The sequence below is a fragment of the Mauremys reevesii genome, linkage group 1, assembly GCF_016161935.1.
Source record: "Mauremys reevesii isolate NIE-2019 linkage group 1, ASM1616193v1, whole genome shotgun sequence".
Lineage (NCBI taxonomy): Eukaryota > Metazoa > Chordata > Testudines > Geoemydidae > Mauremys > Mauremys reevesii.
In genome coordinates, this window is record NC_052623.1 from 57,973,283 (window position 1) to 58,045,371 (window position 72,089).

The 72,089-nt window shown below is 44.8% G+C and overlaps 1 protein-coding gene across 3 annotated transcripts; it reads left to right on the forward strand.

The window, feature by feature from the left end:
- The first annotated feature begins 4,205 nt into the window (after window positions 1-4,205).
- Window positions 4,206-12,748, forward strand: LOC120378072. 3 transcript variants are annotated; one of them, XM_039497098.1, is made up of 5 exons: window positions 4,207-5,172; window positions 8,637-8,685; window positions 8,874-8,928; window positions 9,748-9,849; window positions 11,489-12,748. In XM_039497098.1, exons 1-5 carry the CDS (start codon window positions 5,065-5,067, stop codon window positions 11,925-11,927), a joined length of 753 nt encoding a protein of 250 aa, XP_039353032.1. In that variant the 5' UTR covers window positions 4,207-5,064; the 3' UTR covers window positions 11,928-12,748. The 3 variants fall into 3 exon arrangements, with proteins under 3 accessions (XP_039353033.1, XP_039353032.1, XP_039353031.1); XM_039497099.1 differs by lacking the exon at window positions 9,748-9,849 and having other exon boundaries at window positions 4,206-5,172; XM_039497097.1 differs by lacking the exons at window positions 4,207-5,172; window positions 8,637-8,685; window positions 8,874-8,928 and having other exon boundaries at window positions 8,935-9,849.
- The last annotated feature ends 59,341 nt before the right edge of the window (window positions 12,749-72,089 follow it).

A 72,089-nucleotide genomic window follows, 5' to 3' on the forward strand; every position in this document is an offset into this window, starting at 1 on the left:
ACCGCTATGGGCACCCGCATGGCCCCACAATATGCCAATATTTTTATGGCCGACCTGGAACAACGCTTCCTCAGCTCCCGTCCACTCACACCCCTTCTCTACCTATGCTACATTGATGACATCTTCATCATCTGGACCCATGGGAAGGAAACTCTGGAAAAGTTCCACCACAATTTCAACAGCTTCCACCCCTCCATCAACCTCAGCCTGGACCAATCTACACGGGAGGTCCACTTCCTAGACACCACGGTGCTAATAAGTGATGGTCACATTAACACCACCCTATACCGAAAACCTACCGACCGCTATGCCTACCTTCATGCTTCCAGCTTCCATCCCGGACACACCACAAGATCCATTGTCTACAGCCAAGCACTGAGGTACAACCATATCTGCTCTAACCCCGCAGACAGAGACCAACACCTACAAAATCTCCACCAAGCATTGTCAAAACTACAGTACCCGCACGAGGAAATAAGGAAACAGATCAACAGAGCCAGACGTGTACCCAGAAGCCTCCTACTGCAAGACAAACCCAAGAAAGAAACCAACAGGACTCCACTGGCCATCACATACAGTCCCCAGCTAAAGCCCCTCCAACGCATCATCAGGGATCTACAACCCATCCTGGACAATGATCCCACACTTTCACAGGCCTTGGGTGGCAGGCCAGTCCTCGGCCACAGACAACCTGCCAACCTGAAGTCCTTAACACTGCACCATAGTAACTCTAGCTCAGGAACCAATCCATACAACAAACCTCGATGCCAACTCTGCCCACATATCTACACCAGCAACACCATCACAGGACCTAACCAGATCAGCCACACCATCACCGGTTCATTCACCTGCACATCCACCAATGTAATATATGCCATCATATGCCAGCAATGGCCTTCTGCTATGTACATCGGCCAAACTGGACAGTCTCTAAGGAAAAGGATAAATGGACACAAATCAGATATTAGGAATGGCAATATACAAAAACCTGTAGGAGAACACTTCAACCTCCCTGGCCACACAATAGCAGATCTTAAGGTGGCCATCCTCCAGCAAAAAAACTTTAGGACCAGACTTCTAAGAGAAACTGCTGAGCTTCAGTTCATTTGCAAATTTGACACCATCAGTTTAGGATTAAACAAAGACTGTGAATGGCTTGCCAACTACAGAACCAGTTTCTCCTCCCTTGGTTTTCACACCTCAACTGCTACAACAGGGCCTCATCCTCCCTGATTGATCTAACCTCGTTATCTCTAGCTTGCTTCTTGCTTGCTTATATTTACCTGCCCCTGGAAATTTCCACTCTTGCATCTGACGAAGTGGGCATTCACCCACGAAAGCTCATGCTGCAAAACGTCTGTTAGTCTATAAGGTGCCACAGGATTCTTTGCTGCTTTTACTGTCCCATCTAGTGGCACCAAGACCACTTAATGAGAGAGTGATAAAATGAGTCTGTGCTGCAGCCTTTTAGCTCATGCGGTAGAGACTCATGCAGTAAGTTCCAGAGGCCCTAGGTTCAATCCCACTCGCCATCAACAGGGGTCTGTCAATGTTACAAGTGGGGGCTCGTCTGGGATTTCAACCGGGAAGTCTCTGAGCTCGGGACGTGCTTCCTCAGCGAGGGGAAGTATGTAACCCACACACCTCCTGGTTGTGGTGTTCTGTCCTATCTAGTGGCACCGAGACCATTTAGGGACAGTTAAATGAGTCTGCCCTACAGCCCTAGCTAGCAGCCAGTTGGCTCTTAGCTCATGCAGTAGAGGATCATGCACTAAGCTCCAGAAGTCCCACGTTAGATCCTGCCTGCTAACAACCAGTGTCTGTCAACGTTACACGTGCTTTTCTCCCTCCCCCTCCCCCCACTTGTGTTTGATGAAATGTAAATTGCTCTGTTCACTACCATCTCCTTCCCCTGCTGTCTTGATGATCCTGTTTGCTGCTTATATAAACCCCCATTCTTTTGTTTAGCACAGACCTCTTTAACAGCGTTTGCCTAGGAGGGACTGTCGGGTTTTCACAAGTAATGTCGTACAGGGGGAACTCATAACTCTCTATGTAATGTTGCATCATGATCTTATTGACCAGAGAGTTGTTAGTTTTCAAATGGTACCTCACAAGGCATATTTTGTACAAAGATTATTACCATCGCATGTAGGGTGTGACTAGAGGGCTGCTTTGGGTCACATATGCTCAGTAGGGCATCTCCAAGGGTGGAGGGCCAATTCCACTCCCAAGTTTAAAAAAAAGGGGGTGCCAACCTGTTTGGCCAGTTCAGCCAGCCCCAGAGAGAGACAGCCATATCGGAAGGGCGCTGAGGATCTCTGCCCTGAGGGCTGATGTTCACAGGCCTGCTTTGACTACTTGCAGCAAGCAGATAACTACCAGGAAAAGGATCCCAGCCTATTCAAAGAACAGGGTGCTTGCTGCTTGGTCAGCTCAGGAGGGTGTGAGGACATAAATCCCAAATAAGCAGCGCATGCTTTCAATGCGTAGGATTAGTGGCCCGTGTACCTTTCAGTACTGAAGAAATCTGTATGTTAGATCCTGTTATTTTTCTTTGACCGGTATGTGCTGTATTGCTGTAATGATAAGAGAATGTTTCGATATATGAGTCGTCTTAGTTAACCTACAGATTGTCATCTTATCAACGGAAGAATTTTTTTGTTTAGTCTGAGCAGCTTTACTACACTGTGGTGTCTTTCCTCCAAATCAGAGCAACTCTGGGTACTGGCATCCGCACCTGTCCCAATTTGCATATTTGTGTTGTTCTCCACAGGTGGGAGTTCTGCTTTCAGAACAGACTGAACCTGCTCACTATCCCTGCAATACAATGGAATTATTACGGGTACGGGTGTAATCAAAGTTTGGTGGATTACACTGAGGCCAGGCCCTTGTCTCTGACTCTTTAATGGAGCACGGACTCTGCTCTCCCAGGAGCCCTTCTCTGCCTGAACACAGGTTGCTCTTACAGGCCCAGCTCACTAGGTGACATATACCCTGTCTTTCCATCCAGACTCCAAGGAAGACTGGAGAACTGAGCAGGATTATGACATCACAGGTATCAAGAAGGCTGAACAGCTGTAACATAAGAACGGCCACACTGGATCAGACCAAAGGTCCATCTAACTCAGTATCCAGTCTTCTGACAGTGGCCAATCCAGGAGTTTCAGAGGGAATGAACAGAACAGGGAATCATCAAGTGATCCATCCCCTGTCATTCATGCCCAGTTTCTGGCAAACAGAAGCTAGGGACACTCAGAGCATCGTGTGGCATCTCTGCCCATCTTGGCTAATAGTCATTGATGGACCTAGTTCTTTTTTGAACCTTCTTATAGTCTTGGCCTTCCCAACATCCTCTGGCAAAGAGTTCCCTGGGTTAACTGTGCAGTGTGTGAAGACATACTTCCTTTTGTTTCTTTTCGACCTGCTGCCTATTCATTTCATGTGGTGACCCCTAGTTCTTCTGTTATGAGAAGGAGTAAATAACACTTCCTTATTTACTTTTTCCACACCAATCATGATTTTATAGACCTCTATCATATCCCCTGTAGTTGTCTTTTCTAAGATGAAAAGTCCCAGTCTTATTAATTGCTCCTCCTATGCAAGCTGTTCCATACCCCTAATCATTTTTGTTGCCCTTTTCTGAACCTTTTCCAATTCCAAGATATCTTTTTTGAGATGGGGAGACCACATCTGCATGCAGTATTCCTACCCTTTGTTTCCTATGGTTCAGCCAGTTACTGATCCATGAGAGGACCCTTCCTCTCATCCCATGACAGCTTACTTTGCTTAAGAGCCTTTGCTGAGGGACCTTGTCAAAGGCTTTCTGAAAATCCCAGTATGTCAGTGCACTGCAAGACCTTCAATGGCTTTTAAACTTTCCCATGGGGACATCGGAGACATGGTCCAGTGAACTTGTGTTCAGGCCTAACAAGGACTCAGACGCAACCTGCTGTGAGAAACTCGTTTTAACAAGGATGCCCCTGTGCCAGCACAGGCTGCAGGTCAAAATGTGTAACTTCAATGACAATGGTATTGGAACAGCCCAAAATAACCACTACAGGAATGTATTGACTATGACCCCTTACTTCAAATGCACTGTGGCCTAGTGGATAGAGCACTAGATGGAACTCAGAAGACTTAAGTGCTAGTCCTGACTCTGCTACTGTCTTGCTGGGTGACCTTGGGCAAGTCACTGCTCATCTCTGTGCCTCAGTTTCCCATCTCAAAAAGGGGGCTAATGCTACAGACCTCCTTTGTAAAGTGCTTTGAGATCTACTGATTGAACATGTTAGATAAGAGATAGGGCTTTTTATTATCTTATGATATAGGGTGCTTTTCTGAAAGCGCCCACTGCTGGAGTCAAGTGATTTATTTGAGAATCTCTGCTCTTTATTTTATTTTATTTTATTTTATTTGTTAGCCAATTTTAAGCCCTCGTGGTTTCAAAGACAAGCTGGAGAACGTGAATTGAGTGCACCCTAGCGGCTCAGACACCAGAAGGCAAATGAACAGTTCCCCAGATGAATGTTTTTTGAAGATCTCATTATTTTGAAGCCAATCTCATGATTTTGATGGGGCCCAGCTCAAGGTTTTGGAATGCTTGGGCTGGCGATACCGTGAACATTTTTCTGCACTCGTAGCACTAGATAATCACTTCAGGACTGCTTCTCACTTCAGGCTGGTAGATTCTGCCTCAGTCACAGGGGTTTTATGAGTTCCCACAAGTAGGGAAAAAATGTACCTTGCCTAGAGGCTTGAGAGTCATAGAGCTCGGAAAAGACCCAGGGTTTTCCTGGGAAACCTGATGCCCTCTCTCCTGCCTTATTCTGAGCTCAGCAGCTCAGCCCCCTTGGGCAGTTGCCCCAGCCTATCTCCTGATCTAAGTACAGCATTGACACCTCACAGGCTAGAGGGAGATTGCAGGAGGGCAGCCCCATTGTGACCTAGAGACGACATCAGCGCCTGCCTGATGCCAGAGCAGCAACCTGCCCTCAGGTGTAGTCTGGGTACTTGTTGCTGGATTGAGAGTGTCTGTTTTTCTTAGTTCCTGAGCCCGGGGAAATGAGTTCACTCCTCCTCTATCTCAACTCTGCCTCCTGCCTAACGATCCTGAAATTCACGCTGCTCTGTCTTGTCTGTTATGCTGTGATAAGGCTCGCCAGATCTGAGGTAAGTGAGACTCCTAGAGAGATGGAAAGGCTGTATTGATGCCAGCTGAATACAGGAACCAAACATAAGTATTTTTAAATCAGCAGGCTCGGATCATCTCCACCCAAGAGTCCTCTAAGAGCTGGCTCAGGAGGTTATTGGCCCACTGACATTAATTTTTTAACAAATTTAGGATTCCTGAGGGAATTCCAGAAGGCTGGAAGTGTGCTAATGTTTTGTCAATATTCAAAAAGCTTCGGGAGGTTGACCCAGCTTCTTATAGGCCAGTGAGCCTGAAATGATGGACAAACTGATATGGGATTCAATCAATAAGGAATTAAAGGATGGGAATGTATTGAAAGCAGGTTAACAATGTTTTATGGAAAATGGGCCATGTCAAACATAGATGTGACAAACTTAGATTTTTGTAAGGTGTTGTTTTTCATACATTCCAAGGCAAGATGGGCCCATTGGGATCTTCTAGTCTGACCCTCCTGTCTAGCACAGGCCAAAGAACTTCCCCCACAATAATGCCTAGTGCATATCTTTTATTAACATGTCCAATCTTGATTTTAAAAATTGCCGGTGATGGAGAATCAATCCACCATGACCTTGGTCAATTGTTCCAATGGTTAATTCCTCTCACTGTTAAAAATGGACGCCTTATTTCCAGTCTGAATTTGTCTAGTTTCAACTTCCAGCCATTGGACCATGTTAGACCTTTCTCTGCTAGATTGAAGAGCCCATTTGTAATTATTTGTTCCTCATGTAGGTATTTATAGACTTTTCCTCAAACCACCCTTAACCTCTTTAAGCGACATTGACTGAGCTCCTAAAGTCTATCACTACAAGGCATGTTTTCTAATCTTTTAATCATTCTTATGGCTCTTCTCTGAACCCTCTGCAATTTATCAACATCCTTCCTGAATGTTAGACACCAGAACTGGACACAGGATTCCAGCAGTGGTTGCACCAGTGCCAAATACAGAGGTAAAATAACCTCTCTCCTCCAACTTGAGATTCCCCTGTTTATGCATACCAGTACCGCAGGATATTTGGATTTAAAAATAGCACTATACAATATCAATGGAGCACAGGTTAAATGGATTGAGAACAGGCTAATGGCTAACCGACAGATCTCAAAAAGTAATTGTCAAAGGGCTCATCGAATGTGGGTGTTTCAGGGATCAGGACTAGGTCTGATGCTATTCAATATTTTTTCAATGACTTGGAAGTAAATACAAAATTGCTGCCGATAAAAATGTCCTGATGACATGAAGATTGGCAGAATGGTAAATAACGATGAGGACAGGGCAGTCATACAGAGAGTTCTGGAGAGTTTGATTGGCAAATGGGGCCCATTCAAACAAAATGCATTTTCACACAGGCTGCCCAACACAGAGTTATACATCTGGGAACAAGGAGGACATATTCAGCTTGGGATTTAATGATCTTTAGTTTTGTATCATCTGCAAATCTGGCCATTTCACTGTTTCCCCCCTTTCCTAGATCATTTATGAATATGTTGAACAACTCTGGTCCCAGTACAGATCCTTGGGGGACCTTGCTATTTATCTCTCTTCATAAACTCACCATTTATTCCTACCTTTTGTTTCCCATCTTTAAACCAGTTATTGGTCCATGTGAAGACCTTCCCTCTTATCCCATGACAACTTACTTTGCTTAAGAACGTTTGAGGAGGGATTTGTTAAAGGCTTTCTGAAAGTTCAGGTACACTATATCCACTGGATCGCCCTTGTCCACATGCTTCTTCACCCCTATCACATTACGCCCCATATTCTTCATAGAAATATTGTTCTATGAATATGGCATAACTACGGTATGTTTTATGCAAGATGGGTCATGTGAGATATCATTGGAAAGGATATGATTTACTGAATGGGATTATCCTCTTTGTATGGATGTATCATTTCTGTATCTGAAGTTAGGAATATGGTCTCTGTATCAATTACAAAAGTGCTTGCACCAGGGGAATGCCTCCAAACAGTAGGCAATTGGCCTGGATGGGCCATTAGGAAGGACAATAGGACTTTGAAGATACTAATCTTCCTCCTTCCTGAGAAGTTTCCTGGGATGCTGCTTTGACACTGCAGGGTCATGTGATCATGTCACCTCATAGAATCATAGAATCCATAGAATATCAGGGTTGGAAGGGACCTCAGGAGGTATCTAGTCCAACCCCCTGCTCAAAGCAGGACCAATTCCCAACTAAATCATCTCAGCCAGGGCTTTGTCAAGCCTGACCTTAAAAACCTCTAAGGAAGGAGATTCCACCACCTCCCTAGGTAACCCATTCCAGAGCTTCACCACCCTCCTAGTGAAAAAGATTTTTCCAAATATCCAACCTAAACCTCCCCCACTGCAACTTGAGATCATTACTCCTTGTTCTGTCATCTGCTACCACTCAGAACAGTCTAGATCCATTCTCTTTGGAACCCCCTTTCAGGTAGTTGAAAGCAGCTATCAAATCCCCTCTCATTCTTCTCTTCTGCAGACTAAACAATCCCAGTTCCCTCAGATGGACATCATTTTGGACTGGTGGTATTTTTCCACTAGGAGGGAGTGGGGGGTCAAACTGGGAGACAAAGGATTCCTGTCATAGCCAAATCCTATTTAAGGCTTGGAAGTGAGTTAATCTAGGTTCTTCTCCACCACCTCCCTGCCCAAAAAGGAAGACTGCTGAAAACATCTGGAGAAATAAAGGAACTAAACTGTGAGGGAGGAGGGCAGGGGCTGAGCCCAGGCGAGAAACATCTAGCCTGTGAAAGGAATACCTGGATATTTAAGCTGCAAGCAGTGCAGTTTACCTTCAAGAAACTTTGCAGCTCCCAGGCAAGTGGACTGAACTCATGCCAAACTGTTGTTGTTTTTTGGTGTAAAACAGCTGCCGTTTAAGGATGATATAGGGGTTATATCAGCACTTGTTTGGGAGGATTTGCATAAGCCATTCATGGCTTCACCACTCAGGAGTAGCATGGCCATCCCAAATGCATGCAGATCAGACCCTGATATCATGCATTCCCTAAATATGTATATAGGAAACACTGTTGTCCAGATGTTGGATTTCTTCCCCAAGGTCTGACTTCCATGCATGGTATCTGGGGTTAGTTGCATAGCCTGAAATCCAAAAACCTGCAGAGTTTTATCATCTCTGCAGGAGAGAGAACTTTGCAGGCTCTCTCCTTCAATGCTTATAAACTCTACAGGCTCCTGGTACCAGCAATCCCTGTTTCTCCAACCCCTGGATTGTTCCAGTGACCCCTGTTATGGGTTGTGCTTTGTGCCCTATATTGGCTGCATCATAGGAAAGCACAATGCCTACCCATGATGCCTCATAGTGCAATACTCTCCCAGAAGGAAAAACTTCCCTCTGGCCCCACATGGCAATCACCTCTGGCTCATTGTTCTCCCAGGTTTATTAAGGAGTTCTCTTCTAACCCTGCTGCTTTCTGTGTGTGTGGCAGGCTTCTCCGAGGAAGAGGAGGCACAGAGAGAAAAAGAAGAAACCGAAAGGTAAGCAGCCCCTGACCCCACAGCTGCGGTGGCAGACTCAGGCCCCATGCAAAGCAGAGAAATAGGGTCTATTCCCCCACCTGCCTCCCCTCTTCCTGCGAAGGCACAGTCATGCCCAGAGTTGTGCAGAGGCACTGGCTGGGGCTCCTAAGCAGCTCAATGTCTCCTTTATGTCTCACTTCTGACAGCTTTTGGATGCTGTGAGGAAGAGTTGGAGGAGGCTTGTGCATCCCTAGAGACATGGTAAGCAATGCCCTCCTCCATAAATCTGCAGTGGGTCAGTCCCCTCCTTTAGCGTCATGCAATTCATCCCCACCCAGAGGCAGTAGCCTGAGTAATCCCTCCCCTGCCCCGACCTATGTAGCACGCAAGCAACTCTTCTCCTTTAGACTCATGCAATTCATTCCCACCCTGCAGAAGTTGCCATTTCTAATCCACCCCCACGCCTTGTACAGTGGGTCATTCCCTTCCTCAAGCATCATATGGCTCATTTAACCTGGGGCAGTGGGAGGGGGTTGATTGTGTCAATTGGACTGTACCATCCTCCCCTCCCAAGAGGGAGAGAAAATGTTTTCTGGGATCAGCCCCATGCAGGTGAAGTGGAGAGGTCAGGAGGAAGGCTGGCCTTTCTGGTATGGTGAGTAGGGATCCAGCAGCACTTGGGTAATGGCCCCTTCTCCAGTCCCCCAGCATCGGTTCCCAGTAGGATTTGAACCCTGGACCTTCAGCTCTGCAGCATAAAGCACCCCTTAGAGCTAAAGAGGTAGCTGCATTAGTTGGTAGCTATTGTAGGCTGTTATCCTATATGTTGATTAGCTTCTTTGGAAGGGACATGACACACACGCTGCCAGCAGGATACACTCTCACCTCCTCAGCACTAGACAGGGATCACCTAACAATCCAGCTAACCCAAAACCAGAACATCCAAGGCGCGGGTATTGCAGGGGAGGAAGCTGCCTCAGTGGAGAATGGGATAGGGAGCCTTTCGGTGCCGCACCTCTGGGTAAAAGAGGGCCTGAGGGCAGAGCCTGCACTCAGCTATCTGCTCTCTCTGTTCCACAGCTGCCCTGTGCCCCTGGAGAAGTTTCCCTTGGCTCAGAGCCTCAGGCTCCTTGAGAGGAGGCTACAGTACGTGGCCAGACACCTGGATGAAGTTCTGATACTGTAAGGCAACTGAACGGGGGGCACCAGACTGGGGGCTGGGTGGGAGGGGATAGTGAATGTAGAGAGGAGGGAGCAGGGAAAACCAGACACACCAGGGTCCTAAAATAACAGGTGAGATACCAGGGAAAGTGAGGTGAGGGATTATCAGAAATTAGATGCAGAGACTACAAGTTGGGGTTGTGAGTAGGATCAAATCCTTCTGTATGACAATATCTGCCAGCAGGCGACTGTCTAGAACCTGCCCGTGCTGTGTTTGAAAGAAAAAGTAATCAAATGACACACTGTGAGGGGGTGTCCACCCCACATAGGACTGGAAGGGGCTAAGGTGGCCAGGCAGGCCCATTAACTCCACAGGGTGCACCTGGAGGAAGAGCCATGGAGCAGGGAATTGATTCCAAGCAAGCTCAGCTGGGCAGGAATAGGCGGGGCCTATAAAGCCAGGAAGCTGGCAACAGACAGGGGCTGCCGCTGGGAAAGAGCAGCCCCTCCCTGGGAAGAGGTGGGGAGTGTTTGGAGCTGGTGCACCCAGAGCAAAGAGGGGAACCAGGAAGCAGTCCAGGCTGGGAGAGGAAAGCCCAGAACTGCTGCGTTGAGGGTCTTTGGCCTGGAGCCCGGTGTGAAGTGTGGTCCCGGGTTTCCCTACCAGCCACGGAGGGCATGGCATAGACCAGCGGGGTAGTGAACAGGAAGACTGTCTGGGTCGCTGAGTGGCCTAGCCAGGGGGCTGAGTCAAGAAGAGGACACTGCAGTTCCCAGAATGAGAGAGAGATGATGTGACCACATGCAACAATTGGAAGGGGCATTGACCTCAAGAGCTAATCCCCAGAGTAGGCACCAGACAAGCAGTGAGTGGGGCACCCCGTGATACACCCCAAACATGAGTCATCAGCTGGGTTCAAACCCAGGACTTTCAGGACCATAGCACAGACCTCCACCACTGGAGAAACTCCATTAACTGGGAACAATAGTAGGTTGTTAGCCTCTAGTGTATCAGCCATTAGAAGAGGACAGTTTTCCAGTGGGTTAGAATGTAAGAACATAAGAACAGCCAGACTGGGTCAGACCAAAAGTTCATCTAGCCCAGTATCCCGTCTTCCAAAACTGGCCAATGCCAGTGCAGCAGAGGGAATGACCAGAACAGGGAATCATCAAATGATCCGTCCCCTGTCGCCCATTCCCAGCTTCAGACAAACAGAGGCTAGGGACACCATCCCTGCCCATCCTAGCTAATAGCCATTGATGAATTTATCTAGTTCCTTTTATACTTTATAGTCTTGGCCCTCACAACATCCTCTGGCAAGGGTTACACACACATGCTCACATCTTCCTCACCCAAAGCAATTGTTGTTAGCTAATCTTTCTATTAAAATAGCACTAGGTCCCCAATCATACTCAAGGCCCCATTGTGCTAAGTGCTGTACATGTGCATGTGATGAAGGGGTTATCGTTATAGATAAAATGAGTGCCAGCTCCCCCTCTCAGTCCTTCGTTAGTCAGTTGATGTCCTTGTGTCAGAGTGCGGTGTGCAATGCATGCCTAGGCACTGCCCCATTGCACTACAGTTGGAAGGCTGTGCCCAAGCCCTGCCTTTGCTCAGCAGGGCCATGTCCCATCTGTCTCTGTCTGCTTTCTCCCACAGGCCGAGTGTGTCGACATCTGCGATGAGCCAGTTCTCCTATTCCTCTATGGAATCCACCACCTCTTCCCTCTGGAGTCCCAGCTCCTTTTCCCTGACAAAAGCCTCCGTGACTGGGGCAGAGCCCCTCTGCCACACAAGGGATAGCATGCCTGTCGCGAGCTGGGAAGGATCCACTCATCCCATCCAAGCCCAGCCTCTCCCCAGGCCTCCTGCCCACAGCAGACGAGACCGGCGAGAGCAGACCATAGGTCTGGACCAGACATCAGCCCAGGGCTCAGATTTCAATATCCAACAGAAGTATCTGCAGAGCCAACTGGGGGCTCCACAAACCCCCATCCCGGGGGAGTCATTGCTGAGTGAGTGGGACACCAAGCAGCAATTGGAATTAGACACAGATCCGCCCAATGTGGATTTCCAGCAGAGGTCCCAAAGCCCCTGAGATGCAACACCAGCCCTCAGCGTGCACAGGAGATCCAGGAGCCATGTGTCTGCCCCTCAGGATCCACACCCCAAAAGGCCCACAGGATCATCCCCTGATGCTATCCTGGCCAGGCTTGTGCCCATGGCGGTGGTCAAGCTGCAGAATCACGTGGCTCAGAAATGCTCAGAGATCCAAATGAAGGCGTTTCCTAAGATGGTGTGAGAGTCGCACAGAGATGCTCCCCTCCTGAGAGAGACTGCCCTGCCTGGGCCACTCTGCCCCCCTAGGGAGCCAGGCAAGCACAGGACAGCGGCATTCTCAATGATGGGACAATAGCCTGCCCACCCCATCGAACTCTACATAAGGCGTCATCATCTCGTCATGCAGAGGGGGCTGCTCACCCTGGACCCAGAGCCCTCAGCAAAGCTGCCTCACACCGTCCAAGTCAGGGGAGCCAGTGTGGAGTTCAGTGAGATGGAGACCAATTTCCTGCAGACATGGAGGCAAAGCACAAGCTCCTCTTCCTCCACACGTCCTCCAACGCCAGTGGAAGATACTACCATGGAGACGGGCAAGAACGATGGCGTGGCAGGAAACCAGATTAACCCAGATCGCTGCACTCTGCCAGCAAGGGTGGATCTGACATCGCCACCTCCAGGAACCACAATAACAGAGAAGACACTCACAGCAACACTCCACCTTTATAGGAGTGAGTTGAGAAAGCCCCTTACTAGTTTGAGTGGCACCAAAGGGACTGAAGAGAAGCTGGAGCTGCACATGGAGAGGAAGGTTATCTTGGGAGAAGGCTCCTGCCTGGGGCCAGGGGCACAGGAAGGTGAGGGCAGGGCAGATCTTCCCAGGACCCAATGCCACCAGGTTGCCCCAGAGGCACCAGGCTCTGAGCAGCTAACAAGATCCACCCTTGACTCTCTCATTGCTGGGCAGGCTGCACACGACCTGCTGATCAAGCACCTGAGGGAAATGTTGAGCAGCTCCTGCCCCTTGGTCTCAGTCTGCCGCAAGGCACATCCAGGAAAGATGAAAGGTAAGAAAACTCAGAAGGAGACATCTGTTGAGCTGCATAGTCTTCGAGACATCATGGATTCACATGGGTTTGATGGAACTGAGAATTCAAAGCTCTCCAGGGACCAGCCGCCAATCAAAATCTGCAAGAAGTGCGGTAAGCTTCAACGGAAGAGACCAGCTGGCTCTGCAGGTGCTGACTTGCCCAGAGGATCCCATGGAATTCCACAGCGATGGACTCCAGGAGACTCCTCAGCATCATCCAGCCACAACAAGATGCCAGTGGTGTGGCTCCTTCCAGCAGACAAGAGCAAGTACAACAGGGCTTTCGCAAGCTGGGGAGAAAGCAATTGGGAGTCCTGACGGTTCTCCCCCAAAGTCAACAAAGACCTCCAGAGCTAGGACACCATCCCCTTCAAGGAGCAAAGTTCTCAAACAGATGTTAATGTGCCTCAAGCAAACCTTCAGCAAGCTTCAAAACAAAGTGAAATCCCAAATGTCCAAGGACTCTCGTTCAGGAACACCTGACACTAAATTTACAAAGCCACCCTTTTGGAAGGCAAGGGCCTCCAAGGGTGTCCGGTTTCCATACTACTGAATCCCACCCTGCCAGCATGCCCACTAACAGAAGGGGCCCACAAATTCCAACATCTCCCTATCATCCAGTGGGTCTGGTAAGCATGGGCTAAAGTGGCTGAGAAGAATGGCTTGTTGTCCTGGGACACACAGACTGATATATAAGTGACTCTCCTTCGGGTATGACATTTAAACCCAGATTCCAAGATGAAGGGGGACTTGGGGGCTTGGATGAGATTGAGGGTGTGGCTAGCTCACTGGATTTCTTACTTTACCTCATGCAGTTCAAGAATCAATCCTTCCTTCAAGAAGAGCTGATACTAAATTTACAAAGCTACCGTTTTGGAAGGCAAGGGCCTCCAAAGATGACGGCTATGAGGAGTTTAGGAGACTTGGCATGGAACTAACTGAGCCAGTGCCACGTCGTGAGCATTAAAAAGTCATGCGGACTATTGTACGTGTTGCTGTTTATGCTGTCCTTAATCACTGCCTTAGGGAAAGGCTTTTTGAACATTGTGAGGGCTGTGTCATAGATGCGCCAGCCCAACGGCACCATGACTGTGTGACTTGGACTTCCGTAGATATAAACTGCAAGCTACAGGGCCTGTGTGCTGAGCTGTGTTTGAAAAGCTTATTAAACACTGTTCTTGTCATAGGTTATGCTATGCAATGTCTGTGCCTAACCCAAGAACATTTAGCGTAAGGGGTGACCTTGATAAATGCTGTGCAATTTAGTGCAGACTCTGACCGTGTTTTAAAGAAAATGACCAAACCGGAAGATGCCTGTGTCACATTATTGACTTGAACTGGGACCATATAGAACATGGTTGCAACCAAGGTCCTGTAGTGACACCAAATCTTATGTAAAAGGGGTCATATAAGGGGTCTAAGACCAGGTTATGGGTTGCTGGTTATGATTATGCTGTCTGTATGAATGTGTCATTTTGTAGTTGAAGTTATGAATATTGGCTCTATCCTGTCTGTATCTCAAACTTATGCTATGCTTTTGGGTGACATCCCAGACGAGTTGGTGTTAGCTCTGCCTAGCCTGCTTGATGGCCCATTAAGGACCATCAGCTACACAATTGACCCATTGAGAGAGGGCAGATGCGCCTTGTAAGTCAAAAGTATTCAGGAACTTGCCCATGTGACTCCAGACTCCATTTTGCTTGTAATTTTCCACAGTAAGGACAAAGAGGTGTTCTTACACCAGGGAAAGACTATAAAAGGCTGATGCCTCATCTCCATCTTGTCTTCAATCCTGCTTCTTACCTCTGGCGGGACTTTGCTACAAACTGAAGCTCTGAACAAAGAACTGATGACCCATCCCAGCTGGGGATGTACTCCAGAGACTTAATTTAAACCTGCAGTTTATTCTATCACTGCTATAAGCCTGAACCAAGAACTTTGCCATTCCTGTATGTAATTGATTCCATTTAACCAGTTCTAGCTCTTATCTGTATCTTTTTCCTTTTATGAATAAACCTTTAGATTTTATAGATTCATAGTTTCTAGGACTGGAAGGGACCTTGAGTGGTCATCAAGTCCAATCCCCTGCCCTCATGGCAGGACCAAATACTGTCTAGACCAGCCCTGATAGACATTTATCTAACCTACTCTTAAATATCTAAACCTCCCTTGCTGCAGTTTAAGCCTATTGCTTCTTGTTCTAGCCTTAGATGCTAAGGTGAACACGTTTTCTCCCTCCTCCTTATGACACTCTTTTAGATACCGGAAAACTACTATCATGTCCCCGCTCAGTCTTCTCTTTTCCAAACTAAACAAACCCAATTCTTTCAGCCTTCTTTCATAGGTCATGTTCTCAAGACCTTTAATCATTCTTGTTGCTCTTCTCTGGACCCTCTCCAATTTCTCCACTCTTTCAGTACCTGTTTATCAATGATGAAACTACGTGTGTGTCTTGGAAGCACACAAAAGACCAGTTCTCTGTCTCTGGCAATACCAATGTCTTCATAGCCTGTTTCACCACTGCTTATGCCCGCTTAGAACTATACAACCTCCTAGAGAGGTTGCAAGAGTGGTGCCTGTACCACGACACTGACTTGGTGATATTTGTGAAAAGGGAGGGTGAGTGATTATTTAGGGGACCTCACAAGCAATTATTTTAATTAGAAAAATAATAATCTGTGTACTTTTTTCTGAATTGCTCTTTTAAAAAAAAAAAAACACCAAACATCAATTGTCTTTAAACCCCTCACCTGGGGTGTTTATTGGGTAACATGTCTATGAAAATCATCGCAAGATACATGTCTGTGCTTGTTGAAACATGTTTTGAGCAAGGCTAGGCATGCCCAAGGAATATCTCATTGGTAAATGTCTGTTCATAACCTTTTTCAAAAGCTCCTTTGGTTTTAGATAGTCTCATGTGGTCGCATTTCTCAAGGGGGCAACAACCGGTTTTATTTTAAACCATCTCCATAAACCGTTTTCCATACCTTCAAAGAATTTGAAAGGTTAACATCAGCGGGTCTGGTACGTATAGTTCTGTGAAACTCTGGTTGTAACTCTTTAAAGTCAGGTAACACATCAATGTAGCAAAAGGTGTTATGGGCTGTAAAATATCTCCACATCCTAGTTTTTAATGTTCTGTTAAATCGCTCTACAACCCCTACTTTGACTTCATTATTAGTAACAAACTGGTGAACTCCATGCCACTTTAATAATCTGCTTAAAGGTTTGTTTAAAAATTCTTTCCCCCGATTGGTTTGTAATTTTTGAGGCACATGACCTTTGCTGAAAATAGCTTGAAAGGCCTTGGATACCTCACCACTCGTCTTGTCTTTTAGGCCTAAGGTCCGGGCATATTTGGATAGAATGCCTATCACTGTTAAGATGTACTTAAAACCACTGTTGCATTTGGAGAACCGGTGCATATCCACCAAATTTGCCTGCCATTGCACATCCACATCTGAAACAATGGTCTTGTTTCTTTTAAAACGTATTCGAGCCAGTTTGTGTAAAGTGAAAAAAGAACAGGAGTACTTGTGGCACCTTAGAGTCTAACACATTTATTTGAGCATAAGCTTTCGTGGGCTACAGCCCACTTCATCGGATGCATGCAGTGGAAAATACAGAAGGGAGATATATATATACACCGAGAACATGAAACAATGGGTTACCATACACCCTATAAGGAGAGTGATCAGTTAAAGTGAGCTATTATCAGCAGGAGAGAAAAAGAACTGTTTGTAGTGGTAATGAAAATGGCCATTTCCAGCAATTGACAAGAAGATGTTGTAGTAAGAGGAGGCCCTGAGATATAAACCTTGGTATCAGAGGCCTGGTTTGAGGCCTAAGGCCTGAACTAAGGTAATGGTCAAGACTTTGCTAACATAAAGCAAAGTTAAGCTGTGAGCCAGAGGCAGGCCCTGCTTACAGAAGCTGGCAAGGAAAGGGCTGATGCTGCAAAAAGAGACATACCTAAAAGGTACTGGACACCAGATAGCAGAACATTCACATACTTGTACACTCCACACAGATAACAAGGAACAGGCTGACCCATCCCAATGACAGGGCCAAAAGGGTAACATGATGGATAGAGTTGTTTTGTTCGAACCAACTTGTACAAGGTGAGAGGCGGCACCTTACTGCATAGAGGGGTTGTACCTTGCTACGTGGAAGGGTTGCACCTCAGTACATCAGGAGTGATGTGTAACTTGTTTGTACCTGTGTATAAGAATGCATCCCTGGGGCGGTGTCTTTGTCCAGCCTAGGGGGCAGTGGAAAGTCCCGCCACTGACTGAGCTGAGTCCATTGCCAGGGAGCACATAAGTACTGGCTAGCTGCACCTTAGCAGCACCTTGGACTTGGTTTGTCAGGGAGCTGGAGACTGTGTTTCTCTTTGACAATAAACCTGGCTGACATGCCTTCGTACCTTACTAGAATCTGTGGTCATTGGGGGTTCTCTCAGGGTCTGCTGTGTCAGCTATCTGCGCAGAGCTGGGACAGCACACATAGGGAACACACACACACACGCAGCCGATTGATATCAACATTGAACAGAGCAGACCACCACACCGGTAACATCTGACAACAGATGTGAGGAACTGTAGTGGGGGGGAAAATAAGCATGGGGAAATAGTTTTACTTTGTGTAATAGCCCATCCACTCCCAGTCTTTATTCAAGCCTAATTTAATGGTGTCCAATTTGCACATTAATTCCAATTCAGCAGTTTCTTGTTGGAGTCTGTTTTTTAAGTTTTTTTGTTGTAATATTGTGACTTTTAGGTCTGTAATCAAGTGGCCAAGGAGACTGAATTGTTCTCAGACTGATTTTTGAATGTTATAATTCTTGATGTCTGATTTGTGTCCGTTTATTCTTTTACGTAGAGACTGTCCGGTTTGGCCAAAGTACATGGCAGAGGGGCATTGCTGGCACATGATGGCGTATATCACATTGGTAGATGTGCAGGTGAACGAGCCTCTGATAGTGTGGCTGAGGTGATTAGGTCCTATGATGGTATCCCCTGAATAGATATGTGAACAGAGTTGGCAACAGGCTTTGTTGCAAGGATAGGTTCCTGGGTTAGTGTTTTTGTTGTCTGGTGTGTGGTTGCTGTAGGTTTGGGGGCTGTCTGTAAGCGAGAACAGGCCTGTCTCCCAAGATCTGTGAGAGTGATGGACCGTCCTTCAGGATAGATTGTAGATCCTAGATGATGCTCTGGAGAGGTTTTAGTTGGGGGCAATGGCGGATTAACAAATTTGCCACGCCTAGGCCCTCAAAAAATTGCCGTGCACTCCCCCCCTGCACGCCAGCTCACCTCTGCTCCCCCGCGGCAAGCCTGGGAGGGAGTGGGGAGAAGGGGAGTTGTGGCGCACTTGGGGGATAGCGGCGGTGGAGTGGAGATGAGCCAGGGCAGGGTGCGGTTCCTGGGCCCCTCCCCGGGTTACTCCCCATGCCCACGGGCCCCAGTTCACCTCTGCTCCGCCTCCTCTGAGTGCACCCCTACTCACTTCTCCCTCTCTCCCAGAACTTTCGCGTGGCAAGCCTGAGAGGGAAGTGGAAGGAGGAAAGCGCGGTGCACCTGGGGGAGGAGGCAGGCCAGGGATTTAGGGAAGAGGCAGAGTTGGGGAGGGGCCGTGAGCAAATTTGCCGCCCTAGGCCTAGGCCTTGTTGGCCTAGGTGATAATACGCCGCTGGTTGGGGGCTGAAGGTGATGGCTAGTGGCGTTCTGTTACTTTCTTTGTTGGGCCTGTCCTGTAATAGGTGACTTCTGGGTACTCTTCTGGCTCTGTCAATCTGTTTCTTCACTTCAGCAGGTGGATATTGTAGTTGTAAGAACGCTTGATAGACATCTTGTAGGTGTTTGTCTCTATCTGAGGGGTTGGAGCAAATGCAATTGTATCGTAGAGCTTGGCTGTAGACAATGGATCGAGTGGTGTATTCTGGATGAAAGCTGGATGCATGTAGGTAAGTATAGCGGTCAGTAGGTTTCCGGTATAGGGTGGTGTTTATGTGACCATCGTTTATTAGTGCTGTAGTGTCTCTAGTGTGGAATGGTCCAGGCTGAGGTTGATGGTGGGGTGCAAATATGTAAAGTGGAAGTGTCCCTGTCTGAAAGCCAAGCTGTTACCTGTCTTCTATTTAAAGTTTTACTATGCTTTCTGGACACTTGAGAAAGAGGGTTCACCCCGCTGAAGCTCCCAACTTCCCCGGGGGTGTAATATATTTTCTTTAACAGAGCTACCTGTGTAGAAATGACTGTTACCAACACAAATATGAAGGGGGACACATTCATATTGACACATTTAAATAAATAAGTTTTATTAATCGCCTGGTTTAACACTACCTTTTACAGCCGGCTGTAAAAATGGACACCATGACCCCTACCATAAGGGAGTCTGAGCTGGTTCATTCTTCCATTTTGTCCTTTTCTGGATTTTCCTCTTGAGATCTGTCTCTCAGACATGAGCAAAAACAGCTGATGCATGATATATTTACTCCCACGGGGCTACCAATGTCAGTTCTCAAAGGCCTCTAGAAACGCATCGTCGAGCTATTGAAAGATTTTCAGAAAAGAAACAGTGTAAGCACCCCACTGCTTGTTTTTAGATTTACACAACCTCCCGGTTCCTAACCTCATTACACCTCATCATCAACTGTCACTTCTTAATAATTCATTTACCTGAACGACATCTTTTCTGTTCACCTTGTCCTCTGGTGACTCCCCCGAGCGGCGTTCATCTTCCACCTCTGGGGGGTAGACCATGAGAGGCCTTCATGCTCATTGGGGTGCATCACGAGGGTTTGGGTTTCGGGTTCTGGCGTATCCATCAACAACTGAGTCAAAGGACCCTCGTCGGAACTGTCACTCATGTAGCGCTTTCTTCACACAAGTCCAAAGGCCTTCGGGGCTAACACAAAGTCCGAAGTTCTCACTAGGGTGGTGAAGGAGTCCATATTTCCACAATTTCTAAAGCACATGTTTTTGGTAAAAGATGGCCTCTTCTGCCCCGATTGCTGGGACTTATGGGGTGATGGTGCTGTGCTCTGATTGGTAGAGGGCGCTGGGAGGAGTTCTTAGAGGGGTCACACGACCCTCTTCTGGGCAGGTCACCCCGCCCCGGAACACCACCGATTGGTCAAATCTGCTCTCAGGGCAGTGCTGTGTGGCCAAAACCCATCGTGATTCGCAGAGGGCAGTGGAGGAGTTCTTAGAGGGGCCACACGAACCACTTCCGGATGGGTCATCATGCCCTGGAACACCCCTGATTGGACAAATCTCTTCTCGGGGTGGGCCTACAGGGGGGAAACCTCTCCTGATTGGTAGAGGGCAGTGGGAGGAGTTCTTAGAGGGGTCACATGACACACGTTACTTCCAGTCATGTGTCCTCCTTGATCGCATGGGTGGGACTTCCAGTGACAGGTGGTCGGGGCTTAAGGGGTCAAGGGGCAGGGCTTAAGTGGCCAAGGGGAGGGGTTAGGGTTTGATTGATGATAGGTCTGGTTTCCATACTACTGAATCCCACCCTGCCAGCATGCCCATTAACAGAAGGGGCCCACTAATTCCACCATCTCCCTAGCAACCAGCGGGGCTTGTAAGCATGGGTCAAAGTGGCTGAGAACAATGGCTTGTTAACCTCGGACACAGAGACTGATGATAAGAGACTATCCTTGGGGTATGACGTTTAACCCCAGATTCCAAGATGAAAGCGGGGCCTAGAGCTTCAATGAGACTGATGGTGTGACTAGCTCACTGGATTTGTTATTTTACCTCATCTGGTTCAAGAATCAATCCTTCCTTGGCAGATGCATGGCTGAAGTCTCATCCTTACAGATGTTTTGACCATGTGTGTGAATAAAAGCCAACAACCCATGGAGGAGGAGAATAGCAAACCCTCTAAGTTTTCAGAAACTCACCTGGTGCTAGACATCTAAGGGTGGCAGCAGTGGGCAGAAATGTCCCAGAGATGTTTATAGATAAAAGGCAGGGCTTTCTGGGGTGATGGAAAAAGGAGTTTGGCATTTCCAAGTTGGCAGACACAAGACCGAAGGAGAGATCTGCCACAGACCACAGCACACCATCCAAGAGCTGAGATGCCATGGGCTGGGGTGTCGGAGCAGGGGAGGAAGATACTAATAGCTGTGGAAAACAGAGATCTCAAGAACTGAGGCTTGAGTCCACTGCGCCTGCATTCCAGATATTAGCTGAGCAGCCATCCCCAGCATCACTGGGCGGGGGGAGAGGCTGGATGGGGTGGCACTAGGGCCCAGGGAAGGTGTTGTAGCTGATACCTCTACAAGGAGCTTCTCAAGCTTGGGAATTATTGAGGTATCTAGCCCAAGGAACCTGGTGAGATCAACTTCTGACAAAACCAAGTACTGGTTGGTTTTCCCCAAGCCATAAAGGCCCGGGAAGGTTATGGGTCTATTACAGGAGGGGATGGGTGAGGTTCTTTGGCCTGCAAGGTGAAAGAGATCAGACTAGATGATCACAATGTTCCCACCTGGCCTTAAAGTCTATGAGGAACTTCTTTGCTTTCCAAGAGATGAGAATGCGTCAGAGGGGATCCCACGTAGTTAAGACCCCAAAACTTCTTGAGCCCCTCCCAGTTGTGATTCCTTCTTCCTATGAGTTCATATCCCTTCCCAGCTCTGCCGACCTCTTGGGGCCAGATTCACCACAGGGCTTAAGTGCCTAACTGCTTCTTTAGGCACCTAACGGCCAGAATCAGGCCCCACTGGGCTGCCCAACCCCCCGCCCAGCTGCTGCTCACCACTGCAGGCTCCTAAGCTCGCTCGACAGTGAAATTTTTTGTAGTAAAAATTCACTAGGCATCTGTGTTTCTGAGCATGCTCCCTGCAGCACCCATACCAGGTGGGGAGGAGTCTGGCCACCTAACTTGGCTGTGGGGCCCAATCAGGCTCCTCTAAGTGAGCTTACAGAGGGTGAGGAAAGGATGGGGAGGTGGACGACCCAGTGTCCAGGCTCCCTGCACCAATGATTTTTTGATTATTCCCCCCCGCCACCCACATGGAACAGCTTCAACAGGAGTGATTGAGGGAGCCCCTGTCAGGCTGTCCCAAAGCCCAGTGTGTTCACCTGACAGGTGGCAGATGCCCATTCAAATTCTTCTCCCCTCAGCTAGAGGGTGGGCCTTGAACCTGGAGGCTTCTCCACTGCCAGCTTTTGTGAGTCCCTTTCTCAGGTGTCTGTCTCACCCCAGTTGTTCTACAGGGAGCCCAGGCACCAACCCAGGTTTTGTGAATCATCCAAAAGTTAGGCATGGTGACATTCACTGTCACCACACCTCAGTCACATTGTGAATTTAGCTCTTGGTGTTCTGTGTCAAACTGGGTGATGTTCTTTGGATGAAGAGGATTACTAAATGAAAAATGCAGTTTCGAGTGACCTGAAATGAATAGCGCATTTGACACATACAGTTTTGGCCAGTCACAAAAGGGCCAGGAGAGAAGGAGAAAGGTGGTGCTGCTGGTGGTGTTGCAATTTCTCTGCCTTTAGTCCAGTGGTTAGGCTGCATTTACCCTCGCTGTAAAAGGCAACAGTTCAAATCTCTGCTCTGTAATAGACCCACCATGGGCTGTCCTTGAGTCACTGAAAAGTCTGAAAAATTTCACATTCAGTTTGACCCAAAACAAAACTTTAAAATAACGTATTTCTCATAAGTGCCACTGAACTGAAATATCCATTGTTTGCCCAGCTCTAGCTCTATATAGAGCCCACTGTGGTAGTGCCTAAGCATCCAATCAGGGAGTCTCTGCCACTGTTTGATCAAGGGGGACCCCCCCACTTAGCCTGTAGTAAACACCATGTCCCAGGCGGGCCTGTGCTTCAGACAGGAGGTGCTGGGGAAATCTGCATTGGTTTCCACATTTAAGCAACACCCCCACAACCGAGCCCAGACAGAGGCCCTGTGGGCAAGCAGACTTACATCAAGCTGTCTGGGACAGGAACTGTTTCAGCCCTGTCCCTGGCAGCTCTGCCAGGCCCACCCCCGCACTCACGGGGTGGTGGGAAGTGGAGTGACCCAGCCCACTCCACTCTGCTCCCCTGGCTCCCAGGCTTGGGGGAAGAGGGGGAACTGCCCCCCAGCACTCATCAGCGGCGCGGCTGGGAGCCGACGTAGCAGAGTGGGCTGGGGCCAGGTCGCTCCACTTCACATCGCCTGGTAAGTGCAGGGCGGGCCCGACCCCAACCCCTGCTGCAGTCCCCCAGGATGCATAGCTCAGGGGACGAGGTTTGGGATGGGGAGGGGCAAAGCTGGGGTGGAGCAGGGGTGGGAAGAGGTTTGTTAGAATTTAGTTTTGATTAATTATGTAAGTGATATGCTGGGCAACAGAATCATTTATTTGCAGCCAGCATATCACTTTGTGATTATAGTTATTTAAACAGAACATCAATAGCACACTCCAACCTATAAGGTATCACTTCTATGAATATGCATACGCAGTTGACATATATAAAGTATATATTAAATGGATTCTATTAATTAAAATGCCCATACTGTGATTCTTACATTGCCATCTTGTGGAAAATCAATGCAATTTTAATCTCAGGGAGCTGACACTGAAATTATCAGTTTGAGAGGGATAGTTTTGTAGCCTGATCTATGGATTGTGTATTAACTATATTGATTACATAAGAATTCTCAGTTATCACTCTGAGGTTTGACAGGTTCTTGTCCCAAGATCAGGCCAATATTATTAAAATCAGTGTTCAGTTTGGAATCCTGATGTGCACAGTTGCGACACTCACTTTAGGAATACTGTATAGCAAGACTACAACAAGGCACAAAAAAGAACTAGATAAGTTCATGGAGGATAGGTCTATTAATGGCTATTAGCTAGGATGGTGTCCCTAGCCTGTGTTTGCCAGAAGCTGGGAACGGGCGACAGGGGATGGATCACTTGATAATTGCCTGTTCTGTTCATTCCATAGGAAGCACCTGGCATTGGCCACTGTCGGAAGACAGGATACTGGGCTACAGACCTTTGGTCTGACCCAATATAGCCTTTCTTATGTATTTCTAATAGTTTATTAATGCATGTAGCAAAGTCGCAAACATTCTAACCCAGCAAGGTAGATAGAGATAACACAGAATGTACATCTGAACATCCATATACTCACAACATCCCTTGAGAACAACCTGACATGTTAGCCGTTATCTTCCTCTCCACCATCACCTTCCTCATCATCATCAATGGCCATCATCCTGGCACCTCTCAAGTGCTACATCTCTCTCTCTCTCTCTCTCTCTCTCTCTCTCTCCCCTGCACACAGGCTGAGCTACAATTTTTATAATATGTTACACTGGTATCACTATGCCTAATGCATATTTAGTAGGGGTGTCCCCACTGTTCCTTATTTGTATTTCCTCACCCTACTAATGTTGGGGTGCTCGTCTTCTATAGGTTAGGACAGTGTTTCCCAAACTTGGGATGCCGCTTTTGTAGGGAAAGCCCCTAGCGGGCCAGGCCAGTGTGTTTACCTGCCCCGTCTGCAGATCCGGCCGATCGCAGCTCCCACCAGCCATGGATCGCTGCTCCAGGCCAATGGGAGCTGCTGGAAGCAGCGGCCAGTACGTCCCTCAGCCCACACCGCTTTCAGCAGCTCCCGTTGGCCTGGAGCAGCAAACCACGGCCAATGGGAGCCATGATTGGCCGGACCTACGGACACGGCAGGTAAACAAACCGGCCCGGCCTGCCAGGGGCTTTCCCTACACAAGCGGCATCCCAAGTTTGGGAAACACTGGGTTAGGATATTAATGATCCCAATTTATTATAAGATACATCAGTTCATTGTCGTGGCACTCTTGTGGTCAGACATTTGCAGATGTAAAATATGCAAAAGCTGGCATTAGCTCATGTACCTGTGGTTGGCTGGTGTCGTAATGGATAAACTTCCCCCTTAAACACTCTATTCCCAGTTCTCCAAAATTTAGGGTGACCATTGGGCCATTAATCTGTACCAAAGTTGAGGAAGGATGACCCAGTAGTTGGGGGCACTGGCCTGGGACAGAGGAGACCTAGATTCACATTCCCTGCTTGGCTACGAATGTCCTGGATGACCTTGGGCAAATCACTTAGCTCCTCTGTACCTCAGTTCCCCATCTGTAACAGGTTCCAGGGAAGAGATGGGTACCACCAGATAAAAAAACACCCATTGAAACATTATGAAAAATGACATCCCTGTGACTGACTTGGCCATGAGATACATAGACAAAGGATAGTTGGAAGTTAATAGGAATACCTATTAGAGAGAGATTATTTTTGCCGCAAAGACAAAACAAAAACAAGTTTTGAAGGGATGCAATATTTCTCAGTGAGTGTTTCTTTCCCCAGCATGTTTTCACTTTGCATTTCTCTAATTATAACCAAAATGCATTCAAGAGCTGAAACATTTACTGTGCATTGTCTTGAGCAATGAATGCATTAAAAATACACTAATTTACTTGTTTTCATTGGAAAGCCTAGAAGGAATTAAAGATTTGAAACAATGCTTTAAAATGCTTTAAAATCATAATTATTTGAATTAGAAGAATGGCAGCCTTGTCCGAAAACATACCTTATTGAACATATCAAACAGTATTCGCAAATCCTGCCCCCACTGACATCAGTGGATATTTTGCCAATGACAACAGTGTGGGCAGGATTTCAATAAAGTTGAAAATTTGCTCTATTTCTCACTCCACATATCTGGGAGACCTCTCTCCAAGAGAACTCTATGGCTTTCTAAACACCTTCTCTTAAAGGGGATATTCTACAAGAAACTCAGGAGTTGTTCCTCCCTAAGAGTTTTCCTGCTTTCCTCTTCCCCTCCCCTAGGTGTCTCTATGAAAACAAGGAATTTGCCCCAGGAATAGATTTTTTTTAAAATGCAATTTCTTAACTTGCAAGAATACTCGGAAGTGGCATTCAGATTTTTTTAAATCTCAACAAAAGAATGGAAACAAAATTTTGTCAACTCTTCATTAAACAATCCCCACTTTCCAATCAGTTGTAGTTATCATATTCAAAAGACTTATTTTTCTATAAATGAAAGCTTGGATTCTGGAGTACAAGATTCAGGCATCGCAGGAAAGAGCCGGTTCATTGAGATACTGCAAGCAAGCTCAATGCAATCTATTCCACCAGTTAAACTCTAGACTAGAGATTGTGAAATGAAGTGACAGTATTTAATTGTCTTTAACAAATGCCAAGGCAAATGATACTGAGAATCAGAGCAGTGACTCAAACCATGTTAGAAATAATGCACTGGTGTTATGGGGCCTGATTCACCACTGTGTTCTTCTAGTTTTACACCAATGTAACTCCATTGAAATCAATGGAGTAGCACAGTGGTGAGTCATGAGCATTGTCTATAAAGGATCAAATATGGTGGAGAAGCCTGGGCAACACCAGGCATTGGATCCGTATTCTTTGTGCCTTTGTACAGTCATAATAAACATTCTAACATCACATTTAAAAAAGATTCTTGTATGTGCCATTTTCACAGAGAAATAGGTAGTTACATTATAGGAAAATTCTTGGTGTTATATTTTTACTGCAAAAAAGTAAACATACATGAATTTAAATCTGGTCTGCATGAAATGTCATATGTTCAGTTGTTGGTACAATCAAGGAAAGAGATTTGGCTTGCACACTTTATCCCTCAGTTGTTTTATTAATTTTTACTTGTAATTTTTACTAAAGTATGTTCCTATTGCAAAAAATAATCTCATCTCCCGTGGATTCTAATGAAAGATTGTGTGCAGCCTAATGGTTTATATTGCAAATCCAGTATGTTCAAATCTGATAGGAGGGGGTGTGATTTTCTTACAATTTCTTTATATATTTTATTCTCTCAAAATCAAATGGCTTACTAATGCACTTAAAACTCTATCCCGTTGAAAATATCTGTGGTTCTAGCTGTGAAACAAGCCAACCTATTCAGTAGGGAGGTTGTCTTGCTCCCACCTCTCACACAATGCAATATTCTTTTATTCCCAGTGAGTCTATATCATTTTGCTGAGCACATACAGCAGTCATAGGAGTAAGAGCTCTGGGCCCTTTCTTGGCCCTACTGCATAGCAAGACAGATTAGCATTCAGACAAAGGAATACCTGAGAAGCAGAGGACTTGGGTCTTCATTTCTGTAAATCTGTCCTATAATGCAGAACCATCAAAGGGCCAAACTTTATGCCAAATCTGAAGATGTCAGGAAACTGAGGAAGGGAAGATGTGGCAGGGCACTGCTAGGAATGCCTTTAATCAGCCCCTGCCACCCCAACCCCAATCAGGGGGAATGGATTGGGGCTGGGTAAATAGCCAGTACTTGCCTGGGAACTGCCCACACCTGCCAGCCTCATTAGCAGGAGCTAAAAGGCTGGGAGGAAGGGGAAGGGAGGGACCAGGCAGTTCAGGGAGAGGTAAGAGCCTGCTACTCTGTTGCTGACCAGGCCTCTGTTAGGCCAATCCATTGTAAATAGCCTGTATAGAGTAGGAAACTAATGGGGTGGGAAATGGCCACAAATAAAGAGCACAGGAGTTGTACCAGCTTGGAGTGTCCCTGAGTCTGTGAGTAGTGGGACCAAAGGGCTGGATACTCAGGGCATAATGGACACCCTGTTACACATGGGGGCTTGTATGGGATTTGAAGACACTGCCAGAGAGTGGTAACCTGAGCATGAAGGGAACCGTACAGTGGCTCGCAAAGCAGACAGAGGAGCTGTAAAAACCCTGCAGGCTTTTCAGCAGTCCCACCAGGCCTAGAGACAGGCCTTACTTGCCTGGCAGGCTGAGCAACAAAAGACCCTCCAGGAATTCATCTGGGAGCAGGCCAGTGTACAGCAGCAGCTCTTGCACCGGTTGGTGAGTCCCCCAGGAGGTGATGGAAACCATGTGCCAGGGCTGGTACTCTGTAAAAATGGGCCCCACTGACGACCCAATGCCTTCCTATGTGCTTTTGAACGGGTAGCTATGGGTGCCGGATGGGATAAAGTGACTTGGGCCTTACGACTTGCCCCCTATCTGACCGAAGAGGTGCAGGCAGCCTACATAGCCCTAAGTAATGAACAGGCCAAAGATTATGAGGCGGTGAAGGTGGCAGTCCTGGACCAGATGGGACTGTCTGCAAAGAAGCACAGGCAAAAGTTTTGGGTGGCCTGGTGGACAAGAGGTTTGCAGCTCTGAGCATTTGCCCAAAAACTTACTGACTGGGCTACATGGTGGTTAAGGCCAGATACCCAGACAGTGGGAGAGATAATGGACTGGTTGATTCTGGAGAATCTGCACGGCCTCCTGGAAAACCTGTGAGTCTGGGTCCTGCGGCACCAGCCGAGTACGGTGGAGGCCGTGGTTAAACTGACCGAGGAATATGCCAAGGTGGACTTTCCTCGAAGGGACGGGTGGACAGGCCAGGACCTGGACTCAGGGAAGACATTCCAAGAACCCCCTTTCTCCCCTCCTCCCCAAGGGAGGAACGCAGAGAAAAAGAAGGAGGAGGCTAAGGGAGCCCTAATCACCTGGGCCAGTTGATCTGCTGGCGATGTGAGTGGCCGGGACACAAATGCAGAGATTGCCGAGAAATGGAGTGTGGACTAGCCAAGTTCTGAGATTGAATGAATGGTGGTGGGAGGAAGCAGGGGTGAGGACTGGCCACCATCCCCATGCGGGTGGAGACGAAGCCCCAGAGGGGCTTAGTGGATACTGCCTTGGCCTGCTCCCTCATTCAGAGAGGGCTGGTGACACCCCAGTGGTTTATACCTGGGCCAAGAATAATGTACAAGTGCATCCACAGGAATTGGAGGCTCTACCCCATGGCCCAGGTGCCCCTGGAGGTCAGGGGCCAGTTTGCCTGGCAAAGAGAGGGGATGGTAGTGGGGTTGCTGTACAGCAGGGATCGGCAACCTTTGGCATGTAGCCCACCAGGGTAAGCACCCTGGTGGGCAGGGCTGGGCCAGTCTGTTTACTTGCTGCATCCGCAGGTTTGGCTGATCGTGGCTCCCATTGGCTGCGGTTCACCGCACCAGGCCAATGGGGGCAGCAGGAAGTGATGGCCAGCACATTCCTCGGCCCACACTGCTTCCTGCAGCCCCCATTCAAATGGCAAACCGCGGCCAGTGGGAAACACGATTGGCCAAACCTGTGGATGTGGCAGGTAAACAAACCAGCCCAGCCCACCAGGGTGCTTACCCTGGCGGGCCACGGGCCAAAGGTTGCCAATCCCTGCTGTACACCATGGTCCTGGGGACAGATTGGGGCCTTGTCCCAAAGGGGAAAGGAGGCCATGTGAGGGGACCCTCTGGCAGGAAGAGGGGGAGACCCCATTGAAGAGGGGGAGGACCCAGGTCCCCTGAGTACAGAGCAAAATCCTAGACAACAAAGCTCGAGTGAAGACAGGAGAGAGGGAGAGAGCGAGGGAAAACACAAGGGAGGGTTATTGAAGCACCATCTTTGCACCTAGACTTTGACAAGGCAACTCCAGATAAACTGGAGAGAATACATTGAAAAAGGGGTCTCTGAGGAATTTGAGAATTCCTTCTGCAGGTATGAACTGTATTGTGAACATTTCTTTAGGTTACCAATAGGATCTGGCTGGAGGATGACAGTCTTTTCAGACATAGAGCCAGAAGTAGTTTTTGAGGATTTGCATTCAACATCTATATGAACTAAAGGTCAAATTAATCACTGAAGAGCCTGACAGTCTTTATACATCACTAGTAGTAATTCTTTGAAAGAAAAATAGAACTCTCTTTAAATGGTTATGGACTACTACATGCTTAATCATTTGACTTGACTTATAAAGATGCCTATCAATTTCCATGAATAAAGGAGGTATTTGCCCTGGTTTCTTGTTCCCTATGGTTCCCATCTGGCATGGAACACTGTCACAAGACAGGATACTGGGCTAAATGGACCATTGGTATGGTAATTCTTATGGTTTTCTGTCCAGAATTTAAAGGGTGATTTACTACTATGTGAAAGTGGAGAAAGAGTATTCAAGGACAGCCTTATCTACACCTGTGGGGATCCAACAATTCAAGAGGAAGCCCCAGGTATTGACAGATACCCTAATTGTCTTCCAAAACATGATGAGGTAAGTTATGAGTCTCAAAGATGCGGTTACCTCCTGAGGTGATTCATTCTCTCAATAGTGGAGGAACATAAGAGTCACCTAGAGAAGCAACTACCTGATCATGTGCTGAACTTCTCCCCTTCAAAATGCAAACTGTTTGAAAGATCTGTCAAGTTTTTGGAACACACAAACTCAGAAGACAGAATAAACAAAACAGCTGTGACAGAGGAATGGCTAAGGTTTATTATGTCCAGGATCTACTCTCCTTCTTGGGATTTGCCAGATACTACCTGTATTTTGCCCGGACGTCTCCTGCCATTGCAAAGCCACTGAATGCCCTTCTGGAGGGACTAAGCTATAAAACAAAGGAAAAGGCCTGAGGAAGTGCATCAATAAAGACATCATAGGTTTCTGGACAGTGGCATGCTAGCAGGTGTTCAGTAAATACCTGGAAAATGAAGTTAATCTCTACACTAGCACAGGCATTTGGAAGTTGCCTTATCCTGCATACTGAGGCAAGTTTCCCAAGATTGGAAGCAGCATTTCTGTCAGATCCAAGAAAGCAAGTTTGCAAGTGTAAGAAGTGGGCTGATCTGAAGTGAGAAATTATACTGTCCAAAAGTTCAATTTCTTGCACAGAAATGGAGAGAGGTAAGACATGAAATTTCTATCTTATACGGTCTAGGATTTGAAGTAACCACTGACAACAGTTCACTAATATAAGTTCTCACGATAGTTGAGTCAGATGCAGTGAGCCATTAATTGCTAGCAGCACTCTCACAGTTTTGTTTTGACATCCAATGAAAGATTGGGATCCAGAATGGTGATTCAGAGAGTTTGTCAAAGATCGCACAGGGGATGTATGAAGATGCTATGACTAAGAAAAGTAAAAGAGAGGCTATGAAGGATGATCTCCACAGCTTGACAACAGCAGGAGAACTATAAGACTATAACCACATCACCTTTTGTGGTTCTCCTAGATTTAAGTGTGGTATGGGACAAAGTTTTGAGAGTGACAAGCTAGGATCAGGGCTAGAAGAATTCTCCTGAAGGAAATACTATGCTAGACAAATATGAAGCTCCAGAGAATAGTCAGATATCCTCTTTTGTTTACCTGAGACTCCACCTACTGAGTGAAGGCAATTCCAAAGGAAGGACAAATACATCTTAATTTTCAGTAATCTTGTTATTCTTGAGAAAACAAAGATTTTCTCAAGAATATCAGAAAACAGATGAGCAATATGAACCCCGTGACATGCTCTTGTAGTGGAATGAGAGATGTTATACTGGATAGGCTGTGAGGTACAACAATTTGGTCCAGCCAGTTGTGGTGCTTCCATATGCATTATAAACAAACCTTTTATGGAATCCGTGATTCCACAGGCCATCGGGGGTGTCTATCATCACCAAATTGCCTCCAGCTTCCATCCCGGGCACACCACAAGATCCATTGTCTACAGCCAAGCACTGAGGTACAACCGCATCTGCTCTAACCCCGCAGACAGAGACCAACACCTACAAAATCTCCACCAAGCATTCTCAAAACTACAGTACCCGCACAAGGAAATAAGGAAACAGATCAACAGAGCAAGATGTGTACCCAGAAGCTCCTACTGCAAGACAAACCCAAGAAAGAAACCAACAGGACTCCACTGGCCATCACATACAGTCCCCAGCTAAAACCCCTTCAACGCATCATCAGGGATCTACAACCCATCCTGGACAATGATCCCACACTTTCACAGGCCTTGGGTGGCAGGCCAGTCCTCGCCCACAGACAACCTGCCAACCTGAAGCATATTCTCACCAGTAACTGCACACCGCACCATAGTAACTCTAGCTCAGGAACCAATCCATGCAACAAACCTCGATGCCAACTCTGCCCACATATCTACACCAGCGACACCATCACAGGACCTAACCAGATCAGCCACACCATCACCAGTTCATTCACCTGCACGTCCACCAATGTAATATACGCCATCATATGCCAGGAATGCGCCTCTGCTATGTACATCGGCCAAACTGGACAGTCTCTAAGGAAAAGGATAAATGGACACATCAGATATTATGAATGGCAATATACAAAAACCTGTAGGAGAACACTTCAACCTGCCTGGCCACACAATAGCAGATCTTAAGGTGGCCATCCTGCAGCAAAAAAACTTCAGGACCAGACTTCAAAGGGAAATTGCTGAGCTTCAATTCATCTGCAAATTTGACACCATCAGCTCAGGATTAAACAAAGACTGTGAATGGCTTGCCAACTACAGAACCAGTTTCTCCTCCCTTGGTTTTCACACCTCTACTGCTAGAACAGGGCCTCATCCTCCCTGATTGAACTAACCTCGTTATCTCTAGTTTGCTTCTTGCTTGCATATATATACCTGCCCTGGAAATTTCCACTACTTGCAAACGTCTCAACGTCTGTTATTCAGTGCCAGGATTCTCTTTGCTTTTTTTAAATTGGAGAGTTGAGGAGGTCTGAAATTCCATCCCCAATCTCAGTTTGAGTAATAGAGGTTCAATGTCAATCCAATGGGCCTCTCTCAGCCAGGGAGGGGGAGGATCCTTGAAACCATTCCATTATTGTTGATTGCTATACAAGACAATCAGAGAGGATGGAGTCTGAGAGTCCACCACTGGCAGGGCTTCAGAGTCCAAGGCTAAAAGGGACTGCTTTGATCATCTCTAGTCTGACCTAAGTATAACACAGGCTAGAGTATTGTCCCCAAAATAATTCCTTTTGAACTACTATCTCCTAGCAAAACATCTAATCTTGATTTTAAAAGAGTTTTCTCTCTCCCTGTTTGGTCACACCTAGCTGCTGGAACACAGGGCTCTCCCCCTGATTGATCTAACCTCGTTATCTCTAGCTTGCTTCTTGCTTGCTTATATATACACCTGCCCCTGGAAATTTCCACTGCTTGCATCCGAAGAAGTGGGTATTCACCCACGAAAGCTCATGCTGCAAAACGTCTGTTAGTCTACAAGGTGCCACAGGATTCTTTGCTGCTTCTACAATAATGGAGGTTTTTCTAATCCTTCAATCATTCTCGTGGCTCTTTTTTGAACCCTCTCCAATCTATCAACATCCTTCTTGAATTGTGGACACCAGAACCGGACACAGTATTTCAGCAGCAGTCACGCCAGTGCCAAATACAGAAGTTAAATAACCTCTCTACTCCTACTCGAGATTTCACTGTTCATGCATCCAAAGATCACATTAGTCCTTTTCACCACAACGTTGCACTGGGAGCTCATGTTCAGTTACTTATCAACCATGATTCCCAAATCTCTTTCAGTCAGTGCTTCGCAGGATAGAGTCCTCCATCCTGTAAGTATGGCATACATTGTTTGTTCCTAGATGTATACATTTACTTTAGCAATATTCAAACATTGTTTGCTTGCAACCAATTTACCAAGTGATCCAGATCGCTTTGTATCAGTGACCAGTCCTCATTAATTGCCACTCTCCCAATTTTTGTGTCATCTGCAAAATGTATTGATGATGATTTTATATTTTCTTCCAAGTCATTGATAAAAATGGCAAATAGGGTAGGACCAAGAACTGTTCTCAGCAGGACCCCTATAGAAACACACCTGAAGTGAATGACTTTGTAATGCTAAAATGTACCAATATTTATGAAAATTTGCAGCCTCTTACATAGTTACATTTTAAAGAAAATTTTGTTGCACTATAAATAACAATGTTATTACTGTAACTGATGCTTTTGTTGTCTTTCATATTTCTTACTCCCAAAACTAGCTAGTGCATAAAATCAAATTCTCACTCAGCTAGATAAGGAAGTTAATGTAATAAGACTTAGGTCTGGGTTGTGGAAGCATTGTTTAGCTTTCTCCTAAATTATGGTGCACCTACTAAACTCATGCAATTGACACATACATAAGACTATGAATCTAGGCTTAAATATATGGTCCTTGCGTTTGCAGAAGATGTAGGCAATGCCCCTGAGAGTAGTGCGTCACAAAACTGTGAGCCACAGTTTCTTGAACTCTTGTGATTAAATCCCATAAGGGTTCACGAGAACCCTTACTACAGTTGCCCCTTAGGTTAGTTCCTCACTGCACATCTCAAAACATCCATTAAAGAGCAAATATAAAATAAGGGTGACAAAAAGAGTAATAATTCTGCAGATAAGGCTGACTGGAGGGGAGGGAGAGCTTTTTCAACAGCCAGTCGAATTGCTGAAACTGAAAATAAGGTGAGTAGGGATGGGAGAATCAGTTCGGATAAAATAAGAACTGACCAGAACAGATTTTTTTGAAGTTCAAAGAGGTCAGGAATGAATTTACTTTAAATTGATTTTCTTGTTGCATGCCTCAGCATTTCCTGACTTCAGATGGAAATGAAAGTGCCAACATTCCAAAAAATAAATCTATTCTGGAGGTATAGCAGGGAACAGGAAATCTAATGACTGGAAGCAGGACTGGAAGCAAGAAATCTAATGATATAGCCAGTCTTCATATGATTTTCATCTCAGTTTTGCATACCCAAAATGTTTATATAAGCATGCACGCCTTTAGGTGCTTGAATGAACCAAACCTCTTGTGATACATATACACAGGAGGGCAGAGTGACATTGGGACTCTTAATTGCCTTACTTTTGTGTACTTAATGCAACAAATGGGTGGTATTTTAATATAGATATGGCTGTTAACTTTGTTATCTAGGTCTTATTTAAGCTTTGCCTAAAAGGCATATGAAACTGTAAGATGAATTCTAGAAAAAAAGAGACATTATTATTTGACAGGAATGACAGTAATACGCATTATAAAAAGTGGTAGAGCAAAAAGACTTGCAGCATAAAAACTTTTACTATCTTTTAGTGTCCTTTAATTGCATGTTTGGGGATCTGATTTTTCAATCATTTAAACATTAATATAGTATTTGTGACTTTGAACTCCCTGTGGGCACTGAAATCTGTGTCTCACAAACCATCCCATATCTAAACATTCATCATTTGGAGTCATTACATGCTGCTGTATTAAAAATGTGGACTGGAGAAAAGCCAAACTCCTATTTCCATTTTAGTAACGTGCACCTTTTAGACTAGGCCTCAACAAAATCATCCCTCATGCTTTAGTTATTTGAGATAACTTTTTAAAATCTCTTAACCTAAACAAGTCTCTGAAATATCCAAAATCAATATTAACTTGATCCAAAGTAATAATCTTTCCTAATATTATTAACATTTATTCTCTGACAATATTTAATTTGACTAATGGTAAGCACACGCCCATGTCGCTTTGTGGTTATATATTCAGCAAGCCTCTCAGCAGCAGCATTATTACTGATTCGTTCACAACTTAACACAACCATTTTACCCATGTTCAGAAGTTTCACCATAACCAAACTTTTTTAAAGATACAAACAGCTCAATTCATTAGATGAATGGCTTTTGCCACATTAAGAGTATGATTTCCACCTGCTTTTGTCTGTTTTGAACATATGCATTTAATATTGTCATTTGCCAATCTATTTTGGATAAATCTAACTTGATGTGGGACACATTAATCCTTGTATAGGAAGAAACCAGGTCAAAGAACCTAAGGGTCATACTTTTCAAAGTCTTAAAGGTAAGTCCCGTAAGCTTGAATTTGAGGTTGAAAGGATGCCAGAGAAGTTATGTATGAGACAGTGTCAGAGAGCAAGAATATTTGGGGTGCAATATTTTAAATAGACTGTAAACTGAGAAATCACCATGGCATGGACCAGGATTGTAACAGATAAAACAAAGAGGAATGGGGTAGATTTGTATAATGTAAAGGTGCAGGATTTGGTGAGAGCTAGGACTACCAGGGAGGAGCAGTGAATGACCAAGAACAGTCAAAGATGATCAAAGATGTGAATCTTCATGAGGGTAAAATAGTTCAATATTTAATGGTGACTGAAAAGGCATTGGAGATAAGGAAGCTCAGATTTGTTTTATTTAATCTGAAATAGCACTGGGTTATCAAGGCTGAGATACCTGAGAGGTGGGCAGTTCTGTGATAATGGTCAGATGCAGAACAATCCTGGGGAGAGCGCTAGATCCTTAAGTGGGCAGCAGGCTGTTGTAGTGGTAGAGGAGCTGAGACCATAGGAGTGGGCAAGATCACCAGAGGAATGGGGGTGAAAAAACAAGGATTGCCCCAATTTAAAATACAGTCCTAGTCTCAAGTACCCCTAAAAATGTGGTGTTCCATATCTGTTATCCTCAGTGACTTCCATATTGAAATTCCTCAGCTGACAAATAAAGAGAGATTTTTTAAAATGTTCAGCCCTTTGGTTAGCCTTATTTTGATTGCATAGGTTTAACTGAGAGCATAACATGGTCTGCAGCAGCTTTATTACTGATGGTAATATGCAGGAATTAAAATAATGATAGTCATAAAAAATTGACTTGCAGAGCCCAAGACTAGTTTGCAAGGCTGGCATTTAAAATTATATTGTAAATTGAGAAAATTTGCTATGAAAATCTTTGACACAACAAACAGACTACCACAATACCAGTTTTATACACACTTTTGAGAGCCAGGCTCTAATTTGTGTTGCAGTTGTACACTGATGGCACACTACCCTTAAACTGGGTTTGATTCACTAATGTTGGTGAGTTCAGTGAAATAAAGTTATCATAAATTAGTAATTCATTCGTCACTACAATGCCTAGCAGTAACAGATCTGCCCCTCTGTATTCATAAGTGTCCAGAATGATTGAATATACGCAGTCTAGTACAACTAGATTAAAAATTTAGAGTATTACATATTATAAGCCTCCTAGGTAACTAATACATTGGCTAATGTTTGCGTCCTATTGTTTTAAATGACAGAATTTCCCCAAAGATCTAATCCCCTGATGGATATTTAATTGGATGCCATTTATGGATATTTTCAAAATATGTTGGACTATAATCTAATAACTGATTCTTGTGGGGCTTAGTCTGACTCTCACAGAATACTAATTATTTGCAGTGTAGCTGTAGCCATGTTAGTCCCAGAATATTAGAGAGACAAGGTGGGTGAGGGAATATCTTTTATCAGACCAACTTCTGTTGGTGCAAGAGACAAGGTTTTGAGCTTACACAGAGCTCTTCTTCAGAGTAACCCCAAAAGCATGTTTCTTTCGCCAAACAGAAGTTTGTCTAGTAAAAGATATTACCTCACCCATCTTTTCTCACAAATAGAATACTAAGTTTCTTGAAGATTTAGATACGTTCTTTCAAGCAGCTGTTTATCAAAGGGTCAGCTTGGAGTAGACTAAATAGCCTACTAATTATTATTTTATTTTTATCATTCTGTACAGTAGAACCTCAGAATTCTGAACACCTCAGGAACGGAGATTGTCCATCACTCAGAAATGTTCATAACTCTGAACAAAACATTATGGTTGTTCTTTCAAAAGTTTACAACTAAACATTGACTTAATACAGCTTTGAAACTTTACTATGTAGAAAAAAAATGTGGCTTTCCCTTTATATTTTAGTAGTTTAATAATTGGAGATATACCTATCTCCTAGAACTGGAAGGGACCTTGAAAGGTCATCGAGTCCTGCCCCCTGCCTTCACTAGCAAGACCAAGTACTGATTTTTGCCCCAGATCCCTAAGTGGCCCCCTCAGGATTGAACTCACAACCCTGGGTTTAGTAGGCCAATGCTCAAACCACTACATTTAATGCAGTACTGTACTGTATTCACTTTTTCTTTTTTTGTCTCTGCTGCTGCCTGATTGCATACTTCTGGTTCCAAATGAGGTGTGTGGATGACTGGTCAGTTCATAACTGTGGTGTTTGTAACTCCTGAGGTTCAACTGTATTGAGTTTCTGATACATTGAACCAAATTCATAAAAGGGGCAATTAGGTGTTTGAGGCCAGATTCTCAGCCCCTCTAATTCCTCTTTCCACCACTCCAGCAGTGCATGAGAGACTTCAAGCTACCCTAAATGGGCAGCTGCGGAGATCCTGGAATGGGGAAATCCCCCAAATGGGATCAGGACAGCATCGCTGGCTCTATGATACCCTATCTTAGCCCCACTGGCATAGAGGCTATGGGTGGAGTACACTTCCCTTCAGCAATTGTCCCTCGTGTCGTGGCCTTTAAAGAGCCATTAAAAGCAAGCACAACTTAATGCTGCTCCAAGTTGTAATGGGCCAAAAAGTTGTAATGGGCCTACCAGTTCTGCTGATTGTGACTCTGATACAACTGATGAGCTGACCCATGTCATTTGTGTCATGAGAATCAACACATGCCATTTCTACTTCCAGTTACTTTTGAATTTTCTTCTTTTATGTTTACCAGCTATTGTAACAATAGGAATGCAAATCTCATGCTCAGTGAAGTAAGTTAATATCCATTTATACTCAGTCACACCTACATATTTGCACAAACAAATATTTTGCTGTAGGTTTGACAGAACACTTTTAATCCTCTCACAGGACTGCAAAATAACTTGGAAAAAATATAACTTTAATCCCTCATCCAAAATAGAGTTGTCTCAGTAATATCCAACATATTCAATATCATCAAGTGGGAAAGGGGAAATTTCCAAAGACAAAAGATTTTGTTACGAGCTTAGGGGAGACTGATTCACTACTCATCCTGGAGTCTTACAGTGAACTAACTTTTTATAGTCTTTAATTTAAAATAAAGCAATGGAGGAAAAAAGCCTGCAATTCCTACCTTATTTTTAATATATTACAGCAAGGCTTAGAGACCACAGGCAGGGCCTAGATCGCCATCATTCTAGGTGTCTAGAAACAGGTAGTGAAATAACAGTGCCTGCCCTAGAGCTTATAATCTAGGTTATTGATGAAACCAAGAGGTAGGGGTGGGGATATGGAGGGGATAAACATGACAACGTAACAATCATATGACCACATTTTTAGGTAGATTAGCTGTGCACACACAGTAGCCTACCACCCATCTAATTATCAGCTGACAGGGTTCTATAGGTATCAAAGCAGACATGAGTCAAAAGGAGGGATCTGATGGAAGATAAGGGCATGGCTTTATGCGGGAGGCCTCACATAGGGGACAGCATGGGAGAAAGCGCAGAGATGTGTATAAGAGAAATGAGTCAATAGGCAGTCAAGGCTGGCAACACTGGCATATACTAACTAAATTAAAGCAATAAAACACTAAAATAAAGCAAAAAATTATTTTAAAGCTATTTCCCCTACCACTTTACATAAGAATTAATAAACTGGACAACTCCCAAGTTTAAAAAGCTCAACTAGGGACATAATTAACTATATGAAAGTAATCTGTATAGTCAGTAAACTTGTACCTTGAGACTACAGTGACATTTAAAAAAAACTAAAGTGACATTAAAAGCCACAGCTGCTGATTATGATTCAGAAGATCACTGCAACCAGATTCAAGTGCCACAGATTAGAATGGGAGACTGGAATTGGCTTTGTTGAGAGAAAAGGGTTGTTTGGCCTCAATTATTTTACATTTCAGGCACCTGATATATGAGTTTGAAAAACTGCTGATATTGTCTCTGAGCATTTTGACACAGTTTAGTATGAAAACGCATCATCTCATAACATAGCCAAACATGAAACAGTGCTATAAAGCCCTTTTGGTGTGATCTGATGTGAAGACAGATGGAGAATGTTGTGTGCAGTTTTAGCCGGTGATATGCTATGCCCGCCAAAGTTCAGTAAGTAGCTTAGAACCATCGCAGTAATAAATAAATCTCAGTGAGGCTAATGGCTTCCCCTCAGTCTTGTTATACCCCCTTCAATGTCTCAAATTTTAGAATGCTCCTTCCACCATTGTTTGATGTCCCCCATCCTGCAGCTCAGTAAAAGAATCACAAAAGGGATTACTTGTTCCTCTTTACATTGAAATGCCATCACTTGCTCTTTATTTTGACATTTTATTGAGCAATACAAGGACATCATCAAAAGAAATTACTATCTTCATGTTTATTTCAGGTGCATTAAGGAGGACTCTAAAATGACAGGCTGTCTCAGAAGCCAAGCAGTGGGACATAAAGGAAATGTGTCAGAATTGTGAATAGTCTTGGTGAGAAGGTGGATCTAATAAGCTTAAGGCTGGATGCATCAAACTTCTACTAGGAATTCGCTGGGCATTGGAGTACACATTTGTCTTTTTTTTTTCCCCTAGCACATCAACAGTGCTTTCCAGCAGAAGGGACATAAGAAATATATAACTGCAAATTGGCACTGGCTCTGGTTTGGCTGATCACTTATTCCAACAATACATTTGTGTATGGCTAAGGACCCAGAGGATAGTGTTTGGAAAGTGCATGTCTGCCCTCTGGGGTATCTTTTGGATAGCCAAAATGTCCTATTATCTCATTGCTGTGTAATGTAGAGTACAGTCTTGATCAGTTGGCAAGAACAAATGGGACATATGCCCACTTTTGTCTAAAAAGTGGGGTGTGGAGGAACATGGGGGGGCGAGCGGCAATGCAAGCCCCACATGGGTGGGGAGGGCTTGAGTGGGGGGCAGGCAGGGCTCGGGCGAGCAGCAATGCAAGCCCTGCGCGGGGGAAGTAGAGGGTGAGGGGCTTTGGTGAATGCTTGGGCCAGCCCCACGCAGTGTCCCATTTTCCCTTTGGAATACATGGTCACCTTAGCTATGCCTTTCTCACCTCCAGCTTGGCTTACCATGATGGGTTCTACCTTAGGCTACATCCAAAGACCATTTTGAAGTTTTAGGCAGCACAGGACATAGCTCCCTATTTTCAAACAGGGAGCGTATAACATTTGTGCTCCATAGTCTGCACTCACTTCCAATTTCTAGTTGTAAATTAAGATGTTAGTTTCAGTCTATAAATCCCTTTACAGTGTGAGTCCTGGGTACTTTTAGACACCAATCTTCTATCTGTGAGAAATACATGATGTTGAAGTAAACCATATGTGTGCCTAACCCATTGATGGTATTGTTCTCTAAAAGTTCAAAAATTGCTTCACAATCCTGCCAAGGTCAGTGAGTCCTTAGGATATCTGCCAGTGAAACCGGCCTGTGCGGGGGAGGATACAACTGGATGTCTAAGATGACAGAATGGAAATTCAGTTCCTCTTGTTAAATCTTTTACTTAAGCCCAATTAACAAAAAAACAAAAGAAAACAAAAGCCAAATTGCACTCTCAAGGCATTCAACTTTTTAAAATGTTGCATAATTGTGATATATCCTTTTCCCCACTCTCGATCCATTGTCCTGCACTTTGTTTTGGTTGTGTCTGTTCATAACAGATATATATATATGCAGCTATGCAAGACCCAAAGTTCAGGTTGCCATAGTCTCATTTTATCAGACAAGATGCATGTAATCTACTGCTTTTCCAATTGAACTATCTATCTGTAAACAGAACATAAAATTCAGTCAGAATAAAACCACAAAATTGTTATGCAGATAGTTGATTTAACTAGTCAGTATATTTAAATGAATATTCACTACAATGGACGGTGGTACTGCATTGTAGGTGAGGCTTGCTTTGGGAAATGAGTGATTGGAAGGAATTAGGTCCAATTAGCACAAATCTGCTTCTCTCCCCCACCCTCTTAGGCCTGGTCTACACTAGGACTTTAAATCGAATTTAGCAGCGTTAATTCGAACTAACCGCTCAACCGTCCACACCAGGAAGCCATTAAATTCGAACTAGAGGGCTCTTTAGTTCGAATTTGGTACTCCACCCCGGCAGGTGGAGTAACGCTAAATTCGACATGGCTAGTTCGAATTAGGCTAGGTGTGGATGGAAATCGAACTTAGTAGCTCCGGGAGCTATCCCACAGTGCACCACTCTGTTGACGCTCTGGACAGCAGTCCGAGCTTTGATTCTCTGACCAGCCACACAGGAAATGACCCGGGAAAATTTGAATTCCTTTTCCTTTCTGGACAGTTAGAATCTCATTTTGTGGTTGGACATCGGGGCGAGCTCAGCAGCACCGGCAGCAATGCAGAGCTCTCCAGCAGAGGAATTCATGTAATCTCTGAATAGAAAGAGGGACCCGGCATAGACTGACTGGGAACTCTTCGATCTGATCGGTGTGGGGGCGAGGAGTCTGTGCTTTCGGAGCTGTGCTCCAACAAACGGAATGCAAAGACCTACGAGAAGGTCTCCAAAGCCATGATACAGACAGAGGATACAGCCGTCATGCAACGCAGTGCCACGTGAAAATCAAGGACCCCAGACAAGCCTACCAAAAAATCAAAGCGGCCAACGGATGCTACGGAGCCTGCCACCACTGCCCCACCAGTGACCATGGACTCTGATGATGGGACAGTGTCGACGGACAGTTCCTCGACGATGTTCACGGACGGGGAAGATGAGGAAGGGTTTGTGGAGGATGAGGCAGGCGACAGCGCTTACAATACTGTTTTCCCCGACAGCCAGGATCTCTTCATCACCGTCACGGAGATCCCCTCCCAACCCTCCCCGGCCAGGAACCCGGATCCTGAATCAGGGGTAGGAGCAGTCGATAAGTGCTTTAACCATGTTAATTTTATTCTTAATATAACAGGAATCTGAAGTGTGTGAAAAGGAGGTATCTGTATATATGGTGATAGAACAGAAATCCTCCTGGGAGAACTCCACGAAGCTCTCCTGCCGTTAATCGATAAGCATCAGCAGGAGGTTCCTGGGGAGAGCTGCCTTATTGGGTGCTCCGTGATAGCACACTTTTCCGCGCGAGGCTTTCATGCGGTATTCAGGGAGCACTGCCTCCCAGAGCACGGCTGCATAGGTCCGTGGTTCATGCTAGATTTCACTCAGCATGCGCTCTCTATCTCCTTCAGTGCCCGTCCTCACGGTTATCTCGCTCGGAGACTCCTGCATCTAAGTAGGGGAAGAACTGTTACGTTACGCCTGGTCCAAAGTATTTTTAATAAATAAACGGACAGACGGCATAGCACAGACTCAGCACGCAGCTGCGTGACGAGCGTAACGGAAAGCCAAAGAATCAAATGGACGCTCATGGAGGGAGGGGGGAACGAGGACGCAAGGTATCCCACAGTTCCTGCTGTCTCCGAAAAGCATTTGCATTCTTGGCTGATCTCCAAATTCTTCTAGGGTCAAACACAGTGTCCGCAGTGGGTCGGGGCATAGCTCGGCAATTTACGCACCCCCTCCAACCCCCAGAAGTTAAAGGGAAAACAATCCTCTGTTGACTCTTTTACATGTCACCGTATCTGTACTGAATGCTGCAGATAGACGCGCTGCTGCAGCACTCAACAACAACATCCTTCCTCCCACCCTGCCATGGGTGGCTGATGGTACAATAGGACTGCTACCCGTCCTCATCATCAGCCTATTGGCACATGGGGCAGTGCAAAAGGACTGGTAACCATAACAACCATACCAACTTGCTTGGGACAGGTCGGTCAAGGTCTCCTGGTCCTAATTTTTCATGGTAGATGGTGCAGTATGGCTGGTAACCGTCCTCATCATTGCAACAGGGGGCTGAGCTCCATCAGCCCCCACCCTTCATTGTAAAGAAAAGATTCAATTGCCCCTGGACTAGCAGAGGGATGATTGGCTCCCTCCTCCACACCCCTTAATGTCATCTCTGGACTATCATTGCAGCTGGAGGCTTCCTTCCACTCATTTCTCACAAACGACTACCTGTGTCTTATTCATGCATTCTATATTACTTCATCACACAAGTGGGGGGACAATGGTATTGGAACCCAGGAAGGCTGGGGGAAGAATGGGATGAACAGCTGGGGTTGTTTCAGGAGCACACCCTGTGAATAGCATTCAGCTCAAAATTTATGCATGATTGGACAGAGAGCAGCTGTGCTCTCTGGTTCTATGATACAGTGGTTCTCTTGTCCAGTTGCCCATATTCTAGGCAGGACTGATTCTATTTTTAGATACCCAAAAAGGAGGGATTGACTCGGGGAGTCATTCCCAAATTTTGCTTTGCGCCCTGGCTGATCGGCCAGGGGCACTTATGACAGCACCAAATGGCGCAGTGCAAAAGGACAGGTAACCATGACCATCTTATTACCATCTTCTTACCAGTTCATGGTATGGTAGACGGTGCAGTATGCCTGGTAACCATCGCTGCTGTCATGCAAAAGCAAAAGCATGCTGCTGTGTAGCGCTGCTGGTCCGCCTCTGTCAGCGGCATCTAGTACACATATGGTGACATACACAAAAGGCAAAATAGGGTCCATTGTTGCCACGCTATGGCGTGTGCCAGGGCATTTCATGGAAAACATGCTCGAAATGATTGTCTGCCGTTGCTTTCCCGGAGGAAGGAATGACTGGCGACATTTACCCAGAATCCACCGCGCAAATGATTTGTGCAACAGCAGGCACAGGGGTCTCAACCAAAAATTCACAGAGACAGCCTAGACTCAGTTAATTGTTCGCAAAAAAGTATCTTTGCAAGGAATTCACTCGCTGTTTCCCATCTCACAGCTTCCACTGTCTCTAGACCTTCCACAGCATCCCCCTCGCAGAGGCTGGCGAAGATTAGGCGGCGAAAGAAAAAGACAAGGGACACGATTTTTGATGAATGTGTGGGCTGCTACCTAGCCGAGGCAGACCAGCAGAGGCAGTGGAGGGAGAAAGTCTCTCTGTACCAGCGCTCACACAGCGAATGGGAGGAGAGGTGGCGTGAGGAACAGAAGCAGGCGACTCAAGCAATGCTTGTTCTAGTGAGGGAGCAAACGGACACGCTCCGGCGACTTGTGTATGTTCTGCAGGACCGCTGCAGGACAGAGCCCCCGGCAGTATCTCTGCAACCACTCTCCCCCGCCACAAAGTCACATACCCCCCTCACCCTAAATAACCAGGAGGATGCCCGCCCTGGGCCGTGAATACTGTCACTGCACCCCAGCAGAGTGCTCAAGTAACCAAAAGCTCTCATACCCTACGTTTGCATAAGTCCTTCCCTTCCGGACTCAAACAAGTCCCAATCCCAGTCCCATCCCATAACTGTGTACTTAAGTAATAAAAATACTTTGCTGTTAAGTACTGTTTCCGTCATGTTTTTTCACTGAAGACTTTGTTTGAATGGGGTGCGTGGGGAAGTGCGTTGCTAATTGCATAGGACAGGCACCTTTCCCAGGGTACAGACACGGGGGCCGGATCAGCAGCGGGTCACACACACAGTGCAGTCAGTAGGCACTGTGGTCGGTATGGGAGGTGGTTTCCAGGTTCTGTGTGGGCGGTGGGGATGTGACTTTAGCGGGAGGCGGTTACAGATCTTATACTGCGGTCCTTGTCCTGGACCGCTGAGTCACGCAGCAGAGGAATCTGTATCCGTCCTCCTCCGCCACAAGGCCACATAGCCCCCCGCACACAGAATCCCAAAAAGGAGGGATGGCAGACTCCGTTGAAACAAGCAGTCCGGCACTGCGGACCGCTGTAGGAGCAGGAGCCTGTTATTCCTTGACTTTACATCAGCGCACACCCTACCCACCACAGTCTGCGTTCCAGTTTCAACCCTTTAACGAAAAGTCATGAATAAAGAAACCTCTCCTCAGTAACAGTGTGACATGTATTTTATTTTTACACGTGTCTTGGAAGTGGGGGAAACGGGGAGAACGGGGTATTTAACCGAAGAGGAGAGTCAACAGTAACTGGGTAAAGAAACAGGGGCAGGTTCAGCTTCTCTGTAAAGAAACAGAACAGTCACAGGTCACGCTGCTCGCTACTCGCTGGTATTTAAACAGTTCCTTGTCGCTGTCCCAGGCGCCTGTATAGGGCTTCATGAGCAAGTGCATTAGCGGGCAGGCTGGGTCACCGAGGATCACTATAGGCAAATGCACATCCACAACAGTTATTTCGTGGTACGGGAAGAAACTACCTTCCAGCAGGCGTCTGAGCAGCCCACAGTTCCTGAGAACACACCCATCAGGAACCTTGCCCGGCCATCCGACGTTCATGTTGGTAAAACGTCCCCTATGGTCCCCCAGTGCTTGCAGAACCATTGAAAAGTAGCCCAATTTCTCAGCAGCTGAATGTGGAAGAGGTGGACGATAAAGTGCGAGGAGGAGAAAACGGCGAGGATCGCAGCGGGCTCCATGCTTGCAGTGCTGTGGCGTCCACGCTGTCACTGACCAGAAAAGTGCACGAACAGATTGCCCGCAGGCGCTTTCAGGGAGGGAGGGAGGGAGGGCGTGATTGACGGTTCAATGACGACAGTTACCCAAAACCACCCTCGACACATTTTTTCCCCCAGCAGGCATTGGGGGCTCTACCCAGCATTCCAATGGGCAGCGGGGACTGCGGGAACTGTGGGATAGCTTCCCACAGTGCACCGCTTCCAAAGTCGACGCTGGCCCCGTGAATGTGGACTCAGAAATTCGAATTAGTGTATTTAGTATGGATACACAAATTCGACTTCATAAGGTCGAATCCACAAATTCGAACTAAGTTGATTCGAAATAGTCTTGTAGTGTAGACAAGGCCTTAGTTATGTGTCATCTACACTTAATCTAGTAGGTAAATATTTCTTTTTTATATCCCCTGACCCAATGTTTTCCTTTGCTAGTGGTATGGTTTATATAGGTGGTCAGCTCTTCTGGCTATCAGAGAATTACCTTGCAGAAAACACTGTTTGTAATAATGTGAAGAATCCATAATACAACATTTCATTAAAATTCATATCAAAAGGCACATACTATGTTTGATTACCTTTCCATGTGCTAAAAATATCCTCAGGGTGATTAATATGTTTTGGTTTAATCCAAAAAGGTTAGAATTAAAATCATGTCCACATAAAATTAATCCCTTTCCCAAAATTCCCAGCTAATGGTCCTTGCTTACAAGAAGAAAGAGATGTTTTAGCCCAGTAGTTGGAGTAGTATCATTGGATAAATTTTATAGTAGTTAAACACACACTACTGTCCACTTATATGTAGGCATGTCTGGGAATCCCAAGTAGAACTGGGGAATTTCATTCTCCCTGAACATTTAATCTTGGCTCCTACTATGGAAGGAAAAGAAAGTTGGCAGGTAGGTTATGAATTGAATTACTCTGAATGAGATGTGAAAACTGGCCCAAGGATTTGGTGTCCATTAATTATATGCCAGCGTGTTGTCTCAAGGGGAAAGTCACAATGAATGGAATAAGATTAAGCACAAGCACAAGAGGGAGTAATTTAAATGCCTAAGAATCCATAACACTTACAAATGTTTAACTAGGCTATATCCACTTTATATAGTCCTTTCCAATGTCAACAGCCAAGGAACATTTTGAGTAACAATACTATAAACTGCCACTTAGTTTGGGGCTAGATTGTACAGCCCTTACTCTCCTCAGTGAGCACTTACTCACATTGGAAACCCCACTGCCATCTTAAGTAAGGGATACACAACCTACTCCTCAGTGAGCAGGAAATTAGCTATGCCATGTTTGGCTCTAGATTTACTTCAGGTCACGATTATGAGTGCAGTTACCAAATCTCTCTAGCTGTTTAATGATATTTCAACTGCACAGAAAACAGAATGAGAATGGGAGGAAAAAATTATTTTTTTCTGATCATTCACCTAATTGGACACAAAAATGAAAGGGTAAATTCAAATTAGAAACAGAATTTGGCCCCTCTGTAGAGGAAATGAAATAATTTAGAGTAACCTACAATAGTGTGAAGTTTTCCATCTAAATCATTTCTCCTTAAGAACATTAGCATTTACACAGTAATACATTTAATGAGCAAGCTGTTATATTGGTAGCAGAGGCATGTGGTGACATCAAAACAAATGAACATAGTCCATAAACACAGGAACATAGTAAATTGCTGCACAGGATGTTCAATGTCTCTTCTAAAATGTTGCACATTTTCCAAAATGAGCACAGTCCCTACCCTTCCCTTTAAAATATATACCGATACTCAAAATTAAATAACAAATGTTTTGAAGCAGGGACGAAGAACCAGATTTTAAAAGGTATTTAGGTCCCTAAAAGATGAAGGTAAGTGCCTACTGGGATTTTCAAAAGTGCCTAGGCACCCATTCACATCCTTAGGGACTGTGATGGGGTGTGCACCCCATACTGGCACCGCAAGTGGGGCCAGATGGACCCAAGCTACTAATTAGGTTGCAAGCCAGGAAGCTAATTGAGGAGGAATGGGCTCACCTGGGCCAGAACAGGTGTGGTCTGTAGAAAGTCAGAAAGGCAGGTTGCACAGACTCCCTGAGAGGAGAAGCTGGTGAACCCAGAGACAGGGGAGTCAGTTAGGTAAGGAAAAAAGCCCAGGGAAACAGCAGCAAGGTCAAAGGCAGTATAGGCCTTGGCTGTGTGTTATAGGGTCCCTGGGCTGGAACCTAGTGTAGAGAGTGGGCCTGGGTTACCTTACCAGATGTGGGTCAGGATGCTGGAGGTGACAGCTGGTATGAAAAGACTGATTTCCCCAGAAGGTGAGGGACTTAGTGACTTGACTGGAGAGCCAAGCCATGGACCAGAAGTGGCAAGAGCAGGAGAGGCCACATACATAGAGAAAATGGGTTGAGAGACTGAGCTAATCCCAAAAGTGACCAGCAGGAGGTGCTGTGAATGGAGAGGAAACACCATCTCAGGTGCCCAAATATATTTACAAACTTGTCCCCAGGTCTTTGTGTGTTTTTATACAGTGTCTAGCAGAATGAGGCCCTGATCCTTATTGGGACTTCTGAATGGCAAGATAATGTACTAAATTATTAAAATGTATTACATAATTAAGAACATGAGAATGGCTATACTGGGTCAGAGCAATGGTCCATCTGGCCCAGTACCTGTCTTCTGACAATGGCCAAATCCAGGTACTTCAGAGGGAATGAACAGAACAGATAATCATCAAGTGATCCATCCCCTGTGGTCAACTCCCAGCTTCTGGCAAACAGAGGCTAGGGACACTCAGAGCATGGGGTTGCATCCCTGCCCATCCTGTCTAATAGCCATTGATGGACTAGCTTCCATGGACTTATCTAGTTCTTTTTTTAACCCAATTATCATTTTGGCCTTCACAATATCCCCTGGCAATGAGTTCCACAAGTTGACTGTGCATGCTGTGAAGAAATACTTCCTTTTGTTTGTTTTAAACCTGCTGCCTATTAATTTCATTAGGTAATCCCTGGTTCTTGTGTTATATGAAGGAGTAAATAACACTTCCTTATTCACTTCCACCACACCAGTCATGATTGTATAGGCCTCTATCATATCTCCTATTAGTCATCTCTTTTCCAAGCTGAAAAGTCCTAGTCTTTTTAATCTCTCCTCATATGGAAGTTGTTCCATACTCCTAATCATTTTTGTTGCCCTTATCTGTACCTTTTCAATTCCAATATATCTTTTTTGAAGTAGAACAACCAGATCTGCAAGCAATATTCAAGATTTGGGCATCTATCATGGATTTATACAGAGGCATTACGATATTTTTGTCTTATTATCTATCCCTTTTCTAATGGTTCCTAACATTCTGTTAGCTTTTCTGACTGCCACTACACATTGAGTGGATGTATTCAGAGAACTATCCACAGTGACTCCAAGATCTCTTTCTTGATTGGTAACAGCTAATTTAGAGCTCATCATTTTGTATGTATAGCTAGGATTATGTTTTCCAATGTGCATTACTTGACATTCAATGTTGATAAACGCAATCTGCTATTTTGTTGCCCAGTCACATGTTGTGAGATCCCTTTGTAACTCTTTGCAGTCTGCTTTGAACTTAACTATCTTGAGTCATTTTGTATCATCTGCACATTTTGTCACCTCACTGTTTACCCTTTTCCAGATCTGAGGGATACCACTTTTAACCTCTCTCCAGTCTGAAAACTGACTGTTTATTCCTACCCTTTGTTTCCTATCTTTTAACCAGTTACTGGTCCATGAGAAGACTTTCCCTCTTATCCCATGGCAGCTTACTTTGCTTTAGAAGAGCCTTTGGTGAGGGACCTTGTCAAAGGCTTTTGGAAGTTAGGCTTACCAGCCTATAATTGCCAGGATCGCCTATGGAGCCTTTTTTAAAAATTGGTGTTGCATTAGCTATTCTCCAGTGATCTGGTACAAAAGCTGATTTATATGACAAGTTACATACTACAGTTAGTAGCTCTGCAATTTCATATTTGAGTACCTTCAGAACTCTTGGGTGAATACCATCTGGTACTGGTGAATTATTACTGTTTAACTTACCAATTTGTTCCTCAATGTGGAACAGTTCATCAGATTTTGTCACCTAAGAAGAATGGCTCAGGTGTGGGAATCTCAGTCACATCCTCTGCAGTGAAGACTGTTGCAGAAAAATCATTTAGTTTCTCCGCAATGGCTTTATTTTCTTTGAGTGCTCCTTTAGGTCGTCTAGTGGTCTGACTGATCGTTTAGCAGGCTTCCTGCTTCTCATGTATTTAAAAAATAATTTGCTGTTACTTTTTGAGTCTTTGGCTAGTTACTTTTTGAATTCTTTTTTGGCCTGCCTAATTATACTTTTGTACTTTTAAAATGATGATAAGAATGCTATTATTTAAAAGGGGGAAGACAATTTTTAACACCACTGTCCACTGGTCTGTCCTGGGGAACAATTATCAGCTGTCATGCTGTTTAGGACACAAAGCTGTCTCTATCCCATACCCCTCACAAAAGTCTTTAAAGCAACTATTTAATATAGTCTAGTCTATTAATATGTTCTTAGTTTAAAAACTCAGAGGGATAATGGGGACAGTTTTCAAAAGCACCTTGGTGATTTAGGCCTTTTGAAAATACGACCTCATTAAAACATATGGAGATTTAAGTTTTGTCTACACTACAGACCTCTACAGCTGCGCCGCTGTAAGGTCTCCTGTGTAGCCACTCTATGCTGGCAGGAGAGAGTTCTCCCACCAACATAATTAAAGCATCCCAATGAGTGGCAGTAGCTATGTTGGTGGGAAAGTATCTCTCGCTGATGCAGCAATGTCTACACCAGCACTTGGGTCAGGGGTGTATTTTTTTCACACCCCGACTGACAAAAGTTTTACTGACAAAAGTGCTAGTGTAGACAAAGCCTTAGGGTCTGATTCTCTGCTCCACTGAAGTCACATTGACATAAGTGTTCTACTGGAGTGGAGAATCAGATTCTTACATTTAGCGAAGTCCATTAGAGAGCTTACATTTTGGCCCTTCTCAGTCTATTGTATTTCTGTTAGTCTATAAGGTGCCACAGGACTCTTTGCTGCTTTTACAGATCCAGACTGAAGCCTGGTCTACACTACGCGTTTAAACCGGTTTTAGGAGCGTAAAACCGATTTAACGCCACAACCGTCCACACTAGGAGGCACCTTATATCGATTTTAATAGCTCTTTAAACCGGTTTCTGTACTCCTCCCTAACGAGAGGAGTAACGCTAGTATCGGTATTACCATATCGGATTAGGGTTAGTGTGGCCGCTGATCGACGGTATTGGCCTCCGGGCGGTATCCCACAGTGCACCAGTGACCGCTCTGGACAGCATTCTGAACTCGGATGCAGTGGCCAGGTAGACAGGAAAAGCCCCGCGAACTTTTGAATATTTCCTGTTTGCCCAGCGTGGAGCTCTGATCAGCACGGGTGGTGATGCAGTTAAAAATCAAAATAAAGAAAGAGCTCCCGCATGGACGATGCGGATGTGATCGCTGTAAGGGCAGGCAAATCTGTTCTATCAGCGCTCCGTTACAGAAGACGACATTCAAAATCATTTTTTAAATATCTCCAGACAGATGCCATAGCAGGGACTCAGCGCACTGCTGTGTGACAAGCGTAATGGAAAGCCAAAGAATCAAATGGACGCTCATGGACTGGAGGACTCAAGCTATCCCACAGTTCCTGCAGTCTCTGAAAAGCATTTGCATTCTTCGCTGAGCTCCAAATGCTTCTAGGGTCAAAAACAGTGTCCGCGGTGGGTCAGGGCATAGCTCGGCAATTTACGCACCCCCCACCCACCCCCAGAAGTGAAAGGGAAAACAATCCTCTCTTGACTCTTTTACATGTCACCCTATCTTTACTGAATGCTGCAGATAGGCGCGATGGTGCAGCACTCAACACCAACATCCTTGCTCCCTCCACGCTATGGCTGACTGATGGTACAATATGACTGGTATCCGTCCTCGTCATCAGCCTATTGGCACATGGGGCAGTGCAAAAGGACTGGTAACCATGATGACCAGCATCTGTTAGGTCGATCAAGGGCACCTGGTCCTAATTTTTCCTGGTAGATGGTGCAATATGGCTGATAACCATCATCGTCATAGCAACAGGGGGCTGAGCTCCATCAGCCCCCACCCTTCATGTGTAAAGAAAAGATTCAAGTGCCCCTGAACTAGCAGAGGGATGCTGGGCTCCTCTCCTACACACTCCTTACTGTCCTGTCTGGACTATCATAGCAGCTGGAGGATGCCTTCCACTCATATCTCACTAACAAGTCACTGTGTCTTATTCCTGCATTCTTTATTACTTCATCACACAAGTGGGGGGACAATGCTACGGTAGCCCAGGAAGGCTGAGGGAAGAACGGAATCAACAGCTGGGGTTGTTGCAGGAGCACCCCCTGTGAATAGAATACAGCTCATAATTTCTGCAGGATCTGACACAGAGCAGCTATGCTCTCTGATACAGTGGTTCTCTAGTACACTTGCCCATATTCCAGGCAGGACTGATTCTATTTTTAGATACCAAAAAGGAGGGATTGACTCAGGGAGTCATTCCCAATTTTGGCTTTTGCGCCCCTGGGTAAGAGCAGCCAGGGGCACTTATGACAGCAGCAAATGGAACAGTGCAAAAGGACTGGTAGCCACGATCATCTTATTACAAATTTATGGTATGGTAGATGGTACAATATGGCTGATAACCATCTCTGCTATCATGCAAAAGCAAAAGCATGCTGCTGTGTAGCGCTGCTGAATCGCCTCTGTGAGCGGCATCTAGTACACATACGGTGACAGTCACAAAAGGCGAAACAGGCTCCATGATTGCCATGCTATGGCATCTTCCAGGGCAATTCAGGGAAAAAAGGCATGAAATGCTTGTCTGCCGTTGCTTTCCCAGCGGAAGGAGTGACTGACGACATTTACCCAGAACCACCCGCGACAATGATTTTTGCCGCATCAGGCACTGGGATCTCAACCCGGAAATTCAAAGGGGCGGGGGAGGCTGCGGGAACTATGGGATAGCTACGGAGTAGCTACCCACAGTGCAATGCTCCAGAAATCGACGCTAGCCTCGGACCGTGGACGCACACCACCGATTTAATGTGTTTAGTGTGGCCGCGCACACTCGATTTTATACAATCTGTTTTGTTAAACCAGTTTATGTAAATTCGGAATAATCCCGTAGTGTAGACGTACCCTAACATGGCTACCCCTCTGATACTATTGTATTTCAGTACTTTTCTGTTATAGTGAAAGGCTATTTTACTGAAATATGCAAGTTCTACACTACTGTACAATACAATGTTAATATTCTCGAAGAAAATAATACAAAACAATGTATTATTGGATGCAGATACTTGGAATCAACGTGAAAATGTACATGTAATGGTAGATAATAGTGAGCAAATAATTTACTCAACAATTTTAGACTGTTTTCAGTTCACAGAATGTCTACATGCAGATTGTGATGTCCTCTCATTTGTTCATTATTTGAATTAACTCAGATTTATTTAGAAAACTTATTTAATCTTATGGATCAGGTGTGTACAGGGTGTTGCCAGTATTTAATATTTTATACTGTAAATTCAAGTTGCATTAGTTAGTTGCAATTGGCCACATAAGATACTTGATGCCCTTCCTGTTTCCTGACTGGATGAATTATTTCTTATAATCAAGACATCGCAACAAAGTCATGGGGGCTTTGTTTTCTGTATTCCTTACTCTTTCTATAGCTGAGAAGTGTTTACGTGTGGTTGCCTATATTGTAACTTAGAGGAATTCTTGGAATTCTTGCAAATGTGTTCACAACCATTTTAATTGAGTATACCATACAAAAAAAGAAATCCGGCTTTTCAAGCAGTACTCCAATTGAGGTATCTCACCCTCCCTGTTAGACAATGAACCCAGACCTATTAGTTCCAAAAGAAGACAGGACAAAGTTATACCATTACTGTATGCTTTGATCTCACCGGGGAACCAGGTTTATAATTTATTTCCTGCTTTGATCAGCCAAGCATTAAAAGGGGGGGGGGGCATTGTTTGAATAAGCATAGGAATCGCTAAAGATATGGATATTGAATATGCGTTGCAAAACTGAGCTGTTGCCAAAAGCAGGCTACACAAATTAATTCCCCCCCAACCTCCCAAAAAAACAATTTTCAAGTGTGAGGAGTACAGGATCAGTGTATTTTCAGTTTATACTAAAACAGGCTGGTTGAACAGCACAGCTTATGAAGCACAGTAATTTGAATTTCTTTTAAACTGAATTTACTACTATATGTGACTCAAAACTAAAAAGTATCTAGGGAAGCATCTCTCCCAGTTTAGTGAAGTCTATATTTAGCCTAACTTTCCCTCCTTCTAGCAATGTTTACTAGCTTGAAAATTAACTAAATGAATTCCCCACTCCTGCACCTCTACCTCACTCCTTTCTGTCAACCCTCATTATAGGCTATAGTCAGAAAAGTAATTGTAACTCTCTCATACTCTTCATTAGGTTACTATCAATTTTCTTACATTTGTCTTCTGGTATTACTGTCTGGCTTGAGGCTCTTTATTTTACTGGGTCAGCAGAGACATCACATCTCACCTGTACTGAAGTGCTGAAGATTAGGAGTGATTTCACTGCACCTGCTGCATGGTATATGAGTGTTGTGTGTGATCTCACTGTCAGTGTCTCTACTGGAGTATGATGAAGTAATCTGTTTGAGAGGTGACATAGATACCTATTATCTTTTTTAAAATCTGCTTAATGCTGTTCTCATTACATTAACCCATACTGTTCAATTCTCTAAAAGTTCCAGCCATAAACTTCTGATTGCATAAGGGCTCTTCAAATGCAAACTTATTTTGAGCTTCTAGTCTGGTCCATAGAATGGGGAAAACACACCAGGAGGATTAATCTGCAAAGTGTACAAATCCCACCCCTGCTCCCCAGTACCAAGCAGCTTCAGAAGAGATTGTGCTCCCTCTTTTTCCTTTTTTTTTAACAACTAAATCAGATTAGAAATACTCTTAATTGGAGATAAAATAAAGGGGTCCAATTGCATAAACCCTTACTTAGTTCACCTATTCATTATCCTGGCAGGACGGGAGTGATTCAAGTGACATCTGCCTAACAAATCTGTGAAAACATGCTGAGGAAAACTATACTCAGTGGTAGAAATGCTTCAGCTCCTTATGCTTCTTCTTCCTTCCTTCCTTCCATCCCCCAGTACAGAGGAGATGAATAGGACAGACATGCGGGATCATGTGCCTCCATAGATTTGCTGCTTGGCTTGTACTGAGCGTGGACTGAGCATGCTCAGTAACACTATTGAAGCCAGCCAGGGCCGGCTCCAGCTTTTTTGCTGCCCCAAGCAGCGAAGCGGGGAAAAAAAAAAAAAAGATAAAGCTCCGATCTGTGGCACTTCGGTGGCAGCTCAGCCATGCCGCTTCATTCTTCGGCGGCAATTCGGCGGGAGGTCCTTTGCTCCGAGAGGGAATGTGGGACCTGTCGCCAAATTGCTGAAGACCTGGCCCCTTTCCTTTGGCTGCCCCCCAAGCACCTGCTTCCTTTGCTGCTGCCTGGAGCCGACCCTAAAGCCAGCTGCCCTCACTCTGCTCCCCCACTGACCCAACTGCTTTGCACTCATTTTAATGAGATTAAGGCTGTGGCAAAGTACAAGTGAATGTTTTGCCCTGAAGAACACATGCATGCATTTCAGTAACTGTGAATGCAGCTTCTCTTGCTTGAGCCTCACCATCTCTAGTCTTGTTGGGGTGCAGTAGCTGTTAGCAACGTAGCTACCGTGAGAATGCATTGATAGGAATGACATTAACTTAAAGATCACATCTCTGTCTGATTCTTTTTACCTGTTATTTTTACAAGCAATGCGAAGATTACTATAAAATGAACATAATCACAGAACAGAAATTCTCTATTTTTCACCATTTTGTTTACTTTGTGTATCTGGCAATATTGTGTATAGCAGTTTCACTCTTTCCCTCATGTAGATAGTTTGTGTTTCCATGGATTGATTATGGAACAGGTGACAGAAAAAATAGGAAAATTGTATTGTAAATCCACAAATTGGGGCATCTAGAGCAGCGTTTCTTAAATGCAGCCATGGTGGCCACATGTGGCCACCAGGGGCTTTTCTTGCAGCCACAGCCTTCTGGGTGGTTATTGGTGGGCGCATGGCAAAGCAGTAGCCCCTCTCTGAGGACACAAAAGCTGGAGGAGCAGCTAGGCAGTGAGTTCTCCACCTCCCCAGAGGCAGTGTGGTCAGGCTTCAGCACTGGGGTGGCAAGTGGCAGGCTCCAGCCCCAGGGCTTTGACCTCTATTCCCCAAGCTCACCATCCCTCCCATCACCTCTGGCTCCCGCTGCCTTCCCTAGTGCCCCATTGTCCCTGGCTCCTGTTGCCTCCATACCCACCTCCCCATCCACGGCTCAATTTGTCCCTGGGGTTGCCAGGGCTGAGTTAATCTGCTGTGAAAAGTGACATTAACAAAGACACAAATATCACTTTTCACAGCAAACTTAGTAGCTAGCAAGTCTTTTAAAAAAGCAACCAAAAAAGCAAAAGAAACAATAAGAAAAAAGACAAGAACGTGCCGGAAAAATTGTCTGAGGGCACCAAAATATTTGTTATGAGAATCCCTGAAAGAGTTGACACAGACAAAGGATAAAATGTGATGTAGCTTGAAAAAAATAGGCCTGGTGAACAAGAAAGGCAGCTGTCTGTATCCTGGGACTCAGAACTATGTTCATGCTTCAGATGAGTGTTACTCCAAGAAGCCCGCTAGAATTTCTAATCTAAATTTTAAAGTGTGTATGGCAAAGTTTGTACACAGACTTTGTTGAATCAGACTTGCAGTTTCAACTGAATTATTGCAGTTATCCAAAACAAGCTAATGTATCCCAAGGTCTATACATTACATTGCAAATTCTCTCAATTATCTGATACTTTGCTTTTTCAGGACTTATGCATTGTCCTCTTTGTCAAAAAATGAAAATTGCATCCCATTTTTTAATCAGATCTACAGTTCAATGAGAAAATTGAGGATGAACAATATCTTTTTTGTTAGACAATTCTGGCTTTTAAACCATTTTTACAGCCTCCTAAATACCAAGGGTGAAATCCTGGCTCTACTGAGGTCAATGGCAAAACTTCCATTGACTTCACTGGAGCCAGGATTCCTTCCTCTAGTCTCATGCAGTAGCACTGTCTTGAAGATTCTGTTTATATATGTAATGCTAACATATGATTTATGAGATTAAGAAGAATTTTCCTAAGTAACCTCTGGGCAATATCTATTCTGTTATAAAAATCACAAGTATCTAAGCCCTGATAGATTGGAGAACCATTTAACAAAAGTAAAAACTGCCCTACCATACACAATTTCTATCCTGCTCTTCAGTTTGCATCTTCTCTTCACCTTCCTACTGCCCTCTGGTTAATCATCCCAATTTTATTAATGAGTTCAAGAATCTTCTGTGAATCTTTTGCTTTCCTTAGTTACAGAAAACATTCTATTGAGACAAGCAGATATTTTAACAATATATATGCACATATTGGAGTGTACATAAACTACCTGTATGATTAAGAAAATTTAACAAATCTCTTCACTCAGCTAAAAAATATATCCTCTAGGTCATAATTTTTGTTTTATAAATGCTTCAAATGAGCTATAGTATACATTAGTGTGTAAAATTCAAAGGATGTCTTATTACTCCTTCTCCTACAAATGACATGATTTATGGATATGAATAAAAGTGTTGCACATATTCAGTGTTGTTCCTTTGTATCACAATAACTCAGAGCATAAAGAACAGCAGAAATTAATTCTATAAATCTATAAAGAAAAATTAACAGTGCACAAGTAAGATCAATATAACATTTACTCCTCGGGGAATTCTGCACCCCTCCCCCCCAAAAAAAATCTGTGCCAAAAAATTAAAAATACTGCAAAATTCTTCTGTGACACTCTGTATCTCGGGGAACACCCTGCACCCCCATGTTCATAGAATCATAGAAAGAATCATAGAATATTAGGGTTGGAAGGGACCTCAGGAGATCATCTAGTCCAATCCCCTGCTCAAAGCAGGACCAATCCCCAGACAGATTTTTTGTCCCAGATCTCTAAATGGCCCGCTCAAGGATCCTTATAATACAATTGTGTGGTATCCAATGCAAAGTTTGTAATGTTGGGAGTCTTCGGAAGGCTCATGATGCACTGAGCATTGTTGATATAGTAATGTTATGTTATAGGTTGTAATTTTGTGTATATAGTTATGAGGCTAAAATGTCTCCTCATGGCTTAAAACAAGCCCAGGCAAAACTCTCCAGGAACAGAGGGGCAGTTCATACCTCATCAGGACATGTATGGGACAAACCCAGCCCAGTCTCACAGGAACAAAGGACATTGGCCTAGGCAGCAAGAAAGGATCTGTTGGACTCTCAAGTGAGTCACCCCACTTCCCTTGGTTAGTTTAGAAGTACAATGAGGTAATGCTCACCTGACTCTTAACGGGGGAGGGGGGGAGGTAAAACCAAGGGGGAAGAAAGAACATGATAAAAGGGAGAGACCTTTGCCATGATCTTCCTCTCTCTTCCACCTACATCTACAGACATCACCACCAAGCGACTGAAGTGCTGATCAAAGGGGAGAGCCTGGCTGAAGGGCAACCAGCCAGCCTGTGGTGAGAAGCATCTAAGGGTCTACAATACCCGCTGGATCGGCGGGTAGCGATCGGTTTATCGGGGATCGATATATCGTGTCTCATCTAGATGCGATATATCGATCCCCGAACGTGCTCCCGTTGACTCCGGAACTCCACCAGGGCGAGCGGCAGTAGCGGAGTCGACAGGAGGAGCCGCGGCCATCGATCCCGCGCCCTGAGGACAGAAGGTAAGTCGAAATAAGATACTTCAACTTCAGCTATGCTATTCCCGTAGCTGAAGTTGTGTATCTTACATTGACCCCACCCCCTAGTGTAGACCAGGACTAAGTTTGTAAGGGCACTGACAGTGTTAAGATCAGTTTAGAATGCGTTAATAAATTTGTTTGTTTATTCTACCTGAAGCAGTGCATTTGGTTTGAAGCGTGTCAGAGACTTCCCTTGGGATAACAAGCCTGGTACATATCAATTTCTTTGTTAAATTGACTAACTCATATAGGCTTGCAGCATCCAGCGGGCATAACTGGACACTGTAAGACGGAGGTTCCTAGGGTTGTGCCTGGGACCGGAGATGTTGCTAGTGTCATTCGGTTGCACAATCCAAGAAGCAGCTGGCCAAAAGTGCTCACTCATGTAGCTGGGAGCAGCTTACATGCCAGAGGTTGTGTGTGAACAGCCCAGCAGTGGGGGTTCTCACAGCAGAGCAGAGTAAGGCTGGCTCCCAGAGTCGAGGATTGGAGTGACCTAGCAGATCACACCAGGGGAACGTCGCATCCTCATATGTTGTCAAATAAAGCAATATAATCACGCCAGTTTCAATTATTTTGGTAATTTATTTAAAAACAATACAGAAAAAAAGTCACAGTAACTATTCAGCATTTCCTAAACACATGAAAGTTAAGTTACAGATACTTGCTAACCAATACCCTGCATTCCAGTTATAATCGTGGCTGGCTACTTTTGGAAGTGCTTGGTTCTGACTATCCTGACATTTTATTGATTGATTGATAAACATTTTATTTGCCCTCAAAGTCTTTTTGCTAATGGGTAAGTAAAATAGATCCTGAGCTGTAATCTAACCCCATTGTGCCTCTCCGGCACAGGAAAAATCCAAGAAAGCACATAGATCATCCTAGCTGAGGATTCCCTTACTGTCATTTACAATAAGGCTCCTTTACACCACTCTGGCAATGTAAAGGAGCCCTAAAACGTTTACACCTGTTTTATGCTCCTGGGGGAATTCACTAAGAATGAGAACAATCAACTAACAACAATAGGAACAATTATGCAGGCAGGCTGCTACATTTTCTGCTCTGCTTGCTGGGACAGAGCCTGCCTCATGCTTTCCTCCAAACCCTGAAGCCCTGCTGCTCCACGTCAGGTGCATCACAATAGCGAGCAAGAGGGACAGAGTCTCTCTCGCTTACACATGCAGCTCCGCCCCCCAACAGTAATTGATATCTCCCCACGCACATCTCCATCAGCTACTGCGAGCACTCGAACAGACACACCTGGGCTGCATGTCCCCTGCTGATTTCTTTGCTTCCCCATTTTTCTGTGGGGAAGCAAAGAAATCTGTGGGGAAAGTGACTTCTGGGCACACACAGTGGCATAGAATTCTCCCAGGAGTAAACGTTATGTCTACTACAATACACAGCACATCATTTTGACTGTAAATTACATGTTATATTCCCTAATTTACTCAGGATGAGAATGTTCCTTAAATGCATTAGTATAATTCAACCTTCTAGTTCATGGCTAAAATGTTTAAGCTAATTTACTATGAAATCAAGAATTTTCATTGACACTTAAGGTTTTATCTATAAAATTTAACAAAACAAGTTTTGGACTGTAACTACTTAACAGTGTCCCTGCAAATTACATAGTGGTGGTAGTCTGCCAATCAATAGTGCTCATGCCTTGGATCATATTCAAATTAAGAGACAGTGGGGACACAGACAACAAAGGAGAGGTGATCCTGTAAAACTGAAGGCACATTGCCCAACAGAGAAAATTTTATACATTCTCATGTCAAGAAGCTTTAAATTTGTAAGTTGATGCCCAGAGGCCACAACCAAGATGAGGGCCTCATTGTACTAGGCCTGCACTAACACAGGGTCCAAAGAACTTACCAGCCTACCTAGACAAGAGTGGGAGAAAGGAAGGGTCAGTCCCACTCTGCTGATGGAGAACAGAGGCACGGTGAGATTAAATGATTTGCCCAGGATCATATGGAAAGTCTGTGGCAGAGGCAGGAATTTAATCCAGAGCTCCTGAATCCCAATCCAGGGCCTAACCCTAAAACTTCTTTTCCAGCTTTTTGGAAACTGATTAGCCTAATTATTGTTTTCTGTCTGCTGCCACATGAGCCTTTCTAGTAAAAGCCATTGGCTCTAGTGCGGCAAACGGGGGCCATACTCCCAGCAACATGGACCCGAACAAATACTACACCCATGTGCCTATTATTTGCGGAAGCTGACCCCCACCAAACCGAACTATGAGATCCTGGGTAAGGAGCTCCTAGCCAGTAAGACATCCTTTGAGGAGTGGTGACATTATTAGGAAGGGGCTCACCATCCAGTCCAACTATACGCTGACCACAGAAACCTGGAACATGTGCTAAAGGCAAAGATGTTAAATCAATGGCAGCTCTGGTGGGCTCTATTCTTTTCATAGTTCAGCTTCACTATCATATGTTGCCCCAGAACCAGAAACAGCAAAGCCGACGCTTTGTCCAAGAGCTTTGATACTGAACCACATGGACCTAGCTGGGAACCAGCCCACATCCTCAAGCCCCATGACTTCCTGAATGCTGCTCCTTGCTAGGACCTAGTTGCACTGATTTGTTCTGACTCTGACTCGGAAATTCTGTCCAGCAAACTAGCTGCCATCAACAGGGAACGACATGACACTCAGGAGGGGGTCACGTCTGTGAATAACAGCATTTACATTCCTCCAAGTCAGGCTAGAGTGGCAGTCTTACAGTTATGACATGACTCCAACTGGCAGGATACGTGGGTTACTTTGAAACTCAGCAATTGATACCTGGTCTTTTCTGGTGGCCCCGAATAAGCCCCAGAATATGGGCCGTCATGCCATCCTGTGATGTGGCTTGAGCCAAGATGCTATGCCACAAACCCTGCAGTATAAGTTCGACCTCTAGACACTCCATCTCGACCCTGGGCCACTATGGCATTGGAGTTTATTGTGGAGCTCCCTGAGTCCAACAGATTCATGATGATCTTGACAGTGGTAGACCACTTCAGCACAATGGTCTATTTCAGGGGTAGGCAATCTATGGCACACGTGCCAAAGGCGGCACGCGAGCTGATTTTCAGTGGCACTCACACTGCCCGGGTCCTGGCCACCAGTCCAGGGGGCTCTGCATTTTATTTTAATTTTAAATGAAGTTTCTTAAACATTTTAAAAACCTTATTTACTTTACATTATAGACTTATAGAAACAGACCTTCTAAAAACGTTAAAATGTATTACTGGCACGCGAAACCTTACATTAAATTAAAGGTTGCCGACCTCTGGTCTATTTTGTGCCCTGCACCAGGTTACCTTCTACCAAAGAGACACCCCAGGTCACAATTTACAGCTCAAGTTTGGTGTGAGGCACTACATTTTCTGGGGGTCCAGCCTCACTACTCCTCCACCTACCATCCTCAGTCTAGTGGCCAGATGGAAAGGGTCAATCAGATTTTAGAGCAATATCTACAATGTTATATTAACCAGAGGATTGCTCCGCACAACTACTCTACATGGAATTTGTGTACAATAACACAGATCATGCATCCACAGGGGAAAAAAACCTTCTCTGCCAACTATGGGTTCCACCCCTGATTCTACCCACAACTACCTACGACCTCTCCTAACTCCATCACTTCAGATTTAGTGCAGACGATTCATCAAATTCAGGAAGTAAGGGGCCACCTGGAAAAAAAAAGTGAAAGCTAACTACAAGTGACATGCAGACCAACATCATCAACCAGGTCCCACCTATTCAGTGGTACAAAAAGTGTGGCTCTCAAAAGAACACCTCTGCATGAACACACCCCCTTGCATAAGTTGGATTTCCAGTACCTTGGCCCTTATGGAATCCATCATCAAGTTTATCAGGTCACCACTGAACTACATCTACCCCAATCTCTCAAGATTCACCCGGTATTCCACATATCCCTCCTGAAACCCTATATCAAGAACTCATTTCCACACCGGACCCAACCACCTCCCCTAACAGTGTGTGTATAAGGCCACAAAGAATATGCCATACATGAGATCTTGGATTCTAAATGCCAGCAGGGTAAACTTTTACACCTTATTGACTGGGAAGGTTATGGTCCTGAGGAGCATATGTGGGAGCCAGGGAAATACATTCATACACCTGCTCTAATGCAATAACCCTTCCAGAAGAACCACCCTGAGAAGTCCAGACCCACAGCACCAGAGGGCACTCCTTCGAGGGAGGGGGTGATGTCAGGCCCTGCGGGTCTCAAACCTGGGTGCATAGGTGTCCTGGGAGTCATCACATTCCAATTCTCCACCTAGCAGCTCACAGACAGCACCTAGGACTGGGGTCCATGAAGCCCAACTGGGCCACAAGACTTGCCCCTACACTCTGATTGGGTGAGATCCAAAACTCCTTAATGGGCTGCAGACTCTATTTAAGCCAGAGGAAGAAACAGGAAGTTTTCTGTACAACTGGGTCTCATCCTGCCATGGACTGCTAGTCTGGTGTTTACCTGTTCCTGCCTTCTGATCCTGACCTCCTGGTATCCTGACTGTCGATTCTGATCTCCTGACATTCTAACCTAGTCTCATTCCTGGTAATTGCCTTCTGGCCCCTGAGCCCATGTCTGACGCTAACCCCTAGGCCAGGCTGCCCAGGCCCCAGCCCTGACCACTAGATTAATAGATTATAAAGCCAGAAGTGACCAATGTGACCATCTAGTCTGACCACATGCAGAGATGGTCTCTTTCTTCCCAGCAATCAATTTTTACCTGATCCACAAAGAAGAGGAGTCTCCAGGTTCATCGCTGAGCTCCCAAAATATCAGTGTTCGCTCAGCGAGCTCTGGAGATGGTCACAGGGCTCACATCGGTAGTGTCAACAGCAGGACACCCAGGACATGAACCCTAATGTTAATAGTGGTGCACCTGAGATTAATACATACTACATTTAGAAGTCTACATATTGCCAAAACAAAGTGTGCAGAAAGTGGCAGAAAGTTGTCTTAACCTGTAAACGTGTTATAGAAAGATTGCAGTTGAAAGCAAGTACAACATCAAAGGAATCACATGGACTGAGTTTTAAACTAAAATATAATATAAAAATGCATATCTCAGGTTCTTCTCTGATATTAAAGGGCCACTTTCTACTGTTTTTTAGATATTATTTATTACCTTAAATTGTTTGTTACTCTTTGAAGCTTAAAAAAATTCTCTGTGCCAGTGTATTAAATTTCTACTTACCAAAAACATTTTAGCACTGTAGCATTGCATTAGAGGAGGTGACTCATTTGCAGATATGTTTCCCAATTCAGAACTTTTCCACTAAGCTTCTAACTCCTTAGGAAATCCACAGAAAAAAGACATATGAGGAGTGGGTCTTGGCATTGTACTCAAAGAAATTAGAAGCTGAAGTCTGATAAATACACAGTCTTAAGAGTTTTTCTGATGTCTTCTGCTGCAACAGGTTAGAAAGACCTGTCCTGGATGAAGAAAATAAAAGGTCATCTTTATTTTGCTGCCAAACAAGGGCTTCAGCAATTGAAAACCTCCGATTTCACAAACACAATGCAGGTTTTCTCTGTAAATTGCAGACACATGCTCTATCCTATGCTGTCTCAATAAATCTCTCTTTTACACTCTTCAGAAACACTCGATTACTGATCTGCATAACTTCACTTCCCTGACAGTGAAAACAGTCCTCTTGCAGCACCACTTGCAGACTTTACAAGCCTTTTTCTGGGCTTGCCATCAAAGAACATAAAAAGAGGAATAGGAGAGTAATGAATGACAGAATAAAGGAAATATACGCCCACTGACCTTTTTTAGAGTACTGTGATGGTTATTTTAACTGACATTTTACTCAGTCTGTCCTAATCAACCTTTCAGAAGCTGACATTAAAGTCTTATTATATAGTCCAATTCCTGCTATTTCTTGAAGTAAGAAAATAAAACTAAATCAATATTAACTATGAAGTCATTACAATAAACTAAATTAACTGCAGTAGAAATGTAGTCCTAACAGCATAAGCACTTCATGAATAGCTGAATTACAGCAACAGTAGAAATAGGGCCCTAGTTTCTAGTTTCTCTATCATTGCCCTAGATGAGAGTGAAATCTTGGTGCCACTGAAGTCAAAATTCTCATGGACTGTAGTAGGGCCAGGATTTCACCCTGAATATACAGCAGTGCTCTACCAAGAACCTGAAGTAGAAAAACGGTGAGAGGGTCGCATTAGTTACTGTTAGAAATCAGGAAGTAACTTGGTCTGGAATAATGTTAATGTTTTCCAAAAACAGAAAGATACTCAGACTGCAATAAAAATGTACTCAGACTGAGTTTAAATCTTTTTACCCTGTTTTGTTTTACTGTATGAGCCTGTAATGTCTGTGCACATTGCCTGATTCTCTGAGTCATCTTGTAAACAAGGTCATTTCATCTCCATTAACAAGCCAATCTACAGTATTACAGTGTATAAATAAAGTCAATTATAGCATTACATGACCTGATTATGGAAGTAGAGGAATCAACCCAGAGGCAAGCTTAATGGGTAAGGCATTCTGTATAACTGGATGAAACTACTTCCTTGAACTATGGAGTGTGATCATATAAGGATGATCTTTTGCATTTGCTGGTAACAGTAAATGACCCGGCAGTAAAGAAATAAGCATCCCTGCGATTAAATTGTACAACAGAGCTACAATGATATCACAATTCAACAAAATATGGGCACAAAGGGTATGATTCATGAAGGGACTAAAGTGTTGCAATGCTGAGTGTCATGGCACCTAGAAAATTACAAGAACAGCACTGCAATCCACAAAGCCGAGTTAGGCGCCTAGGCTTTCCATATAATGAATGAGGTGAAATAGGTGCCTAAAAATGTGACCCACAAAACCCAGAATGCTAGGCAGGAAGCCACCTAAGCCAGCCAATGGGGGATGCTGACAAGAGGTGGGTGTGCTAAGCCCTGGCCCCTGACCCTTTCTTGGAGATAGGCACCTACGTCTGGGCAGCAGGAAGATGCCTATCGTTGCTTAGCGATCCAGGAATAGGAACCTGATGCCTGGAGTCAGGCAGTTTAGGTCACTAAGGGGTTTCTTGCGAGACTAAGGAGCTAGCAGTCAGTGGTTAACACATTCCCCTGGAATGTGAGACCTGGGTTCAATTTCCCTCTCTCTGTCAGAGAAAAAAGGATTTGAACAGGGGTCTCCCACCTGTCAGGTGGGTACCCTGATTACAGAATCATTCATTCATATTCTCCCCCCATTCTTGACTACTTTAGTATTTACCCACTGTGAAACAATCACTGGTGCCAGAGAGAAAATGACTGAGAGATGGGAGAGCCAGGATGCAGTCCCCCTGCTCCAATCATTCTTTCAATGTGCTGCGACATTTTTAATTAGGCATGCAATTCTACACTTGCATACAAAGTGGCATCCTCCATGTACATTCAGGAGCTGGACAGAATCACCCCACGGGCACAGCCATCCCCGGGACATGTGAGGCATGCATTGTTTACACAGATGGCACACCATTGTTCTTTCATTATGTATGCACAGTGAAACAGTTTCAATAGGATTGAGGGAGCCCTCACATCAGCATATCCCATAGCTCAGTGATTAGAGCACTCTCCTGAGAGGTGGGAGATCCCCCTTTTTCTACCTTAGGTAGAAGCGGAAATTGAACCTGTGTCTCCCACATCCCAGGTGAGTGCTCTAACTATGGGGCTAAAAGTTATACAGTGGGCAGCAGCACCAACTCCTCCTTTGACCTGATTTTGAATGGCACCCAATCTGGCTGGCATGCCAGAGGTCACCACCAGTTAGAGTCCCGCATGTGACTTAGGTGGCCAAATGCCTGTCTTTCCCTAGTTCATGAATTGCTCTAGGACTTTGGTGGGAGACAGACATCCAGATGCTGAGCGAGGCAGCAATGAGTATGCCCAGAGACAGAAACTGTGACACTGAAACCCCTTGGCAAAGAGTCTCTTGTTCTTTGCAAACTCCTCTCAGCTCAGACCTGGCAAACTCAGCACACCAAATATGTCTTACAGAATATTTATCCATAAAGAGTATCATGTGAGGTATCTACAGAAATCTTGTAACTTGTCAAGATTCATAATTGTTGTGAGGTGGAAGTATGGGCAAAATTTAAGGAATTATGTATTTATATTGAAGGTATGCTTTACGGACTTAGAGTGAAAAATATTCACCAGGGATAATGTGTTTCATTGATGCAAGGAGAATTGTCACCACACCTTGGGGTTAGCCAGTGAAGTGTCTAGCCTTGCTTGCTCCCAAGATTATCAACTGAAAACCACCAGAAACAACTATAAATGATTGAAACCTCTAGGAGGTAAAAGAGGAATATTACAACAAGACAGGAGTTTGCCCTGTCTGTGAATAGAAACAAAAGATTGTTTTCAGTGTAACACAGAGGAGGGAGAAGAACTCTGTGTTCATTCACTCAGGAAAACCCCTCATGGCGGGGGATGCTTTCATGAATGTTTGGATCCTGGCTTTTGTGAAACCAGCCAGATCTGCAATAGCCTGAATTTTGAGGGAAAAAGCCTACTTTATTATATTGGAAAGGTAGGTATTGATAAGTGTAGAGCCAGATTCGCATTTTATTATTTTGTTTTGTCATCAGTTGTTCCCATCACTTTCTCTCACTTCTAGGTAAATCTTTTTGCTTAAAAAAACCACTTGTTTTATTGTAAGTAAAGCTACAATTTAGTCATGGGTATTTTTAATAAAAGTCATGGGCAATGAACAAAAATTCACAGCCCATGACCTGTAATATAAATACGCCTGACTAAATCTTAGCTGGGGGGCCACTGTCTGAAGGTTCTGGGGAGGCGCTGCTTGGATGGGCCCCTGAGGGGGGCGGCTGCTCTGTGGGGCCTCAGAAGGATGCTGCTCAGGGGGGCGCTGCTGTGGGGGCAGGCGCTGATGCTCTGGACGGTCCCCGGGAGCCACTGCTGGGGTGGGGGAGGGCAGGGCCAGTGGCACCAGCTGCCGGGAGAGGCTGAGTCATGGCTGTTCTGGCCGCCCCTGGGCATCCCCCACCCCGTCGCTGCTCTGGCTGCCCCTGGGACTGCTGTTGGGGGCTCAGTTGTCACTGCTCCCGATGCCCCCGAGACTGCTGCTTAGGTGGTCCTCAGGGCCAGCCACACTGCCATTGCTCAAGCGGTCCCCAGGGCTAATTACCTGGGGCCACCTGAGCAGCGGCCGATCCATCTGGCCCTGGAGCAGCTCCAGCAGCAGCCAATGTGACTGGTTGTGGGGCTGCCTGAGCGGCTGGTGTGGCTATCTCTGTGTTCATTCACTCAGGAAAACCCCTCATGGAGGGGGATGCTTTCATGAATGTTTGGATCCTGGCTTTTGTGAAACCAGCCAGATCTGCAATAGCCTGAATTTTGAGGGAAAAAAGCCTACTTTATTATATTGGAAAGGAAGGTATTGATAAGTGTAGCCATTGAAACCGTGACTTCTGCAATCTCCATGACAGACAAGGAGCCCTAATTATAAGTATTCAAAAGTGCTGTTTAGTTTACAGGAGCCATGGTTTAATAATAAACTAGTAAGCAGGTATACACTGCATCTCTGAGTGCAACGGATGTGGAATTTCTGTGAGTAGCCAGTGTCAGGAGCTTGATATCATAGGGAAAGATTCAAAGGGACTTGAACGTACCTACTGTTAACATGCCTGCCAGAGGAGAGTGCTTGAGTGGCTGAAGGGCTGGCAATGCTAAGGAGCCAACACACAGATGTCACAAGAAAAGCTCCTTCTCCATGGAAGCGGGGAGTAACAAGGTCACTGGCAGTCCTGGGCACCCCGAGAATTGTCTCAGAAACTTAGGCACCAAGTGACTTTAGGTGCCGACCAAGTTTGGCAAGTTTTGTAAACCATTCATATGTTCTTAAGAACATAAGAACGGCCATACTGGGTCAGACCAAAGGTCCATCTAGCCCAGAATCCTGTCTACTGACAGTGGCCAATGCCAAGTGCCCCAGAGGGAGTGAACCTAACAGGTAATGATCAAGTGATCTCTCTCCTGCCATCCATCTCCACCCTCTGATAAACAGTCTAGGGACACCATTCCTTACCCATCCTGGCTAATAGTCATTAATGGACTTAACCTCCATGAATTTATCCAGTTCTCTTTTAAACGCGGTTATAGTCCTACCCTTCACAACCTCCTCAGGCAAGGAGTTCCACGAGTTGACTGTGCACTGTGTGAAGAACAACTTCCTTTTATTTGTTTTACACCTGCTGCCCATTAATTTCATTTGGTGACCCCTAGTTCTTGCATTATGGAAATAAGTACATATTATGGGAATAAGTAAATAAGTAATTTTTTGTTGTAAAAACAAGCATTCATATATATATATATAAAAAGAAAATATTATGCACACTAAATATCACTGTAAAAAATGTCATAGTGCTCATCATACATGAGGAAAGAAACATGAATCAATCTGGGACACCTGAAAAATTACACAAAATAAGTGACACTTCATAAAAATTCAGGAAAAAATGTCCTGGTTCCTTTATACGTTTATGGTGGCTTTGTCCTTTCATTAGAGTTAAATTTCTGGTCCAAGGTCAAAGACATCACAAATGAGATCACAGGAGTGCAGGATTCACTTGGTCCAGCCATTTTACTTGTAGGATGCTAAATATCCTTGTGATTCATTTTTTAAAATCTCAGTAATCAACTTCTCTTAGCTAAAGAATGTTACTGACCACATGCAGAAAAGAAGACCATCATCTACAACTGATGAATGTGTTCAGTATTCTTGCTTTGGAGGAATCTAACTGCTTGCTTGGCAGCCAAGTATCAGAACTATATATGTATGCAGACTGCCCTTATATCAATACGTAAAAAAGAAATTTTGCAATATATGAGACCTAGTCTATGGGTATGTCTAACTCACAGCTGGCCTGTGGCAACTGACTTGGGGGCCGTTTAACTGCAATGTAGACATTCCACCTTGGGCTGCAGCCTGGGCTCTAGGGCCTGCAAGGTTCCCAGAGCTCAGGCTGCATCCCTTGTCTGAACGTCTACACCACAACTGAACAGCCCCTTGGCCTGAATCCAGCGAGTCTAAGTCAGCTGGCATGAGCCACCACAGGTATCTAATTGCAGTGTAGACACACCCTAAGATTCTCCATTATGTGATTTTGGAAGGATTAGATTTTTATTGGTAAAGGTCAGTAAACCTTCATGTCACTGTATGTGTACAAAGCAACGAAAAAAACATTTTCATTGATAATTGAAATTTACAGATAAGCAAAGTAAGAAAAATGCTGCTTGATAATTTGTTAAAAGTTTGATTTAAGGATATTTACTTTATATATTTTGACGTGATGTTGACATTGTGTTTTAATGGTTTTAAAGCTTTAATTTTTGAATGTCTTATTTTGAAGAGACACAAACACTTTGTGCATGGCAATTTTTGTTTAATGTGTATATTTAAACATATATACACACACATAGTTATATTGTATTTGCTTTGATCTTTCTCTGGAAGATGAGGGTAACTTTTTGTCAACTGCCTCATCTTCTAGTACAGAAGAATGCCCTATTTTATAAAATAACTGGGGAATAAGTTCATCTGATCAAACAGTTAATTGAACATCTCAGAATTACAGTAAACGTGGTGTATCACTTTCCTCTCGTCCTTCAAACCACTCCAAAATGATTTAAGGCATCGAAATATGAGGGGATGTCGAGTTGTTCTTTAATCAACATCACTTTCATTATGTGATTTTTATTTTTCCATCAAGAAAAACAGTTCATATCACTGGTCATTCATAAGATTAGTGTTTGTAAAACTGAGGGTCTACTGTATAACAATGAATAAAATTAAAAAAAAATGAATAAAATTACACTCTTAAAAAAGGCATTTCTCATCAGCAATGGCAACAAAATACGAAGTTTCTAGGCCAATACATTTTAGACATATCACGAGCTAAAAAGCTGTTGGAAAACTTTTCAAAAAGCAAGCTACAGCTGCATTTTCAAAACTCCATACTATGGGCCAGATTCTTTCCTGTGGTCAAGCTCTGGTTAGTGCTAGAGTAATGGGGAGGAATTAGGGAGCGGATTATGACTTCCTGGTTCTGAAGGCTAGTCTGCACCAGTCCTGACCTGAATTAGATCTTCTCTAATTTATGCCACTTGTGTAGCATTTTAAATGGACAACACACCACTGGATGATAGGTGTTGCAAAACTCTGCTACTCCATGTGTGATATGACTAATACACCCAGGTTGTGAAGGGAGATAGTGTAGCTGGTGCAGGAACAGCCTGTTGGTTTTGTGAGAGCATGGAGTTCTACACCAGGGAAATTTCCTGCTGGCCACTTACAGCTCAAATCTAGATCTATAATTAAAAAACCCTTTAGGTGCAATTCTCCACTGCTTTCTACCTTGTGTAGTCTTATTTCTGGGCAGCAAGTTTTAAAAGCTACCAAATCAGATTAGTAACCTCCAGGGGCGGCTCTAGGATTTCCGCTGCCCCAAGCACGGCAGCACGCCGCGAGGGGCGCTTTGGCGGTCGCCGGTCCCGCGGCTGCGGTGGACCTCCTGCGGACGTGCCTGCAGAGGGTCCGCTGGTCCACCGGAGCCGCCTGCTGCCCTCCCGTGGGACGCCACCCCAAGCGCGCGCTTGGCATGCTGGGGTCTGGAGCCGGCCCTGGTAACCTCTTACACCCACCTGGCACATGGGTAAATAATTAGTGGAGGATTGCAAACAAAGGATTGTTATAAATTATGGGATTGGCTTCTGGCCTTAAGTGGCCAGCATGGAATTGCCTTAATGTAGAAGTCCCTGAGGTCTGATTTATTTATTTATGTAACCAAATTTTCCAGAAAAAAATGTTACCCTGGGATGAGATGCCGCATGTAAAATTTCAGGAAGAAGAGTTTCTTTTTGAGAAAAGGGAGGGCGGGGGTGAAAATACATATCAGTGTAAGTTTAACATTAGTAAGTAGATTTCAATAATGTAAAAACTTTGTACCTATCCTATTTTTATTCTACTTCCTATTGTCCTATTTAATTTCCTTT

Coding starts and splice junctions, on each gene's coding strand:
- LOC120378072 (XM_039497097.1), top strand. CDS start 9,491: ATGTTGATTAGCTTCTTTGGAAGGGACATGACACACACGCTGCCAGCA. Junction 9,850..11,488: donor CTGGATGAAGTTCTGATACT/GTAAGGCAACTG, acceptor TTTCTCCCACAG/GCCGAGTGTGTCGACATCTG.